At 62.7% G+C, this 68,083-nt stretch overlaps 8 non-coding genes across 8 annotated transcripts; all 8 read right to left on the bottom strand.

Moving 5' to 3' along the window:
* Window positions 1-7,418: 7,418 nt before the first annotated feature.
* On the bottom strand, window positions 7,419-7,537 carry LOC131872357 (5S ribosomal RNA). Its single transcript, XR_009370512.1, has one exon. It is a non-coding gene; the product is annotated as a 5S ribosomal RNA (ribosomal RNA).
* Window positions 7,538-15,341: 7,804 nt separating this feature from the next.
* LOC131872356 (5S ribosomal RNA) lies at window positions 15,342-15,460 on the bottom strand. The gene has a single exon (XR_009370511.1). It is a non-coding gene; the product is annotated as a 5S ribosomal RNA (ribosomal RNA).
* A 7,804-nt stretch (window positions 15,461-23,264) lies between these two features.
* Window positions 23,265-23,383, bottom strand: LOC131872355 (5S ribosomal RNA). Its single transcript, XR_009370510.1, has one exon. It is a non-coding gene; the product is annotated as a 5S ribosomal RNA (ribosomal RNA).
* Window positions 23,384-31,187: 7,804 nt separating this feature from the next.
* LOC131872363 (5S ribosomal RNA) lies at window positions 31,188-31,306 on the bottom strand. The gene has a single exon (XR_009370518.1). It is a non-coding gene; the product is annotated as a 5S ribosomal RNA (ribosomal RNA).
* Window positions 31,307-39,110: 7,804 nt separating this feature from the next.
* On the bottom strand, window positions 39,111-39,229 carry LOC131872362 (5S ribosomal RNA). Its single transcript, XR_009370517.1, has one exon. It is a non-coding gene; the product is annotated as a 5S ribosomal RNA (ribosomal RNA).
* A 7,804-nt stretch (window positions 39,230-47,033) lies between these two features.
* On the bottom strand, window positions 47,034-47,152 carry LOC131872361 (5S ribosomal RNA). Its single transcript, XR_009370516.1, has one exon. It is a non-coding gene; the product is annotated as a 5S ribosomal RNA (ribosomal RNA).
* A 7,804-nt stretch (window positions 47,153-54,956) lies between these two features.
* Window positions 54,957-55,075, bottom strand: LOC131872360 (5S ribosomal RNA). Its single transcript, XR_009370515.1, has one exon. It is a non-coding gene; the product is annotated as a 5S ribosomal RNA (ribosomal RNA).
* Window positions 55,076-62,879: 7,804 nt separating this feature from the next.
* LOC131872354 (5S ribosomal RNA) lies at window positions 62,880-62,998 on the bottom strand. The gene has a single exon (XR_009370509.1). It is a non-coding gene; the product is annotated as a 5S ribosomal RNA (ribosomal RNA).
* Between the last annotated feature and the right edge of the window lie 5,085 nt (window positions 62,999-68,083).

Raw genomic sequence — 68,083 nt, 5'->3', positions numbered from 1 at the left:
AGGTGGGCACCCAAAATAGGGATCAAGCACCAAAACACAAGTTTCGGGATGCAAAATGGGACCCAAGGACCACAAATGCGTTCCAAGACCCATGATGGGTCCACGAGAACAAAAATGTGTTCCGAGACTTAATAAACAAATATTGGGTTTTAGGAGAAGAAACATGCTCTGATGCCCAAAACGAGAATCGACCCCGAAAAGGCCACAGGCCAAAAGTGGGATGCGAGACAAAAAAAAATGGGACCCGAGGACCAAAATTGGGTTCCCAGGTCGAAGACAGGGCAACCGGACAAGAAACGACCTCTAAGGCTCGAAATGAGTCCCGACGACTAAAACTTGACAAGAAGCACCCATCAGGCACCCAACTCGACACCCATGGGATGCCGACCCACCCGGGCTTCCACCTAGCACACCTTGGCACCCACCCACCCTCGCACCCAACCTCGCACCCAACTTAGCACCTTTGAACCCACATTGGCACTCACCCTGACCCTGGCACCTTGGAACCCACATTGGCACTCACCTTGACCCTGGCACCCACCTTTGCACTCACCTTGGGACCCACCCTGGCTCCCACCTCGGCACCCACCCAGACACCCACCTTGGTTCCTTGGCACCCACCTTGGATCCTTGGCACCCACCCCGACACCCACCTTGGCACGCAACTTGGCTACTTGCCACCCACCTTGGCTCCTTGACGCCCACCCCGACAACCACCCCGTGACCTACCCTGGCTAGGGTTGGTGCACACCCACCCTGGTGCCCACCTTGGCACCCACCCTATGACCCACCTTGGCACGCACCTTAGTACCCACCCCGTTACCCACCCTAGGACCCACCCCGTGACCCACCTTGGCCAGGGTGGGTGCCTTGGTGCGCACAACTTGCCTGGGCTGCACACCAGGGCGGGCTCAAGATGGCACCCGCGTTCCGTTTTTTTCACTATCTTTCAAAACGGAAATTTTAAAATCTCATTTTTTTCTTTTTTTTGCCTTTTCTGGAAATTAGTGAAGGCAGCGCATCAAAGGTGCGCAATGCTGGTGCGAACCCGGGAGCGCTCCGATGTGTGCTCCAAGGTGCGGCGTGCACGAAGTCCGAGCCCGGTTTGCCCCGGGTGCGCACCTCGCGTGCACCTTCGCCGGGGTGAGCACCTTGGCTGGGTTGCGCGCCCTGGTGCGTACCAAGGAGCGCTCTGAAGTGTGCTCCAAGGTGCGGCGTGCACGAAGTCGGAGCCCGGTTTGCCCCGGGTGTGCACCTCGGGTGCGCACCTCGCGTGCACCTTCGCTGCGGTGGGCACCTTGGCTGGGTTGCGCGCCTTGGTGGGCACCATGCAGTGCACGAAGTCGGAGCCCGGTTTGCCCCGGGCGCGCACCTCCGCCAGGGTGGGCACCTTGGTGCGCACAACTTGCCTGGGCTGCGCATCAGGAAGGGCTCAAGATGGCACCCGCGTTCCGTTTTTTTCACTATCTTTCAGAACGGAAATTTTAAAATATCGTTTTTTTTTGCCTTTTCTGGAAATTAGTGAAGGCAGCGCATCAAAGGTGCGCAACGCTGGTGCGAACCTGGGAGCGCTCCGATGTGTGCTCCAAGGTGCGGCGTGCACGAAGTCGGAGCCCGGTTTGCCTCGGGTGCGCCCTGGTGGGCACCATGGTGCGCACCAAGGAGCGCTCCGAAGTGTGCTCCAAGGTGCGGCCTGCACGAAGTCGGAGCCCGGTTTGCCCCGGGTGTGCACCTCGGGTGGGCACCTTGGTGCGCATGCCTTGCCTGGGCTGCGCACCAGGGCGGGCTCAAGATGGCACCCGCGTTCCTTTTTTTTCACTATCTTTCAAAACGGAAATTTTAAAATCTCATTTTTTTTTGCCTTTTTCTGGAAATTAGTGAAGGCAGCGCATCAAAGGTGCGCACCTCGCTGCCCACCACGGTGCGCAACGCCGGTGGGCACCCGGGAGTGCTTCGAAGTGTGCTCCAAGGTGCTGCGTGCACGTTGTCGGAGCCCGGTTTGCCCCGGGTGCGCACCTCGCGTGCACCTTCGTCGGGGTGGGCACCTTGGCTTGGTTTGCCCCGGCTGCGCTCCGAAGCGGGGTTATTGGAGCGCCGCCTCTTTTTTTGTCGGAGCGTTTGGTGGGGTTTCTCGCATTGGCTCTTCCGAGGCCCGGTTGCCACCCTGGCGCGCACGAAGTCGGAAGTAGGGTTAATTGCCCGGGTGCGCACCTTTGCCAGGGTGGCACCTTACCTGGGCTGCGCACCAGGGCGGGCTCAAGATGGCACGCGCGTTCCGTTTTTTTCACTATCTTTCAAAACGGAAATTTTAAAATCTCCTTTTTTTTTTGCCTTTTCTGGAAATTAGTGAAGGCAGCGCATCAAAGGTGCGCACCTCGCTGCCCACCTTGGTGTGCTCTGAGGTGCGCACCCGGGAGCGCTACGAAGTGTGCTCCAAGGTGCGGCGTGCACGTTGTCGGAGCCCGGTTTGCCCCGGGTGCGCACCTCGCCTGCACCTTGGCCGGGGTGGGCACCTTGGCTGGGTTTGCCCAGGGTGCGCTCCGAAGCGGGGTTACTGGAGCGCCCCCTCTTTTTTTGTCAGAGAGTTTGGTGGGGTTTCTCGCATTGGCTCTTCCCAGGCCCGGTTGTTGGGTGCGCTCCCACCCTGGCGCGCGCGAAGTTGGAAGTTGGGTTAATTGCCCGGGCGCGCACCTTCGCCAGGGTGGGCACCTTGGTGCGCAAACCTTGGCTGGGCTGCGCACCAGGGCGGGCTCAAGATGGCACCAGCATTCCCTTTTTCTCACTATCTTTCAAAACGGAAATTTTAAAATCTCGTTTTTTTTTTGCCTTTTATGGAAATTAGTGAAGGCATCGCATCAAAGGTGCGCACCTCGCTGCCCACCTTGGTGTGCTCCGAGGTGCCCACCACGGTGCGCAACGCCGGTGCGAACCCGGGAGCGCCCCGATGTGTGCTCCAAGGTGCGGCGTGCACGAAGTCGGACCCCGGTTTGCCCCGGGTGCGCACCTCGCGTGCACCTTGGTGCGCACACCTTGGCTGGGTTGCGCGGCCTGGTGGGCACCATGGTGCGCACCAAGGAGCGCTCCGAAGTGTGCTCCAAGGTGCGGCGTGCACGAAGTCGGAGCCCGGTTTGCCCCGGGTGCGCACCTTCGCCGCGGTGGGCACCATGGCGTGCACGAAGTCGGAGCCCGGTTTGCCCCGGGTGCGCACCTCGCGTGCACCTTCGCCGGGGTGGGCACCTCGGCTGGGTTGCGCGCCCTGGTGCGCACCAAGGAGCGCTCTGAAGTGTGCTCCAAGGTGCGGCGTGCACGAAGTCGGAGCCCGGTTTGCCCCGGGTGTGCACCTCGCGTGCACCTTCGCTGCGGTGGGCACCTTGGCTGGGTTGCGCGCCTTGGTGGGCACCATGCAGTGCACGAAGTCGGAGCCCGGTTTGCCCCGGGCGCGCACCTCCGCCAGGGTGGGCACCTTGGTGCGCACAACTTGCCTGGGCTGCGCACCAGGAAGGGCTCAAGATGGCACCCGCGTTCCGTTTTTTTCACTATCTTTCAGAACGGAAATTTTAAAATATCATTTTTTTTTGCCTTTTCTGGAAATTAGTGAAGGCAGCGCATCAAAGGTGCGCAACGCTGGTGCGAACCTGGGAGCGCTCCGATGTGTGCTCCAAGGTGCGGCGTGCACGAAGTCGGACCCCGGTTTGCCCCGGGTGCGCACCTCGCGTGCACCTTGGTGCGCACACCTTGGCTGGGTTGCGCGCCCTGGTGGGCACCATGGTGCGCACCAAGGAGCGCTCCGAAGTGTGCTCCAAGGTGCGGCGTGCACGAAGTCGGAGCCCGGTTTGCCCCGGGTGCGCACCTCGCGTGCACCTTCGCCGCGGTGGGCACCATGGCGTGCACGAAGTCGGAGCCCGGTTTGCCCCGGGTGCGCACCTCGCGTGCACCTTCGCCGGGGTGGGCACCTTAGTGTGCAGACCTTGGCTGGGTTGCGCGCCCTGGTGGGCACCATGGTGCGCACCAAGGAGCGCTCCGAAGTGTGCTCCAAGGTGCGGCCTGCACGAAGTCGGAGCCCGGTTTGCCCCGGGTGTGCACCTCGGGTGGGCACCTTGGTGCGCATGCCTTGCCTGGGCTGCGCACCAGGGCGGGCTCAAGATGGCACCCGCGTTCCTTTTTTTTCACTATCTTTCAAAACGGAAATTTTAAAATCTCATTTTTTTTTGCCTTTTTCTGGAAATTAGTGAAGGCAGCGCATCAAAGGTGCGCACCTCGCTGCCCACCACGGTGCGCAACGCCGGTGGGCACCCGGGAGTGCTTCGAAGTGTGCTCCAAGGTGCTGCGTGCACGTTGTCGGAGCCCGGTTTGCCCCGGGTGCGCACCTCGCGTGCACCTTCGTCGGGGTGGGCACCTTGGCTGGGTTTGCCCCGGCTGCGCTCCGAAGCGGGGTTATTGGAGCGCCGCCTCTTTTTTTGTCGGAGCGTTTGGTGGGGTTTCTCGCATTGGCTCTTCCGAGGCCCGGTTGCCACCCTGGCGCGCACGAAGTCGGAAGTAGGGTTAATTGCCCGGGTGCGCACCTTTGCCAGGGTGGGCACCTTACCTGGGCTGCGCACCAGGGCGGGCTCAAGATGGCACGCGCGTTCCGTTTTTTTCACTATCTTTCAAAACGGAAATTTTAAAATCTCCTTTTTTTTTTGCCTTTTCTGGAAATTAGTGAAGGCAGCGCATCAAAGGTGCGCACCTCGCTGCCCACCTTGGTGTGCTCTGAGGTGCGCACCCGGGAGCGCTACGAAGTGTGCTCCAAGGTGCGGCGTGCACGTTGTCGGAGCCCGGTTTGCCCCGGGTGCGCACCTCGCCTGCACCTTGGCCGGGGTGGGCACCTTGGCTGGGTTTGCCCAGGGTGCGCTCCGAAGCGGGGTTACTGGAGCGCCCCCTCTTTTTTTGTCAGAGCGTTTGGTGGGGTTTCTCGCATTGGCTCTTCCCAGGCCCGGTTGTTGGGTGCGCTCCCACCCTGGCGCGCGCGAAGTTGGAAGTTGGGTTAATTGCCCGGGCGCGCACCTTCGCCAGGGTGGGCACCTTGGTGCGCACACCTTGGCTGGGCTGCGCACCAGGGCGGGCTCAAGATGGCACCAGCATTCCCTTTTTCTCACTATCTTTCAAAACGGAAATTTTAAAATCTCATTTTTTTTTTGCCTTTTATGGAAATTAGTGAAGGCATCGCATCAAAGGTGCGCACCTCGCTGCCCACCTTGGTGTGCTCCGAGGTGCCCACCACGGTGCGCAACGCCGGTGCGAACCCGGGAGCGCCCCGATGTGTGCTCCAAGGTGCGGCGTGCACGAAGTCGGACCCCGGTTTGCCCCGGGTGCGCACCTCGCGTGCACCTTGGTGCGCACACCTTGGCTGGGTTGCGCGGCCTGGTGGGCACCATGGTGCGCACCAAGGAGCGCTCCGAAGTGTGCTCCAAGGTGCGGCGTGCACGAAGTCGGAGCCCGGTTTGCCCCGGGTACGCACCTCGCGTGCACCTTCGCCGGGGTGGGCACCTCGGCTGGGTTGCGCGCCCTGGTGCGCACCAAGGAGCGCTCCGAAGTGTGCTCCAAGGTGCGGCGTGCACGAAGTCGGAGCCCGGTTTGCCCCGGGTGCGCACCTTCGCCGCGGTGCGCACCATGGCGTGCACGAAGTCGGAGCCCGGTTTGCCCCGGGTGCGCACCTCGCGTGCACCTTCGGCGGGGTTGCGCGCCCTGGTGGGCACCATGGTGCGCACCAAGGAGCGCTCCGAAGTGTGCTCCAAGGTGCGGCGTGCACGAAGTCGGAGCCCGGTTTGCCCCGGGTGCGCACCTCGCGTGCACCTTCGGCGGGGTTGCGCGCCCTGGTGGGCACCATGGTGCGCACCAAGGAGCGCTCCGAAGTGTGCTCCAAGGTGCGGCGTGCACGAAGTCGGAGCCCGGTTTGCCCCGGGTGCGCACCTCGCGTGCACCTTCGCCGCGGTGGGCACCATGGCGTGCACGAAGTCGGAGCCCGGTTTGCCCCGGGTGCGCACCTCGCGTGCACCTTCGCCGGGGTGGGCACCTCGGCTGGGTTGCGCGCCCTGGTGCGCACCAAGGAGCGCTCCGAAGTGTGCTCCAAGGTGCGGCGTGCACGAAGTCGGAGCCCGGTTTGCCCCGGGTGCGCACCTCGCGTGCACCTTCGCCAGGGTGGGCACCTCGGTGCGCACACCTTCTCAATGTTTTCTTGCCTTTTCTGGAAATTGGTGAAGGCAGCGCATCAAAGGTGCGCACCTCGGTGTGCTCCGAGGTGCGAACCCGAGAGCGCTCCGAGGTGCCCACGAAGTCGAAAGTCGGGTTAATTGCATTGTTTTCCCCGGGTGCGCTCCGAGGTGCGCAACATCGGCGCGCACCAAGGAGGGCTCCGAAGTGTGCTCCAAGGTGCGCACGATGGCGTGCACCTCTGGTGCGCACGATTCGGAGCTCGGTTTGACCGGGGTGCGCACACCTTGGCTGGGTTGCGCACCTTTTGTGCGCTCCAAGGTGCGCACGAAGTCGGAGCTCGGTTTGCCCCGGGTGCGCACCTTCGCCAGGGTGCGCACCTTGATGCGCACGCCTTGGCTGGGCTGCGCACCTTGGTGGGCGCCATGGTGCGCACCTTTCGTGCGCTCCAAGGTGCGCACGAAGTCGGAGCTCGGTTTGCCCCGGGTGCGCACCTTGGTGGGCGCCATGGTGCACTCCGAGGTGCCCAAGATTGGTGCGCACCAAGGAGCGCTCCGAAGTGCGCTCCAAGGTGCGCGCGAAGTCGAAAGTTGGGTTAATTGTCCGGTTTGCCTCGGGTGCGCACCTTGCGTGCACCTTCGCCAGGGTGGGCGCCTTGGTGCGCACACCTTGGCTGGGCTGCGCACACCTTGGCACCCGCGTTTCCTTCATTTTAAATTTTTTTTTTTTACAATCTCTCAAGTGGGAAATTCTATAATCTCAACTTTTTTTGCCTTTTCAGGAAACTTTTGAATGGAGCGCATCATTGGTGCGCTCCGAAGTGTGCTCCAAAGCTCTCTCCAGCTGCGTGCACCTGCCCCGGCCGCGCACCCGGCCCCGCCCAGCTTCGCTCACCTGTCCCGGGCGTCTGGTGCGGAACCTTAGAGTAAGAAACATCACCGTGCACCTTGGCCAACGTGCGCGACTCGACCGAGCGCGCACTGGCCGAGGTGCACACCGATTTCACCTGGGTGCGCGCGCAGCACCTCGGGCGCACCGGGGTGCGCGCACAACGCCCGGGTTGCACCGTGGCCTGTGTGCTCGGGGCGCCTCGGGTGCGCGCTCGGTGTCGCCCCCGCGCGCGCGGTAGTGCGGGCAGCGCACCCCGGCCCGGCCCGGCCCCGACGAGAACGCAAACGGGCAAAAGGTTTATTCAAATAGCATTGCGACGCCCGGCGAAAAACTAAAAAAGGGTGCAACACCGGGACTTCCCGGGAGGTCACCCATCCCAGTACTACTCCGGCCCAAGCGCGCTTAACTGCGGAGTTCTGATGGGATCCGGTGCACTAACGCTGGTATGATCGCACCCGTTATGAGCTTGTCGCAGTGTGTACTTAGCAAACCGCGACCCACGTGCGAATCCACCCCGGCCACCCACCCCCGTCGAGGTGCACACCCTCCCTCGCGAAGTGCGCCCCGTTCGCCAAGTGTGAGCCCTGCCCGGGTGCGCGCACCTTGCTAGGGCGTCGGGTGTGCACCCGGCCCGGCCTACGTGCGTGCACCTGGAGGGGGCGTCGTGTGCGTGCAGTGTCCCGTCTGCAACGCGGTGCCCACACACCACCTCGGGCGCAACGACCTGCGCTCACATGTGGGCCGAGTGCACCTTGGTGCATGTTCGGGGCGCCTCGGGTGCACGCTCGATCTTGCCCCGGTGCACCAAGGCGCTCGGTTTGCCCCGGGTGCGCACTTGGTGCAAGGTGGGCACCCAAAATAGGGATCAAGCACCAAAACACAAGTTTCGGGATGCAAAATGGGACCCAAGGACCACAAATGCGTTCCAAGACCCATGATGGGTCCACGAGAACAAAAATGTGTTCCGAGACTTAATAAACAAATATTGGGTTTTAGGAGAAGAAACATGCTCTGATGCCCAAAACGAGAATCGACCCCGAAAAGGCCACAGGCCAAAAGTGGGATGCGAGACAAAAAAAAATGGGACCCGAGGACCAAAATTGGGTTCCTAGGTCGAAGACAGGGCAACCGGACAAGAAACGACCTCTAAGGCTCGAAATGAGTCCCGACGACTAAAACTTGACAAGAAGCACCCATCAGGCACCCAACTCGACACCCATGGGATGCCGACCCACCCGGGCTTCCACCTAGCACACCTTGGCACCCACCCACCCTCGCACCCAACCTCGCACCCAACTTAGCACCTTTGAACCCACATTGGCACTCACCCTGACCCTGGCACCTTGGAACCCACATTGGCACTCACCTTGACCCTGGCACCCACCTTTGCACTCACCTTGGGACCCACCCTGGCTCCCACCTCGGCACCCACCCAGACACCCACCTTGGTTCCTTGGCACCCACCTTGGATCCTTGGCACCCACCCCGACACCCACCTTGGCACGCAACTTGGCTACTTGCCACCCACCTTGGCTCCTTGACGCCCACCCCGACAACCACCCCGTGACCTACCCTGGCTAGGGTTGGTGCACACCCACCCTGGTGCCCACCTTGGCACCCACCCTATGACCCACCTTGGCACGCACCTTAGTACCCACCCCGTTACCCACCCTAGGACCCACCCCGTGACCCACCTTGGCCAGGGTGGGTGCCTTGGTGCGCACAACTTGCCTGGGCTGCACACCAGGGCGGGCTCAAGATGGCACCCGCGTTCCGTTTTTTTCACTATCTTTCAAAACGGAAATTTTAAAATCTCATTTTTTTCTTTTTTTTGCCTTTTTTGGAAATTAGTGAAGGCAGCGCATCAAAGGTGCGCAATGCTGGTGCGAACCCGGGAGCGCTCCGATGTGTGCTCCAAGGTGCGGCGTGCACGAAGTCCGAGCCCGGTTTGCCCCGGGTGCGCACCTCGCGTGCACCTTCGCCGGGGTGAGCACCTTGGCTGGGTTGCGCGCCCTGGTGCGTACCAAGGAGCGCTCTGAAGTGTGCTCCAAGGTGCGGCGTGCACGAAGTCGGAGCCCGGTTTGCCCCGGGTGTGCACCTCGGGTGCGCACCTCGCGTGCACCTTCGCTGCGGTGGGCACCTTGGCTGGGTTGCGCGCCTTGGTGGGCACCATGCAGTGCACGAAGTCGGAGCCCGGTTTGCCCCGGGCGCGCACCTCCGCCAGGGTGGGCACCTTGGTGCGCACAACTTGCCTGGGCTGCGCATCAGGAAGGGCTCAAGATGGCACCCGCGTTCCGTTTTTTTCACTATCTTTCAGAACGGAAATTTTAAAATATCGTTTTTTTTTGCCTTTTCTGGAAATTAGTGAAGGCAGCGCATCAAAGGTGCGCAACGCTGGTGCGAACCTGGGAGCGCTCCGATGTGTGCTCCAAGGTGCGGCGTGCACGAAGTCGGAGCCCGGTTTGCCTCGGGTGCGCCCTGGTGGGCACCATGGTGCGCACCAAGGAGCGCTCCGAAGTGTGCTCCAAGGTGCGGCCTGCACGAAGTCGGAGCCCGGTTTGCCCCGGGTGTGCACCTCGGGTGGGCACCTTGGTGCGCATGCCTTGCCTGGGCTGCGCACCAGGGCGGGCTCAAGATGGCACCCGCGTTCCTTTTTTTTCACTATCTTTCAAAACGGAAATTTTAAAATCTCATTTTTTTTTGCCTTTTTCTGGAAATTAGTGAAGGCAGCGCATCAAAGGTGCGCACCTCGCTGCCCACCACGGTGCGCAACGCCGGTGGGCACCCGGGAGTGCTTCGAAGTGTGCTCCAAGGTGCTGCGTGCACGTTGTCGGAGCCCGGTTTGCCCCGGGTGCGCACCTCGCGTGCACCTTCGTCGGGGTGGGCACCTTGGCTTGGTTTGCCCCGGCTGCGCTCCGAAGCGGGGTTATTGGAGCGCCGCCTCTTTTTTTGTCGGAGCGTTTGGTGGGGTTTCTCGCATTGGCTCTTCCGAGGCCCGGTTGCCACCCTGGCGCGCACGAAGTCGGAAGTAGGGTTAATTGCCCGGGTGCGCACCTTTGCCAGGGTGGCACCTTACCTGGGCTGCGCACCAGGGCGGGCTCAAGATGGCACGCGCGTTCCGTTTTTTTCACTATCTTTCAAAACGGAAATTTTAAAATCTCCTTTTTTTTTTGCCTTTTCTGGAAATTAGTGAAGGCAGCGCATCAAAGGTGCGCACCTCGCTGCCCACCTTGGTGTGCTCTGAGGTGCGCACCCGGGAGCGCTACGAAGTGTGCTCCAAGGTGCGGCGTGCACGTTGTCGGAGCCCGGTTTGCCCCGGGTGCGCACCTCGCCTGCACCTTGGCCGGGGTGGGCACCTTGGCTGGGTTTGCCCAGGGTGCGCTCCGAAGCGGGGTTACTGGAGCGCCCCCTCTTTTTTTGTCAGAGAGTTTGGTGGGGTTTCTCGCATTGGCTCTTCCCAGGCCCGGTTGTTGGGTGCGCTCCCACCCTGGCGCGCGCGAAGTTGGAAGTTGGGTTAATTGCCCGGGCGCGCACCTTCGCCAGGGTGGGCACCTTGGTGCGCAAACCTTGGCTGGGCTGCGCACCAGGGCGGGCTCAAGATGGCACCAGCATTCCCTTTTTCTCACTATCTTTCAAAACGGAAATTTTAAAATCTCGTTTTTTTTTTGCCTTTTATGGAAATTAGTGAAGGCATCGCATCAAAGGTGCGCACCTCGCTGCCCACCTTGGTGTGCTCCGAGGTGCCCACCACGGTGCGCAACGCCGGTGCGAACCCGGGAGCGCCCCGATGTGTGCTCCAAGGTGCGGCGTGCACGAAGTCGGACCCCGGTTTGCCCCGGGTGCGCACCTCGCGTGCACCTTGGTGCGCACACCTTGGCTGGGTTGCGCGGCCTGGTGGGCACCATGGTGCGCACCAAGGAGCGCTCCGAAGTGTGCTCCAAGGTGCGGCGTGCACGAAGTCGGAGCCCGGTTTGCCCCGGGTGCGCACCTTCGCCGCGGTGGGCACCATGGCGTGCACGAAGTCGGAGCCCGGTTTGCCCCGGGTGCGCACCTCGCGTGCACCTTCGCCGGGGTGGGCACCTCGGCTGGGTTGCGCGCCCTGGTGCGCACCAAGGAGCGCTCTGAAGTGTGCTCCAAGGTGCGGCGTGCACGAAGTCGGAGCCCGGTTTGCCCCGGGTGTGCACCTCGCGTGCACCTTCGCTGCGGTGGGCACCTTGGCTGGGTTGCGCGCCTTGGTGGGCACCATGCAGTGCACGAAGTCGGAGCCCGGTTTGCCCCGGGCGCGCACCTCCGCCAGGGTGGGCACCTTGGTGCGCACAACTTGCCTGGGCTGCGCACCAGGAAGGGCTCAAGATGGCACCCGCGTTCCGTTTTTTTCACTATCTTTCAGAACGGAAATTTTAAAATATCGTTTTTTTTTGCCTTTTCTGGAAATTAGTGAAGGCAGCGCATCAAAGGTGCGCAACGCTGGTGCGAACCTGGGAGCGCTCCGATGTGTGCTCCAAGGTGCGGCGTGCACGAAGTCGGACCCCGGTTTGCCCCGGGTGCGCACCTCGCGTGCACCTTGGTGCGCACACCTTGGCTGGGTTGCGCGCCCTGGTGGGCACCATGGTGCGCACCAAGGAGCGCTCCGAAGTGTGCTCCAAGGTGCGGCGTGCACGAAGTCGGAGCCCGGTTTGCCCCGGGTGCGCACCTCGCGTGCACCTTCGCCGCGGTGGGCACCATGGCGTGCACGAAGTCGGAGCCCGGTTTGCCCCGGGTGCGCACCTCGCGTGCACCTTCGCCGGGGTGGGCACCTTAGTGTGCAGACCTTGGCTGGGTTGCGCGCCCTGGTGGGCACCATGGTGCGCACCAAGGAGCGCTCCGAAGTGTGCTCCAAGGTGCGGCCTGCACGAAGTCGGAGCCCGGTTTGCCCCGGGTGTGCACCTCGGGTGGGCACCTTGGTGCGCATGCCTTGCCTGGGCTGCGCACCAGGGCGGGCTCAAGATGGCACCCGCGTTCCTTTTTTTTCACTATCTTTCAAAACGGAAATTTTAAAATCTCATTTTTTTTTGCCTTTTTCTGGAAATTAGTGAAGGCAGCGCATCAAAGGTGCGCACCTCGCTGCCCACCACGGTGCGCAACGCCGGTGGGCACCCGGGAGTGCTTCGAAGTGTGCTCCAAGGTGCTGCGTGCACGTTGTCGGAGCCCGGTTTGCCCCGGGTGCGCACCTCGCGTGCACCTTCGTCGGGGTGGGCACCTTGGCTGGGTTTGCCCCGGCTGCGCTCCGAAGCGGGGTTATTGGAGCGCCGCCTCTTTTTTTGTCGGAGCGTTTGGTGGGGTTTCTCGCATTGGCTCTTCCGAGGCCCGGTTGCCACCCTGGCGCGCACGAAGTCGGAAGTAGGGTTAATTGCCCGGGTGCGCACCTTTGCCAGGGTGGGCACCTTACCTGGGCTGCGCACCAGGGCGGGCTCAAGATGGCACGCGCGTTCCGTTTTTTTCACTATCTTTCAAAACGGAAATTTTAAAATCTCCTTTTTTTTTTGCCTTTTCTGGAAATTAGTGAAGGCAGCGCATCAAAGGTGCGCACCTCGCTGCCCACCTTGGTGTGCTCTGAGGTGCGCACCCGGGAGCGCTACGAAGTGTGCTCCAAGGTGCGGCGTGCACGTTGTCGGAGCCCGGTTTGCCCCGGGTGCGCACCTCGCCTGCACCTTGGCCGGGGTGGGCACCTTGGCTGGGTTTGCCCAGGGTGCGCTCCGAAGCGGGGTTACTGGAGCGCCCCCTCTTTTTTTGTCAGAGCGTTTGGTGGGGTTTCTCGCATTGGCTCTTCCCAGGCCCGGTTGTTGGGTGCGCTCCCACCCTGGCGCGCGCGAAGTTGGAAGTTGGGTTAATTGCCCGGGCGCGCACCTTCGCCAGGGTGGGCACCTTGGTGCGCACACCTTGGCTGGGCTGCGCACCAGGGCGGGCTCAAGATGGCACCAGCATTCCCTTTTTCTCACTATCTTTCAAAACGGAAATTTTAAAATCTCGTTTTTTTTTTGCCTTTTATGGAAATTAGTGAAGGCATCGCATCAAAGGTGCGCACCTCGCTGCCCACCTTGGTGTGCTCCGAGGTGCCCACCACGGTGCGCAACGCCGGTGCGAACCCGGGAGCGCCCCGATGTGTGCTCCAAGGTGCGGCGTGCACGAAGTCGGACCCCGGTTTGCCCCGGGTGCGCACCTCGCGTGCACCTTGGTGCGCACACCTTGGCTGGGTTGCGCGGCCTGGTGGGCACCATGGTGCGCACCAAGGAGCGCTCCGAAGTGTGCTCCAAGGTGCGGCGTGCACGAAGTCGGAGCCCGGTTTGCCCCGGGTACGCACCTCGCGTGCACCTTCGCCGGGGTGGGCACCTCGGCTGGGTTGCGCGCCCTGGTGCGCACCAAGGAGCGCTCCGAAGTGTGCTCCAAGGTGCGGCGTGCACGAAGTCGGAGCCCGGTTTGCCCCGGGTGCGCACCTTCGCCGCGGTGCGCACCATGGCGTGCACGAAGTCGGAGCCCGGTTTGCCCCGGGTGCGCACCTCGCGTGCACCTTCGGCGGGGTTGCGCGCCCTGGTGGGCACCATGGTGCGCACCAAGGAGCGCTCCGAAGTGTGCTCCAAGGTGCGGCGTGCACGAAGTCGGAGCCCGGTTTGCCCCGGGTGCGCACCTCGCGTGCACCTTCGGCGGGGTTGCGCGCCCTGGTGGGCACCATGGTGCGCACCAAGGAGCGCTCCGAAGTGTGCTCCAAGGTGCGGCGTGCACGAAGTCGGAGCCCGGTTTGCCCCGGGTGCGCACCTCGCGTGCACCTTCGCCGCGGTGGGCACCATGGCGTGCACGAAGTCGGAGCCCGGTTTGCCCCGGGTGCGCACCTCGCGTGCACCTTCGCCGGGGTGGGCACCTCGGCTGGGTTGCGCGCCCTGGTGCGCACCAAGGAGCGCTCCGAAGTGTGCTCCAAGGTGCGGCGTGCACGAAGTCGGAGCCCGGTTTGCCCCGGGTGCGCACCTCGCGTGCACCTTCGCCAGGGTGGGCACCTCGGTGCGCACACCTTCTCAATGTTTTCTTGCCTTTTCTGGAAATTGGTGAAGGCAGCGCATCAAAGGTGCGCACCTCGGTGTGCTCCGAGGTGCGAACCCGAGAGCGCTCCGAGGTGCCCACGAAGTCGAAAGTCGGGTTAATTGCATTGTTTTCCCCGGGTGCGCTCCGAGGTGCGCAACATCGGCGCGCACCAAGGAGGGCTCCGAAGTGTGCTCCAAGGTGCGCACGATGGCGTGCACCTCTGGTGCGCACGATTCGGAGCTCGGTTTGACCGGGGTGCGCACACCTTGGCTGGGTTGCGCACCTTTTGTGCGCTCCAAGGTGCGCACGAAGTCGGAGCTCGGTTTGCCCCGGGTGCGCACCTTCGCCAGGGTGCGCACCTTGATGCGCACGCCTTGGCTGGGCTGCGCACCTTGGTGGGCGCCATGGTGCGCACCTTTCGTGCGCTCCAAGGTGCGCACGAAGTCGGAGCTCGGTTTGCCCCGGGTGCGCACCTTGGTGGGCGCCATGGTGCACTCCGAGGTGCCCAAGATTGGTGCGCACCAAGGAGCGCTCCGAAGTGCGCTCCAAGGTGCGCGCGAAGTCGAAAGTTGGGTTAATTGTCCGGTTTGCCTCGGGTGCGCACCTTGCGTGCACCTTCGCCAGGGTGGGCGCCTTGGTGCGCACACCTTGGCTGGGCTGCGCACACCTTGGCACCCGCGTTTCCTTCATTTTAAATTTTTTTTTTTTACAATCTCTCAAGTGGGAAATTCTATAATCTCAACTTTTTTTGCCTTTTCAGGAAACTTTTGAATGGAGCGCATCATTGGTGCGCTCCGAAGTGTGCTCCAAAGCTCTCTCCAGCTGCGTGCACCTGCCCCGGCCGCGCACCCGGCCCCGCCCAGCTTCGCTCACCTGTCCCGGGCGTCTGGTGCGGAACCTTAGAGTAAGAAACATCACCGTGCACCTTGGCCAACGTGCGCGACTCGACCGAGCGCGCACTGGCCGAGGTGCACACCGATTTCACCTGGGTGCGCGCGCAGCACCTCGGGCGCACCGGGGTGCGCGCACAACGCCCGGGTTGCACCGTGGCCTGTGTGCTCGGGGCGCCTCGGGTGCGCGCTCGGTGTCGCCCCCGCGCGCGCGGTAGTGCGGGCAGCGCACCCCGGCCCGGCCCGGCCCCGACGAGAACGCAAACGGGCAAAAGGTTTATTCAAATAGCATTGCGACGCCCGGCGAAAAACTAAAAAAGGGTGCAACACCGGGACTTCCCGGGAGGTCACCCATCCCAGTACTACTCCGGCCCAAGCGCGCTTAACTGCGGAGTTCTGATGGGATCCGGTGCACTAACGCTGGTATGATCGCACCCGTTATGAGCTTGTCGCAGTGTGTACTTAGCAAACCGCGACCCACGTGCGAATCCACCCCGGCCACCCACCCCCGTCGAGGTGCACACCCTCCCTCGCGAAGTGCGCCCCGTTCGCCAAGTGTGAGCCCTGCCCGGGTGCGCGCACCTTGCTAGGGCGTCGGGTGTGCACCCGGCCCGGCCTACGTGCGTGCACCTGGAGGGGGCGTCGTGTGCGTGCAGTGTCCCGTCTGCAACGCGGTGCCCACACACCACCTCGGGCGCAACGACCTGCGCTCACATGTGGGCCGAGTGCACCTTGGTGCATGTTCGGGGCGCCTCGGGTGCACGCTCGATCTTGCCCCGGTGCACCAAGGCGCTCGGTTTGCCCCGGGTGCGCACTTGGTGCAAGGTGGGCACCCAAAATAGGGATCAAGCACCAAAACACAAGTTTCGGGATGCAAAATGGGACCCAAGGACCACAAATGCGTTCCAAGACCCATGATGGGTCCACGAGAACAAAAATGTGTTCCGAGACTTAATAAACAAATATTGGGTTTTAGGAGAAGAAACATGCTCTGATGCCCAAAACGAGAATCGACCCCGAAAAGGCCACAGGCCAAAAGTGGGATGCGAGACAAAAAAAAATGGGACCCGAGGACCAAAATTGGGTTCCCAGGTCGAAGACAGGGCAACCGGACAAGAAACGACCTCTAAGGCTCGAAATGAGTCCCGACGACTAAAACTTGACAAGAAGCACCCATCAGGCACCCAACTCGACACCCATGGGATGCCGACCCACCCGGGCTTCCACCTAGCACACCTTGGCACCCACCCACCCTCGCACCCAACCTCGCACCCAACTTAGCACCTTTGAACCCACATTGGCACTCACCCTGACCCTGGCACCTTGGAACCCACATTGGCACTCACCTTGACCCTGGCACCCACCTTTGCACTCACCTTGGGACCCACCCTGGCTCCCACCTCGGCACCCACCCAGACACCCACCTTGGTTCCTTGGCACCCACCTTGGATCCTTGGCACCCACCCCGACACCCACCTTGGCACGCAACTTGGCTACTTGCCACCCACCTTGGCTCCTTGACGCCCACCCCGACAACCACCCCGTGACCTACCCTGGCTAGGGTTGGTGCACACCCACCCTGGTGCCCACCTTGGCACCCACCCTATGACCCACCTTGGCACGCACCTTAGTACCCACCCCGTTACCCACCCTAGGACCCACCCCGTGACCCACCTTGGCCAGGGTGGGTGCCTTGGTGCGCACAACTTGCCTGGGCTGCACACCAGGGCGGGCTCAAGATGGCACCCGCGTTCCGTTTTTTTCACTATCTTTCAAAACGGAAATTTTAAAATCTCATTTTTTTCTTTTTTTTGCCTTTTCTGGAAATTAGTGAAGGCAGCGCATCAAAGGTGCGCAATGCTGGTGCGAACCCGGGAGCGCTCCGATGTGTGCTCCAAGGTGCGGCGTGCACGAAGTCCGAGCCCGGTTTGCCCCGGGTGCGCACCTCGCGTGCACCTTCGCCGGGGTGAGCACCTTGGCTGGGTTGCGCGCCCTGGTGCGTACCAAGGAGCGCTCTGAAGTGTGCTCCAAGGTGCGGCGTGCACGAAGTCGGAGCCCGGTTTGCCCCGGGTGTGCACCTCGGGTGCGCACCTCGCGTGCACCTTCGCTGCGGTGGGCACCTTGGCTGGGTTGCGCGCCTTGGTGGGCACCATGCAGTGCACGAAGTCGGAGCCCGGTTTGCCCCGGGCGCGCACCTCCGCCAGGGTGGGCACCTTGGTGCGCACAACTTGCCTGGGCTGCGCATCAGGAAGGGCTCAAGATGGCACCCGCGTTCCGTTTTTTTCACTATCTTTCAGAACGGAAATTTTAAAATATCGTTTTTTTTTGCCTTTTCTGGAAATTAGTGAAGGCAGCGCATCAAAGGTGCGCAACGCTGGTGCGAACCTGGGAGCGCTCCGATGTGTGCTCCAAGGTGCGGCGTGCACGAAGTCGGAGCCCGGTTTGCCTCGGGTGCGCCCTGGTGGGCACCATGGTGCGCACCAAGGAGCGCTCCGAAGTGTGCTCCAAGGTGCGGCCTGCACGAAGTCGGAGCCCGGTTTGCCCCGGGTGTGCACCTCGGGTGGGCACCTTGGTGCGCATGCCTTGCCTGGGCTGCGCACCAGGGCGGGCTCAAGATGGCACCCGCGTTCCTTTTTTTTCACTATCTTTCAAAACGGAAATTTTAAAATCTCATTTTTTTTTGCCTTTTTCTGGAAATTAGTGAAGGCAGCGCATCAAAGGTGCGCACCTCGCTGCCCACCACGGTGCGCAACGCCGGTGGGCACCCGGGAGTGCTTCGAAGTGTGCTCCAAGGTGCTGCGTGCACGTTGTCGGAGCCCGGTTTGCCCCGGGTGCGCACCTCGCGTGCACCTTCGTCGGGGTGGGCACCTTGGCTTGGTTTGCCCCGGCTGCGCTCCGAAGCGGGGTTATTGGAGCGCCGCCTCTTTTTTTGTCGGAGCGTTTGGTGGGGTTTCTCGCATTGGCTCTTCCGAGGCCCGGTTGCCACCCTGGCGCGCACGAAGTCGGAAGTAGGGTTAATTGCCCGGGTGCGCACCTTTGCCAGGGTGGCACCTTACCTGGGCTGCGCACCAGGGCGGGCTCAAGATGGCACGCGCGTTCCGTTTTTTTCACTATCTTTCAAAACGGAAATTTTAAAATCTCCTTTTTTTTTTGCCTTTTCTGGAAATTAGTGAAGGCAGCGCATCAAAGGTGCGCACCTCGCTGCCCACCTTGGTGTGCTCTGAGGTGCGCACCCGGGAGCGCTACGAAGTGTGCTCCAAGGTGCGGCGTGCACGTTGTCGGAGCCCGGTTTGCCCCGGGTGCGCACCTCGCCTGCACCTTGGCCGGGGTGGGCACCTTGGCTGGGTTTGCCCAGGGTGCGCTCCGAAGCGGGGTTACTGGAGCGCCCCCTCTTTTTTTGTCAGAGAGTTTGGTGGGGTTTCTCGCATTGGCTCTTCCCAGGCCCGGTTGTTGGGTGCGCTCCCACCCTGGCGCGCGCGAAGTTGGAAGTTGGGTTAATTGCCCGGGCGCGCACCTTCGCCAGGGTGGGCACCTTGGTGCGCAAACCTTGGCTGGGCTGCGCACCAGGGCGGGCTCAAGATGGCACCAGCATTCCCTTTTTCTCACTATCTTTCAAAACGGAAATTTTAAAATCTCGTTTTTTTTTTGCCTTTTATGGAAATTAGTGAAGGCATCGCATCAAAGGTGCGCACCTCGCTGCCCACCTTGGTGTGCTCCGAGGTGCCCACCACGGTGCGCAACGCCGGTGCGAACCCGGGAGCGCCCCGATGTGTGCTCCAAGGTGCGGCGTGCACGAAGTCGGACCCCGGTTTGCCCCGGGTGCGCACCTCGCGTGCACCTTGGTGCGCACACCTTGGCTGGGTTGCGCGGCCTGGTGGGCACCATGGTGCGCACCAAGGAGCGCTCCGAAGTGTGCTCCAAGGTGCGGCGTGCACGAAGTCGGAGCCCGGTTTGCCCCGGGTGCGCACCTTCGCCGCGGTGGGCACCATGGCGTGCACGAAGTCGGAGCCCGGTTTGCCCCGGGTGCGCACCTCGCGTGCACCTTCGCCGGGGTGGGCACCTCGGCTGGGTTGCGCGCCCTGGTGCGCACCAAGGAGCGCTCTGAAGTGTGCTCCAAGGTGCGGCGTGCACGAAGTCGGAGCCCGGTTTGCCCCGGGTGTGCACCTCGCGTGCACCTTCGCTGCGGTGGGCACCTTGGCTGGGTTGCGCGCCTTGGTGGGCACCATGCAGTGCACGAAGTCGGAGCCCGGTTTGCCCCGGGCGCGCACCTCCGCCAGGGTGGGCACCTTGGTGCGCACAACTTGCCTGGGCTGCGCACCAGGAAGGGCTCAAGATGGCACCCGCGTTCCGTTTTTTTCACTATCTTTCAGAACGGAAATTTTAAAATATCGTTTTTTTTTGCCTTTTCTGGAAATTAGTGAAGGCAGCGCATCAAAGGTGCGCAACGCTGGTGCGAACCTGGGAGCGCTCCGATGTGTGCTCCAAGGTGCGGCGTGCACGAAGTCGGACCCCGGTTTGCCCCGGGTGCGCACCTCGCGTGCACCTTGGTGCGCACACCTTGGCTGGGTTGCGCGCCCTGGTGGGCACCATGGTGCGCACCAAGGAGCGCTCCGAAGTGTGCTCCAAGGTGCGGCGTGCACGAAGTCGGAGCCCGGTTTGCCCCGGGTGCGCACCTCGCGTGCACCTTCGCCGCGGTGGGCACCATGGCGTGCACGAAGTCGGAGCCCGGTTTGCCCCGGGTGCGCACCTCGCGTGCACCTTCGCCGGGGTGGGCACCTTAGTGTGCAGACCTTGGCTGGGTTGCGCGCCCTGGTGGGCACCATGGTGCGCACCAAGGAGCGCTCCGAAGTGTGCTCCAAGGTGCGGCCTGCACGAAGTCGGAGCCCGGTTTGCCCCGGGTGTGCACCTCGGGTGGGCACCTTGGTGCGCATGCCTTGCCTGGGCTGCGCACCAGGGCGGGCTCAAGATGGCACCCGCGTTCCTTTTTTTTCACTATCTTTCAAAACGGAAATTTTAAAATCTCATTTTTTTTTGCCTTTTTCTGGAAATTAGTGAAGGCAGCGCATCAAAGGTGCGCACCTCGCTGCCCACCACGGTGCGCAACGCCGGTGGGCACCCGGGAGTGCTTCGAAGTGTGCTCCAAGGTGCTGCGTGCACGTTGTCGGAGCCCGGTTTGCCCCGGGTGCGCACCTCGCGTGCACCTTCGTCGGGGTGGGCACCTTGGCTGGGTTTGCCCCGGCTGCGCTCCGAAGCGGGGTTATTGGAGCGCCGCCTCTTTTTTTGTCGGAGCGTTTGGTGGGGTTTCTCGCATTGGCTCTTCCGAGGCCCGGTTGCCACCCTGGCGCGCACGAAGTCGGAAGTAGGGTTAATTGCCCGGGTGCGCACCTTTGCCAGGGTGGGCACCTTACCTGGGCTGCGCACCAGGGCGGGCTCAAGATGGCACGCGCGTTCCGTTTTTTTCACTATCTTTCAAAACGGAAATTTTAAAATCTCCTTTTTTTTTTGCCTTTTCTGGAAATTAGTGAAGGCAGCGCATCAAAGGTGCGCACCTCGCTGCCCACCTTGGTGTGCTCTGAGGTGCGCACCCGGGAGCGCTACGAAGTGTGCTCCAAGGTGCGGCGTGCACGTTGTCGGAGCCCGGTTTGCCCCGGGTGCGCACCTCGCCTGCACCTTGGCCGGGGTGGGCACCTTGGCTGGGTTTGCCCAGGGTGCGCTCCGAAGCGGGGTTACTGGAGCGCCCCCTCTTTTTTTGTCAGAGCGTTTGGTGGGGTTTCTCGCATTGGCTCTTCCCAGGCCCGGTTGTTGGGTGCGCTCCCACCCTGGCGCGCGCGAAGTTGGAAGTTGGGTTAATTGCCCGGGCGCGCACCTTCGCCAGGGTGGGCACCTTGGTGCGCACACCTTGGCTGGGCTGCGCACCAGGGCGGGCTCAAGATGGCACCAGCATTCCCTTTTTCTCACTATCTTTCAAAACGGAAATTTTAAAATCTCGTTTTTTTTTTGCCTTTTATGGAAATTAGTGAAGGCATCGCATCAAAGGTGCGCACCTCGCTGCCCACCTTGGTGTGCTCCGAGGTGCCCACCACGGTGCGCAACGCCGGTGCGAACCCGGGAGCGCCCCGATGTGTGCTCCAAGGTGCGGCGTGCACGAAGTCGGACCCCGGTTTGCCCCGGGTGCGCACCTCGCGTGCACCTTGGTGCGCACACCTTGGCTGGGTTGCGCGGCCTGGTGGGCACCATGGTGCGCACCAAGGAGCGCTCCGAAGTGTGCTCCAAGGTGCGGCGTGCACGAAGTCGGAGCCCGGTTTGCCCCGGGTACGCACCTCGCGTGCACCTTCGCCGGGGTGGGCACCTCGGCTGGGTTGCGCGCCCTGGTGCGCACCAAGGAGCGCTCCGAAGTGTGCTCCAAGGTGCGGCGTGCACGAAGTCGGAGCCCGGTTTGCCCCGGGTGCGCACCTTCGCCGCGGTGCGCACCATGGCGTGCACGAAGTCGGAGCCCGGTTTGCCCCGGGTGCGCACCTCGCGTGCACCTTCGGCGGGGTTGCGCGCCCTGGTGGGCACCATGGTGCGCACCAAGGAGCGCTCCGAAGTGTGCTCCAAGGTGCGGCGTGCACGAAGTCGGAGCCCGGTTTGCCCCGGGTGCGCACCTCGCGTGCACCTTCGGCGGGGTTGCGCGCCCTGGTGGGCACCATGGTGCGCACCAAGGAGCGCTCCGAAGTGTGCTCCAAGGTGCGGCGTGCACGAAGTCGGAGCCCGGTTTGCCCCGGGTGCGCACCTCGCGTGCACCTTCGCCGCGGTGGGCACCATGGCGTGCACGAAGTCGGAGCCCGGTTTGCCCCGGGTGCGCACCTCGCGTGCACCTTCGCCGGGGTGGGCACCTCGGCTGGGTTGCGCGCCCTGGTGCGCACCAAGGAGCGCTCCGAAGTGTGCTCCAAGGTGCGGCGTGCACGAAGTCGGAGCCCGGTTTGCCCCGGGTGCGCACCTCGCGTGCACCTTCGCCAGGGTGGGCACCTCGGTGCGCACACCTTCTCAATGTTTTCTTGCCTTTTCTGGAAATTGGTGAAGGCAGCGCATCAAAGGTGCGCACCTCGGTGTGCTCCGAGGTGCGAACCCGAGAGCGCTCCGAGGTGCCCACGAAGTCGAAAGTCGGGTTAATTGCATTGTTTTCCCCGGGTGCGCTCCGAGGTGCGCAACATCGGCGCGCACCAAGGAGGGCTCCGAAGTGTGCTCCAAGGTGCGCACGATGGCGTGCACCTCTGGTGCGCACGATTCGGAGCTCGGTTTGACCGGGGTGCGCACACCTTGGCTGGGTTGCGCACCTTTTGTGCGCTCCAAGGTGCGCACGAAGTCGGAGCTCGGTTTGCCCCGGGTGCGCACCTTCGCCAGGGTGCGCACCTTGATGCGCACGCCTTGGCTGGGCTGCGCACCTTGGTGGGCGCCATGGTGCGCACCTTTCGTGCGCTCCAAGGTGCGCACGAAGTCGGAGCTCGGTTTGCCCCGGGTGCGCACCTTGGTGGGCGCCATGGTGCACTCCGAGGTGCCCAAGATTGGTGCGCACCAAGGAGCGCTCCGAAGTGCGCTCCAAGGTGCGCGCGAAGTCGAAAGTTGGGTTAATTGTCCGGTTTGCCTCGGGTGCGCACCTTGCGTGCACCTTCGCCAGGGTGGGCGCCTTGGTGCGCACACCTTGGCTGGGCTGCGCACACCTTGGCACCCGCGTTTCCTTCATTTTAAATTTTTTTTTTTTACAATCTCTCAAGTGGGAAATTCTATAATCTCAACTTTTTTTGCCTTTTCAGGAAACTTTTGAATGGAGCGCATCATTGGTGCGCTCCGAAGTGTGCTCCAAAGCTCTCTCCAGCTGCGTGCACCTGCCCCGGCCGCGCACCCGGCCCCGCCCAGCTTCGCTCACCTGTCCCGGGCGTCTGGTGCGGAACCTTAGAGTAAGAAACATCACCGTGCACCTTGGCCAACGTGCGCGACTCGACCGAGCGCGCACTGGCCGAGGTGCACACCGATTTCACCTGGGTGCGCGCGCAGCACCTCGGGCGCACCGGGGTGCGCGCACAACGCCCGGGTTGCACCGTGGCCTGTGTGCTCGGGGCGCCTCGGGTGCGCGCTCGGTGTCGCCCCCGCGCGCGCGGTAGTGCGGGCAGCGCACCCCGGCCCGGCCCGGCCCCGACGAGAACGCAAACGGGCAAAAGGTTTATTCAAATAGCATTGCGACGCCCGGCGAAAAACTAAAAAAGGGTGCAACACCGGGACTTCCCGGGAGGTCACCCATCCCAGTACTACTCCGGCCCAAGCGCGCTTAACTGCGGAGTTCTGATGGGATCCGGTGCACTAACGCTGGTATGATCGCACCCGTTATGAGCTTGTCGCAGTGTGTACTTAGCAAACCGCGACCCACGTGCGAATCCACCCCGGCCACCCACCCCCGTCGAGGTGCACACCCTCCCTCGCGAAGTGCGCCCCGTTCGCCAAGTGTGAGCCCTGCCCGGGTGCGCGCACCTTGCTAGGGCGTCGGGTGTGCACCCGGCCCGGCCTACGTGCGTGCACCTGGAGGGGGCGTCGTGTGCGTGCAGTGTCCCGTCTGCAACGCGGTGCCCACACACCACCTCGGGCGCAACGACCTGCGCTCACATGTGGGCCGAGTGCACCTTGGTGCATGTTCGGGGCGCCTCGGGTGCACGCTCGATCTTGCCCCGGTGCACCAAGGCGCTCGGTTTGCCCCGGGTGCGCACTTGGTGCAAGGTGGGCACCCAAAATAGGGATCAAGCACCAAAACACAAGTTTCGGGATGCAAAATGGGACCCAAGGACCACAAATGCGTTCCAAGACCCATGATGGGTCCACGAGAACAAAAATGTGTTCCGAGACTTAATAAACAAATATTGGGTTTTAGGAGAAGAAACATGCTCTGATGCCCAAAACGAGAATCGACCCCGAAAAGGCCACAGGCCAAAAGTGGGATGCGAGACAAAAAAAAATGGGACCCGAGGACCAAAATTGGGTTCCCAGGTCGAAGACAGGGCAACCGGACAAGAAACGACCTCTAAGGCTCGAAATGAGTCCCGACGACTAAAACTTGACAAGAAGCACCCATCAGGCACCCAACTCGACACCCATGGGATGCCGACCCACCCGGGCTTCCACCTAGCACACCTTGGCACCCACCCACCCTCGCACCCAACCTCGCACCCAACTTAGCACCTTTGAACCCACATTGGCACTCACCCTGACCCTGGCACCTTGGAACCCACATTGGCACTCACCTTGACCCTGGCACCCACCTTTGCACTCACCTTGGGACCCACCCTGGCTCCCACCTCGGCACCCACCCAGACACCCACCTTGGTTCCTTGGCACCCACCTTGGATCCTTGGCACCCACCCCGACACCCACCTTGGCACGCAACTTGGCTACTTGCCACCCACCTTGGCTCCTTGACGCCCACCCCGACAACCACCCCGTGACCTACCCTGGCTAGGGTTGGTGCACACCCACCCTGGTGCCCACCTTGGCACCCACCCTATGACCCACCTTGGCACGCACCTTAGTACCCACCCCGTTACCCACCCTAGGACCCACCCCGTGACCCACCTTGGCCAGGGTGGGTGCCTTGGTGCGCACAACTTGCCTGGGCTGCACACCAGGGCGGGCTCAAGATGGCACCCGCGTTCCGTTTTTTTCACTATCTTTCAAAACGGAAATTTTAAAATCTCATTTTTTTCTTTTTTTTGCCTTTTCTGGAAATTAGTGAAGGCAGCGCATCAAAGGTGCGCAATGCTGGTGCGAACCCGGGAGCGCTCCGATGTGTGCTCCAAGGTGCGGCGTGCACGAAGTCCGAGCCCGGTTTGCCCCGGGTGCGCACCTCGCGTGCACCTTCGCCGGGTGTGAGCACCTTGGCTGGGTTGCGCGCCCTGGTGCGTACCAAGGAGCGCTCTGAAGTGTGCTCCAAGGTGCGGCGTGCACGAAGTCGGAGCCCGGTTTGCCCCGGGTGTGCACCTCGGGTGCGCACCTCGCGTGCACCTTCGCTGCGGTGGGCACCTTGGCTGGGTTGCGCGCCTTGGTGGGCACCATGCAGTGCACGAAGTCGGAGCCCGGTTTGCCCCGGGCGCGCACCTCCGCCAGGGTGGGCACCTTGGTGCGCACAACTTGCCTGGGCTGCGCATCAGGAAGGGCTCAAGATGGCACCCGCGTTCCGTTTTTTTCACTATCTTTCAGAACGGAAATTTTAAAATATCGTTTTTTTTTGCCTTTTCTGGAAATTAGTGAAGGCAGCGCATCAAAGGTGCGCAACGCTGGTGCGAACCTGGGAGCGCTCCGATGTGTGCTCCAAGGTGCGGCGTGCACGAAGTCGGAGCCCGGTTTGCCTCGGGTGCGCCCTGGTGGGCACCATGGTGCGCACCAAGGAGCGCTCCGAAGTGTGCTCCAAGGTGCGGCCTGCACGAAGTCGGAGCCCGGTTTGCCCCGGGTGTGCACCTCGGGTGGGCACCTTGGTGCGCATGCCTTGCCTGGGCTGCGCACCAGGGCGGGCTCAAGATGGCACCCGCGTTCCTTTTTTTTCACTATCTTTCAAAACGGAAATTTTAAAATCTCATTTTTTTTTGCCTTTTTCTGGAAATTAGTGAAGGCAGCGCATCAAAGGTGCGCACCTCGCTGCCCACCACGGTGCGCAACGCCGGTGGGCACCCGGGAGTGCTTCGAAGTGTGCTCCAAGGTGCTGCGTGCACGTTGTCGGAGCCCGGTTTGCCCCGGGTGCGCACCTCGCGTGCACCTTCGTCGGGGTGGGCACCTTGGCTTGGTTTGCCCCGGCTGCGCTCCGAAGCGGGGTTATTGGAGCGCCGCCTCTTTTTTTGTCGGAGCGTTTGGTGGGGTTTCTCGCATTGGCTCTTCCGAGGCCCGGTTGCCACCCTGGCGCGCACGAAGTCGGAAGTAGGGTTAATTGCCCGGGTGCGCACCTTTGCCAGGGTGGCACCTTACCTGGGCTGCGCACCAGGGCGGGCTCAAGATGGCACGCGCGTTCCGTTTTTTTCACTATCTTTCAAAACGGAAATTTTAAAATCTCCTTTTTTTTTTGCCTTTTCTGGAAATTAGTGAAGGCAGCGCATCAAAGGTGCGCACCTCGCTGCCCACCTTGGTGTGCTCTGAGGTGCGCACCCGGGAGCGCTACGAAGTGTGCTCCAAGGTGCGGCGTGCACGTTGTCGGAGCCCGGTTTGCCCCGGGTGCGCACCTCGCCTGCACCTTGGCCGGGGTGGGCACCTTGGCTGGGTTTGCCCAGGGTGCGCTCCGAAGCGGGGTTACTGGAGCGCCCCCTCTTTTTTTGTCAGAGAGTTTGGTGGGGTTTCTCGCATTGGCTCTTCCCAGGCCCGGTTGTTGGGTGCGCTCCCACCCTGGCGCGCGCGAAGTTGGAAGTTGGGTTAATTGCCCGGGCGCGCACCTTCGCCAGGGTGGGCACCTTGGTGCGCAAACCTTGGCTGGGCTGCGCACCAGGGCGGGCTCAAGATGGCACCAGCATTCCCTTTTTCTCACTATCTTTCAAAACGGAAATTTTAAAATCTCGTTTTTTTTTTGCCTTTTATGGAAATTAGTGAAGGCATCGCATCAAAGGTGCGCACCTCGCTGCCCACCTTGGTGTGCTCCGAGGTGCCCACCACGGTGCGCAACGCCGGTGCGAACCCGGGAGCGCCCCGATGTGTGCTCCAAGGTGCGGCGTGCACGAAGTCGGACCCCGGTTTGCCCCGGGTGCGCACCTCGCGTGCACCTTGGTGCGCACACCTTGGCTGGGTTGCGCGGCCTGGTGGGCACCATGGTGCGCACCAAGGAGCGCTCCGAAGTGTGCTCCAAGGTGCGGCGTGCACGAAGTCGGAGCCCGGTTTGCCCCGGGTGCGCACCTTCGCCGCGGTGGGCACCATGGCGTGCACGAAGTCGGAGCCCGGTTTGCCCCGGGTGCGCACCTCGCGTGCACCTTCGCCGGGGTGGGCACCTCGGCTGGGTTGCGCGCCCTGGTGCGCACCAAGGAGCGCTCTGAAGTGTGCTCCAAGGTGCGGCGTGCACGAAGTCGGAGCCCGGTTTGCCCCGGGTGTGCACCTCGCGTGCACCTTCGCTGCGGTGGGCACCTTGGCTGGGTTGCGCGCCTTGGTGGGCACCATGCAGTGCACGAAGTCGGAGCCCGGTTTGCCCCGGGCGCGCACCTCCGCCAGGGTGGGCACCTTGGTGCGCACAACTTGCCTGGGCTGCGCACCAGGAAGGGCTCAAGATGGCACCCGCGTTCCGTTTTTTTCACTATCTTTCAGAACGGAAATTTTAAAATATCGTTTTTTTTTGCCTTTTCTGGAAATTAGTGAAGGCAGCGCATCAAAGGTGCGCAACGCTGGTGCGAACCTGGGAGCGCTCCGATGTGTGCTCCAAGGTGCGGCGTGCACGAAGTCGGACCCCGGTTTGCCCCGGGTGCGCACCTCGCGTGCACCTTGGTGCGCACACCTTGGCTGGGTTGCGCGCCCTGGTGGGCACCATGGTGCGCACCAAGGAGCGCTCCGAAGTGTGCTCCAAGGTGCGGCGTGCACGAAGTCGGAGCCCGGTTTGCCCCGGGTGCGCACCTCGCGTGCACCTTCGCCGCGGTGGGCACCATGGCGTGCACGAAGTCGGAGCCCGGTTTGCCCCGGGTGCGCACCTCGCGTGCACCTTCGCCGGGGTGGGCACCTTAGTGTGCAGACCTTGGCTGGGTTGCGCGCCCTGGTGGGCACCATGGTGCGCACCAAGGAGCGCTCCGAAGTGTGCTCCAAGGTGCGGCCTGCACGAAGTCGGAGCCCGGTTTGCCCCGGGTGTGCACCTCGGGTGGGCACCTTGGTGCGCATGCCTTGCCTGGGCTGCGCACCAGGGCGGGCTCAAGATGGCACCCGCGTTCCTTTTTTTTCACTATCTTTCAAAACGGAAATTTTAAAATCTCATTTTTTTTTGCCTTTTTCTGGAAATTAGTGAAGGCAGCGCATCAAAGGTGCGCACCTCGCTGCCCACCACGGTGCGCAACGCCGGTGGGCACCCGGGAGTGCTTCGAAGTGTGCTCCAAGGTGCTGCGTGCACGTTGTCGGAGCCCGGTTTGCCCCGGGTGCGCACCTCGCGTGCACCTTCGTCGGGGTGGGCACCTTGGCTGGGTTTGCCCCGGCTGCGCTCCGAAGCGGGGTTATTGGAGCGCCGCCTCTTTTTTTGTCGGAGCGTTTGGTGGGGTTTCTCGCATTGGCTCTTCCGAGGCCCGGTTGCCACCCTGGCGCGCACGAAGTCGGAAGTAGGGTTAATTGCCCGGGTGCGCACCTTTGCCAGGGTGGGCACCTTACCTGGGCTGCGCACCAGGGCGGGCTCAAGATGGCACGCGCGTTCCGTTTTTTTCACTATCTTTCAAAACGGAAATTTTAAAATCTCCTTTTTTTTTTGCCTTTTCTGGAAATTAGTGAAGGCAGCGCATCAAAGGTGCGCACCTCGCTGCCCACCTTGGTGTGCTCTGAGGTGCGCACCCGGGAGCGCTACGAAGTGTGCTCCAAGGTGCGGCGTGCACGTTGTCGGAGCCCGGTTTGCCCCGGGTGCGCACCTCGCCTGCACCTTGGCCGGGGTGGGCACCTTGGCTGGGTTTGCCCAGGGTGCGCTCCGAAGCGGGGTTACTGGAGCGCCCCCTCTTTTTTTGTCAGAGCGTTTGGTGGGGTTTCTCGCATTGGCTCTTCCCAGGCCCGGTTGTTGGGTGCGCTCCCACCCTGGCGCGCGCGAAGTTGGAAGTTGGGTTAATTGCCCGGGCGCGCACCTTCGCCAGGGTGGGCACCTTGGTGCGCACACCTTGGCTGGGCTGCGCACCAGGGCGGGCTCAAGATGGCACCAGCATTCCCTTTTTCTCACTATCTTTCAAAACGGAAATTTTAAAATCTCGTTTTTTTTTTGCCTTTTATGGAAATTAGTGAAGGCATCGCATCAAAGGTGCGCACCTCGCTGCCCACCTTGGTGTGCTCCGAGGTGCCCACCACGGTGCGCAACGCCGGTGCGAACCCGGGAGCGCCCCGATGTGTGCTCCAAGGTGCGGCGTGCACGAAGTCGGACCCCGGTTTGCCCCGGGTGCGCACCTCGCGTGCACCTTGGTGCGCACACCTTGGCTGGGTTGCGCGGCCTGGTGGGCACCATGGTGCGCACCAAGGAGCGCTCCGAAGTGTGCTCCAAGGTGCGGCGTGCACGAAGTCGGAGCCCGGTTTGCCCCGGGTACGCACCTCGCGTGCACCTTCGCCGGGGTGGGCACCTCGGCTGGGTTGCGCGCCCTGGTGCGCACCAAGGAGCGCTCCGAAGTGTGCTCCAAGGTGCGGCGTGCACGAAGTCGGAGCCCGGTTTGCCCCGGGTGCGCACCTTCGCCGCGGTGCGCACCATGGCGTGCACGAAGTCGGAGCCCGGTTTGCCCCGGGTGCGCACCTCGCGTGCACCTTCGGCGGGGTTGCGCGCCCTGGTGGGCACCATGGTGCGCACCAAGGAGCGCTCCGAAGTGTGCTCCAAGGTGCGGCGTGCACGAAGTCGGAGCCCGGTTTGCCCCGGGTGCGCACCTCGCGTGCACCTTCGGCGGGGTTGCGCGCCCTGGTGGGCACCATGGTGCGCACCAAGGAGCGCTCCGAAGTGTGCTCCAAGGTGCGGCGTGCACGAAGTCGGAGCCCGGTTTGCCCCGGGTGCGCACCTCGCGTGCACCTTCGCCGCGGTGGGCACCATGGCGTGCACGAAGTCGGAGCCCGGTTTGCCCCGGGTGCGCACCTCGCGTGCACCTTCGCCGGGGTGGGCACCTCGGCTGGGTTGCGCGCCCTGGTGCGCACCAAGGAGCGCTCCGAAGTGTGCTCCAAGGTGCGGCGTGCACGAAGTCGGAGCCCGGTTTGCCCCGGGTGCGCACCTCGCGTGCACCTTCGCCAGGGTGGGCACCTCGGTGCGCACACCTTCTCAATGTTTTCTTGCCTTTTCTGGAAATTGGTGAAGGCAGCGCATCAAAGGTGCGCACCTCGGTGTGCTCCGAGGTGCGAACCCGAGAGCGCTCCGAGGTGCCCACGAAGTCGAAAGTCGGGTTAATTGCATTGTTTTCCCCGGGTGCGCTCCGAGGTGCGCAACATCGGCGCGCACCAAGGAGGGCTCCGAAGTGTGCTCCAAGGTGCGCACGATGGCGTGCACCTCTGGTGCGCACGATTCGGAGCTCGGTTTGACCGGGGTGCGCACACCTTGGCTGGGTTGCGCACCTTTTGTGCGCTCCAAGGTGCGCACGAAGTCGGAGCTCGGTTTGCCCCGGGTGCGCACCTTCGCCAGGGTGCGCACCTTGATGCGCACGCCTTGGCTGGGCTGCGCACCTTGGTGGGCGCCATGGTGCGCACCTTTCGTGCGCTCCAAGGTGCGCACGAAGTCGGAGCTCGGTTTGCCCCGGGTGCGCACCTTGGTGGGCGCCATGGTGCACTCCGAGGTGCCCAAGATTGGTGCGCACCAAGGAGCGCTCCGAAGTGCGCTCCAAGGTGCGCGCGAAGTCGAAAGTTGGGTTAATTGTCCGGTTTGCCTCGGGTGCGCACCTTGCGTGCACCTTCGCCAGGGTGGGCGCCTTGGTGCGCACACCTTGGCTGGGCTGCGCACACCTTGGCACCCGCGTTTCCTTCATTTTAAATTTTTTTTTTTTACAATCTCTCAAGTGGGAAATTCTATAATCTCAACTTTTTTTGCCTTTTCAGGAAACTTTTGAATGGAGCGCATCATTGGTGCGCTCCGAAGTGTGCTCCAAAGCTCTCTCCAGCTGCGTGCACCTGCCCCGGCCGCGCACCCGGCCCCGCCCAGCTTCGCTCACCTGTCCCGGGCGTCTGGTGCGGAACCTTAGAGTAAGAAACATCACCGTGCACCTTGGCCAACGTGGCGACTCGACCGAGCGCGCACTGGCCGAGGTGCACACCGATTTCACCTGGGTGCGCGCGCAGCACCTCGGGCGCACCGGGGTGCGCGCACAACGCCCGGGTTGCACCGTGGCCTGTGTGCTCGGGGCGCCTCGGGTGCGCGCTCGGTGTCGCCCCCGCGCGCGCGGTAGTGCGGGCAGCGCACCCCGGCCCGGCCCGGCCCCGACGAGAACGCAAACGGGCAAAAGGTTTATTCAAATAGCATTGCGACGCCCGGCGAAAAACTAAAAAAGGGTGCAACACCGGGACTTCCCGGGAGGTCACCCATCCCAGTACTACTCCGGCCCAAGCGCGCTTAACTGCGGAGTTCTGATGGGATCCGGTGCACTAACGCTGGTATGATCGCACCCGTTATGAGCTTGTCGCAGTGTGTACTTAGCAAACCGCGACCCACGTGCGAATCCACCCCGGCCACCCACCCCCGTCGAGGTGCACACCCTCCCTCGCGAAGTGCGCCCCGTTCGCCAAGTGTGAGCCCTGCCCGGGTGCGCGCACCTTGCTAGGGCGTCGGGTGTGCACCCGGCCCGGCCTACGTGCGTGCACCTGGAGGGGGCGTCGTGTGCGTGCAGTGTCCCGTCTGCAACGCGGTGCCCACACACCACCTCGGGCGCAACGACCTGCGCTCACATGTGGGCCGAGTGCACCTTGGTGCATGTTCGGGGCGCCTCGGGTGCACGCTCGATCTTGCCCCGGTGCACCAAGGCGCTCGGTTTGCCCCGGGTGCGCACTTGGTGCAAGGTGGGCACCCAAAATAGGGATCAAGCACCAAAACACAAGTTTCGGGATGCAAAATGGGACCCAAGGACCACAAATGCGTTCCAAGACCCATGATGGGTCCACGAGAACAAAAATGTGTTCCGAGACTTAATAAACAAATATTGGGTTTTAGGAGAAGAAACATGCTCTGATGCCCAAAACGAGAATCGACCCCGAAAAGGCCACAGGCCAAAAGTGGGATGCGAGACAAAAAAAAATGGGACCCGAGGACCAAAATTGGGTTCCCAGGTCGAAGACAGGGCAACCGGACAAGAAACGACCTCTAAGGCTCGAAATGAGTCCCGACGACTAAAACTTGACAAGAAGCACCCATCAGGCACCCAACTCGACACCCATGGGATGCCGACCCACCCGGGCTTCCACCTAGCACACCTTGGCACCCACCCACCCTCGCACCCAACCTCGCACCCAACTTAGCACCTTTGAACCCACATTGGCACTCACCCTGACCCTGGCACCTTGGAACCCACATTGGCACTCACCTTGACCCTGGCACCCACCTTTGCACTCACCTTGGGACCCACCCTGGCTCCCACCTCGGCACCCACCCAGACACCCACCTTGGTTCCTTGGCACCCACCTTGGATCCTTGGCACCCACCCCGACACCCACCTTGGCACGCAACTTGGCTACTTGCCACCCACCTTGGCTCCTTGACGCCCACCCCGACAACCACCCCGTGACCTACCCTGGCTAGGGTTGGTGCACACCCACCCTGGTGCCCACCTTGGCACCCACCCTATGACCCACCTTGGCACGCACCTTAGTACCCACCCCGTTACCCACCCTAGGACCCACCCCGTGACCCACCTTGGCCAGGGTGGGTGCCTTGGTGCGCACAACTTGCCTGGGCTGCACACCAGGGCGGGCTCAAGATGGCACCCGCGTTCCGTTTTTTTCACTATCTTTCAAAACGGAAATTTTAAAATCTCATTTTTTTCTTTTTTTTGCCTTTTCTGGAAATTAGTGAAGGCAGCGCATCAAAGGTGCGCAATGCTGGTGCGAACCCGGGAGCGCTCCGATGTGTGCTCCAAGGTGCGGCGTGCACGAAGTCCGAGCCCGGTTTGCCCCGGGTGCGCACCTCGCGTGCACCTTCGCCGGGGTGAGCACCTTGGCTGGGTTGCGCGCCCTGGTGCGTACCAAGGAGCGCTCTGAAGTGTGCTCCAAGGTGCGGCGTGCACGAAGTCGGAGCCCGGTTTGCCCCGGGTGTGCACCTCGGGTGCGCACCTCGCGTGCACCTTCGCTGCGGTGGGCACCTTGGCTGGGTTGCGCGCCTTGGTGGGCACCATGCAGTGCACGAAGTCGGAGCCCGGTTTGCCCCGGGCGCGCACCTCCGCCAGGGTGGGCACCTTGGTGCGCACAACTTGCCTGGGCTGCGCATCAGGAAGGGCTCAAGATGGCACCCGCGTTCCGTTTTTTTCACTATCTTTCAGAACGGAAATTTTAAAATATCGTTTTTTTTTGCCTTTTCTGGAAATTAGTGAAGGCAGCGCATCAAAGGTGCGCAACGCTGGTGCGAACCTGGGAGCGCTCCGATGTGTGCTCCAAGGTGCGGCGTGCACGAAGTCGGAGCCCGGTTTGCCTCGGGTGCGCCCTGGTGGGCACCATGGTGCGCACCAAGGAGCGCTCCGAAGTGTGCTCCAAGGTGCGGCCTGCACGAAGTCGGAGCCCGGTTTGCCCCGGGTGTGCACCTCGGGTGGGCACCTTGGTGCGCATGCCTTGCCTGGGCTGCGCACCAGGGCGGGCTCAAGATGGCACCCGCGTTCCTTTTTTTTCACTATCTTTCAAAACGGAAATTTTAAAATCTCATTTTTTTTTGCCTTTTTCTGGAAATTAGTGAAGGCAGCGCATCAAAGGTGCGCACCTCGCTGCCCACCACGGTGCGCAACGCCGGTGGGCACCCGGGAGTGCTTCGAAGTGTGCTCCAAGGTGCTGCGTGCACGTTGTCGGAGCCCGGTTTGCCCCGGGTGCGCACCTCGCGTGCACCTTCGTCGGGGTGGGCACCTTGGCTTGGTTTGCCCCGGCTGCGCTCCGAAGCGGGGTTATTGGAGCGCCGCCTCTTTTTTTGTCGGAGCGTTTGGTGGGGTTTCTCGCATTGGCTCTTCCGAGGCCCGGTTGCCACCCTGGCGCGCACGAAGTCGGAAGTAGGGTTAATTGCCCGGGTGCGCACCTTTGCCAGGGTGGCACCTTACCTGGGCTGCGCACCAGGGCGGGCTCAAGATGGCACGCGCGTTCCGTTTTTTTCACTATCTTTCAAAACGGAAATTTTAAAATCTCCTTTTTTTTTTGCCTTTTCTGGAAATTAGTGAAGGCAGCGCATCAAAGGTGCGCACCTCGCTGCCCACCTTGGTGTGCTCTGAGGTGCGCACCCGGGAGCGCTACGAAGTGTGCTCCAAGGTGCGGCGTGCACGTTGTCGGAGCCCGGTTTGCCCCGGGTGCGCACCTCGCCTGCACCTTGGCCGGGGTGGGCACCTTGGCTGGGTTTGCCCAGGGTGCGCTCCGAAGCGGGGTTACTGGAGCGCCCCCTCTTTTTTTGTCAGAGAGTTTGGTGGGGTTTCTCGCATTGGCTCTTCCCAGGCCCGGTTGTTGGGTGCGCTCCCACCCTGGCGCGCGCGAAGTTGGAAGTTGGGTTAATTGCCCGGGCGCGCACCTTCGCCAGGGTGGGCACCTTGGTGCGCAAACCTTGGCTGGGCTGCGCACCAGGGCGGGCTCAAGATGGCACCAGCATTCCCTTTTTCTCACTATCTTTCAAAACGGAAATTTTAAAATCTCGTTTTTTTTTTGCCTTTTATGGAAATTAGTGAAGGCATCGCATCAAAGGTGCGCACCTCGCTGCCCACCTTGGTGTGCTCCGAGGTGCCCACCACGGTGCGCAACGCCGGTGCGAACCCGGGAGCGCCCCGATGTGTGCTCCAAGGTGCGGCGTGCACGAAGTCGGACCCCGGTTTGCCCCGGGTGCGCACCTCGCGTGCACCTTGGTGCGCACACCTTGGCTGGGTTGCGCGGCCTGGTGGGCACCATGGTGCGCACCAAGGAGCGCTCCGAAGTGTGCTCCAAGGTGCGGCGTGCACGAAGTCGGAGCCCGGTTTGCCCCGGGTGCGCACCTTCGCCGCGGTGGGCACCATGGCGTGCACGAAGTCGGAGCCCGGTTTGCCCCGGGTGCGCACCTCGCGTGCACCTTCGCCGGGGTGGGCACCTCGGCTGGGTTGCGCGCCCTGGTGCGCACCAAGGAGCGCTCTGAAGTGTGCTCCAAGGTGCGGCGTGCACGAAGTCGGAGCCCGGTTTGCCCCGGGTGTGCACCTCGCGTGCACCTTCGCTGCGGTGGGCACCTTGGCTGGGTTGCGCGCCTTGGTGGGCACCATGCAGTGCACGAAGTCGGAGCCCGGTTTGCCCCGGGCGCGCACCTCCGCCAGGGTGGGCACCTTGGTGCGCACAACTTGCCTGGGCTGCGCACCAGGAAGGGCTCAAGATGGCACCCGCGTTCCGTTTTTTTCACTATCTTTCAGAACGGAAATTTTAAAATATCGTTTTTTTTTGCCTTTTCTGGAAATTAGTGAAGGCAGCGCATCAAAGGTGCGCAACGCTGGTGCGAACCTGGGAGCGCTCCGATGTGTGCTCCAAGGTGCGGCGTGCACGAAGTCGGACCCCGGTTTGCCCCGGGTGCGCACCTCGCGTGCACCTTGGTGCGCACACCTTGGCTGGGTTGCGCGCCCTGGTGGGCACCATGGTGCGCACCAAGGAGCGCTCCGAAGTGTGCTCCAAGGTGCGGCGTGCACGAAGTCGGAGCCCGGTTTGCCCCGGGTGCGCACCTCGCGTGCACCTTCGCCGCGGTGGGCACCATGGCGTGCACGAAGTCGGAGCCCGGTTTGCCCCGGGTGCGCACCTCGCGTGCACCTTCGCCGGGGTGGGCACCTTAGTGTGCAGACCTTGGCTGGGTTGCGCGCCCTGGTGGGCACCATGGTGCGCACCAAGGAGCGCTCCGAAGTGTGCTCCAAGGTGCGGCCTGCACGAAGTCGGAGCCCGGTTTGCCCCGGGTGTGCACCTCGGGTGGGCACCTTGGTGCGCATGCCTTGCCTGGGCTGCGCACCAGGGCGGGCTCAAGATGGCACCCGCGTTCCTTTTTTTTCACTATCTTTCAAAACGGAAATTTTAAAATCTCATTTTTTTTTGCCTTTTTCTGGAAATTAGTGAAGGCAGCGCATCAAAGGTGCGCACCTCGCTGCCCACCACGGTGCGCAACGCCGGTGGGCACCCGGGAGTGCTTCGAAGTGTGCTCCAAGGTGCTGCGTGCACGTTGTCGGAGCCCGGTTTGCCCCGGGTGCGCACCTCGCGTGCACCTTCGTCGGGGTGGGCACCTTGGCTGGGTTTGCCCCGGCTGCGCTCCGAAGCGGGGTTATTGGAGCGCCGCCTCTTTTTTTGTCGGAGCGTTTGGTGGGGTTTCTCGCATTGGCTCTTCCGAGGCCCGGTTGCCACCCTGGCGCGCACGAAGTCGGAAGTAGGGTTAATTGCCCGGGTGCGCACCTTTGCCAGGGTGGGCACCTTACCTGGGCTGCGCACCAGGGCGGGCTCAAGATGGCACGCGCGTTCCGTTTTTTTCACTATCTTTCAAAACGGAAATTTTAAAATCTCCTTTTTTTTTTGCCTTTTCTGGAAATTAGTGAAGGCAGCGCATCAAAGGTGCGCACCTCGCTGCCCACCTTGGTGTGCTCTGAGGTGCGCACCCGGGAGCGCTACGAAGTGTGCTCCAAGGTGCGGCGTGCACGTTGTCGGAGCCCGGTTTGCCCCGGGTGCGCACCTCGCCTGCACCTTGGCCGGGGTGGGCACCTTGGCTGGGTTTGCCCAGGGTGCGCTCCGAAGCGGGGTTACTGGAGCGCCCCCTCTTTTTTTGTCAGAGCGTTTGGTGGGGTTTCTCGCATTGGCTCTTCCCAGGCCCGGTTGTTGGGTGCGCTCCCACCCTGGCGCGCGCGAAGTTGGAAGTTGGGTTAATTGCCCGGGCGCGCACCTTCGCCAGGGTGGGCACCTTGGTGCGCACACCTTGGCTGGGCTGCGCACCAGGGCGGGCTCAAGATGGCACCAGCATTCCCTTTTTCTCACTATCTTTCAAAACGGAAATTTTAAAATCTCGTTTTTTTTTTGCCTTTTATGGAAATTAGTGAAGGCATCGCATCAAAGGTGCGCACCTCGCTGCCCACCTTGGTGTGCTCCGAGGTGCCCACCACGGTGCGCAACGCCGGTGCGAACCCGGGAGCGCCCCGATGTGTGCTCCAAGGTGCGGCGTGCACGAAGTCGGACCCCGGTTTGCCCCGGGTGCGCACCTCGCGTGCACCTTGGTGCGCACACCTTGGCTGGGTTGCGCGGCCTGGTGGGCACCATGGTGCGCACCAAGGAGCGCTCCGAAGTGTGCTCCAAGGTGCGGCGTGCACGAAGTCGGAGCCCGGTTTGCCCCGGGTACGCACCTCGCGTGCACCTTCGCCGGGGTGGGCACCTCGGCTGGGTTGCGCGCCCTGGTGCGCACCAAGGAGCGCTCCGAAGTGTGCTCCAAGGTGCGGCGTGCACGAAGTCGGAGCCCGGTTTGCCCCGGGTGCGCACCTTCGCCGCGGTGCGCACCATGGCGTGCACGAAGTCGGAGCCCGGTTTGCCCCGGGTGCGCACCTCGCGTGCACCTTCGGCGGGGTTGCGCGCCCTGGTGGGCACCATGGTGCGCACCAAGGAGCGCTCCGAAGTGTGCTCCAAGGTGCGGCGTGCACGAAGTCGGAGCCCGGTTTGCCCCGGGTGCGCACCTCGCGTGCACCTTCGGCGGGGTTGCGCGCCCTGGTGGGCACCATGGTGCGCACCAAGGAGCGCTCCGAAGTGTGCTCCAAGGTGCGGCGTGCACGAAGTCGGAGCCCGGTTTGCCCCGGGTGCGCACCTCGCGTGCACCTTCGCCGCGGTGGGCACCATGGCGTGCACGAAGTCGGAGCCCGGTTTGCCCCGGGTGCGCACCTCGCGTGCACCTTCGCCGGGGTGGGCACCTCGGCTGGGTTGCGCGCCCTGGTGCGCACCAAGGAGCGCTCCGAAGTGTGCTCCAAGGTGCGGCGTGCACGAAGTCGGAGCCCGGTTTGCCCCGGGTGCGCACCTCGCGTGCACCTTCGCCAGGGTGGGCACCTCGGTGCGCACACCTTCTCAATGTTTTCTTGCCTTTTCTGGAAATTGGTGAAGGCAGCGCATCAAAGGTGCGCACCTCGGTGTGCTCCGAGGTGCGAACCCGAGAGCGCTCCGAGGTGCCCACGAAGTCGAAAGTCGGGTTAATTGCATTGTTTTCCCCGGGTGCGCTCCGAGGTGCGCAACATCGGCGCGCACCAAGGAGGGCTCCGAAGTGTGCTCCAAGGTGCGCACGATGGCGTGCACCTCTGGTGCGCACGATTCGGAGCTCGGTTTGACCGGGGTGCGCACACCTTGGCTGGGTTGCGCACCTTTTGTGCGCTCCAAGGTGCGCACGAAGTCGGAGCTCGGTTTGCCCCGGGTGCGCACCTTCGCCAGGGTGCGCACCTTGATGCGCACGCCTTGGCTGGGCTGCGCACCTTGGTGGGCGCCATGGTGCGCACCTTTCGTGCGCTCCAAGGTGCGCACGAAGTCGGAGCTCGGTTTGCCCCGGGTGCGCACCTTGGTGGGCGCCATGGTGCACTCCGAGGTGCCCAAGATTGGTGCGCACCAAGGAGCGCTCCGAAGTGCGCTCCAAGGTGCGCGCGAAGTCGAAAATTGGGTTAATTGTCCGGTTTGCCTCGGGTGCGCACCTTGCGTGCACCTTCGCCAGGGTGGGCGCCTTGGTGCGCACACCTTGGCTGGGCTGCGCACACCTTGGCACCCGCGTTTCCTTCATTTTAAATTTTTTTTTTTTACAATCTCTCAAGTGGGAAATTCTATAATCTCAACTTTTTTTGCCTTTTCAGGAAACTTTTGAATGGAGCGCATCATTGGTGCGCTCCGAAGTGTGCTCCAAAGCTCTCTCCAGCTGCGTGCACCTGCCCCGGCCGCGCACCCGGCCCCGCCCAGCTTCGCTCACCTGTCCCGGGCGTCTGGTGCGGAACCTTAGAGTAAGAAACATCACCGTGCACCTTGGCCAACGTGCGCGACTCGACCGAGCGCGCACTGGCCGAGGTGCACACCGATTTCACCTGGGTGCGCGCGCAGCACCTCGGGCGCACCGGGGTGCGCGCACAACGCCCGGGTTGCACCGTGGCCTGTGTGCTCGGGGCGCCTCGGGTGCGCGCTCGGTGTCGCCCCCGCGCGCGCGGTAGTGCGGGCAGCGCACCCCGGCCCGGCCCGGCCCCGACGAGAACGCAAACGGGCAAAAGGTTTATTCAAATAGCATTGCGACGCCCGGCGAAAAACTAAAAAAGGGTGCAACACCGGGACTTCCCGGGAGGTCACCCATCCCAGTACTACTCCGGCCCAAGCGCGCTTAACTGCGGAGTTCTGATGGGATCCGGTGCACTAACGCTGGTATGATCGCACCCGTTATGAGCTTGTCGCAGTGTGTACTTAGCAAACCGCGACCCACGTGCGAATCCACCCCGGCCACCCACCCCCGTCGAGGTGCACACCCTCCCTCGCGAAGTGCGCCCCGTTCGCCAAGTGTGAGCCCTGCCCGGGTGCGCGCACCTTGCTAGGGCGTCGGGTGTGCACCCGGCCCGGCCTACGTGCGTGCACCTGGAGGGGGCGTCGTGTGCGTGCAGTGTCCCGTCTGCAACGCGGTGCCCACACACCACCTCGGGCGCAACGACCTGCGCTCACATGTGGGCCGAGTGCACCTTGGTGCATGTTCGGGGCGCCTCGGGTGCACGCTCGATCTTGCCCCGGTGCACCAAGGCGCTCGGTTTGCCCCGGGTGCGCACTTGGTGCAAGGTGGGCACCCAAAATAGGGATCAAGCACCAAAACACAAGTTTCGGGATGCAAAATGGGACCCAAGGACCACAAATGCGTTCCAAGACCCATGATGGGTCCACGAGAACAAAAATGTGTTCCGAGACTTAATAAACAAATATTGGGTTTTAGGAGAAGAAACATGCTCTGATGCCCAAAACGAGAATCGACCCCGAAAAGGCCACAGGCCAAAAGTGGGATGCGAGACAAAAAAAAATGGGACCCGAGGACCAAAATTGGGTTCCCAGGTCGAAGACAGGGCAACCGGACAAGAAACGACCTCTAAGGCTCGAAATGAGTCCCGACGACTAAAACTTGACAAGAAGCACCCATCAGGCACCCAACTCGACACCCATGGGATGCCGACCCACCCGGGCTTCCACCTAGCACACCTTGGCACCCACCCACCCTCGCACCCAACCTCGCACCCAACTTAGCACCTTTGAACCCACATTGGCACTCACCCTGACCCTGGCACCTTGGAACCCACATTGGCACTCACCTTGACCCTGGCACCCACCTTTGCACTCACCTTGGGACCCACCCTGGCTCCCACCTCGGCACCCACCCAGACACCCACCTTGGTTCCTTGGCACCCACCTTGGATCCTTGGCACCCACCCCGACACCCACCTTGGCACGCAACTTGGCTACTTGCCACCCACCTTGGCTCCTTGACGCCCACCCCGACAACCACCCCGTGACCTACCCTGGCTAGGGTTGGTGCACACCCACCCTGGTGCCCACCTTGGCACCCACCCTATGACCCACCTTGGCACGCACCTTAGTACCCACCCCGTTACCCACCCTAGGACCCACCCCGTGACCCACCTTGGCCAGGGTGGGTGCCTTGGTGCGCACAACTTGCCTGGGCTGCACACCAGGGCGGGCTCAAGATGGCACCCGCGTTCCGTTTTTTTCACTATCTTTCAAAACGGAAATTTTAAAATCTCATTTTTTTCTTTTTTTTGCCTTTTCTGGAAATTAGTGAAGGCAGCGCATCAAAGGTGCGCAATGCTGGTGCGAACCCGGGAGCGCTCCGATGTGTGCTCCAAGGTGCGGCGTGCACGAAGTCCGAGCCCGGTTTGCCCCGGGTGCGCACCTCGCGTGCACCTTCGCCGGGGTGAGCACCTTGGCTGGGTTGCGCGCCCTGGTGCGTACCAAGGAGCGCTCTGAAGTGTGCTCCAAGGTGCGGCGTGCACGAAGTCGGAGCCCGGTTTGCCCCGGGTGTGCACCTCGGGTGCGCACCTCGCGTGCACCTTCGCTGCGGTGGGCACCTTGGCTGGGTTGCGCGCCTTGGTGGGCACCATGCAGTGCACGAAGTCGGAGCCCGGTTTGCCCCGGGCGCGCACCTCCGCCAGGGTGGGCACCTTGGTGCGCACAACTTGCCTGGGCTGCGCATCAGGAAGGGCTCAAGATGGCACCCGCGTTCCGTTTTTTTCACTATCTTTCAGAACGGAAATTTTAAAATATCGTTTTTTTTTGCCTTTTCTGGAAATTAGTGAAGGCAGCGCATCAAAGGTGCGCAACGCTGGTGCGAACCTGGGAGCGCTCCGATGTGTGCTCCAAGGTGCGGCGTGCACGAAGTCGGAGCCCGGTTTGCCTCGGGTGCGCCCTGGTGGGCACCATGGTGCGCACCAAGGAGCGCTCCGAAGTGTGCTCCAAGGTGCGGCCTGCACGAAGTCGGAGCCCGGTTTGCCCCGGGTGTGCACCTCGGGTGGGCACCTTGGTGCGCATGCCTTGCCTGGGCTGCGCACCAGGGCGGGCTCAAGATGGCACCCGCGTTCCTTTTTTTTCACTATCTTTCAAAACGGAAATTTTAAAATCTCATTTTTTTTTGCCTTTTTCTGGAAATTAGTGAAGGCAGCGCATCAAAGGTGCGCACCTCGCTGCCCACCACGGTGCGCAACGCCGGTGGGCACCCGGGAGTGCTTCGAAGTGTGCTCCAAGGTGCTGCGTGCACGTTGTCGGAGCCCGGTTTGCCCCGGGTGCGCACCTCGCGTGCACCTTCGTCGGGGTGGGCACCTTGGCTTGGTTTGCCCCGGCTGCGCTCCGAAGCGGGGTTATTGGAGCGCCGCCTCTTTTTTTGTCGGAGCGTTTGGTGGGGTTTCTCGCATTGGCTCTTCCGAGGCCCGGTTGCCACCCTGGCGCGCACGAAGTCGGAAGTAGGGTTAATTGCCCGGGTGCGCACCTTTGCCAGGGTGGCACCTTACCTGGGCTGCGCACCAGGGCGGGCTCAAGATGGCACGCGCGTTCCGTTTTTTTCACTATCTTTCAAAACGGAAATTTTAAAATCTCCTTTTTTTTTTGCCTTTTCTGGAAATTAGTGAAGGCAGCGCATCAAAGGTGCGCACCTCGCTGCCCACCTTGGTGTGCTCTGAGGTGCGCACCCGGGAGCGCTACGAAGTGTGCTCCAAGGTGCGGCGTGCACGTTGTCGGAGCCCGGTTTGCCCCGGGTGCGCACCTCGCCTGCACCTTGGCCGGGGTGGGCACCTTGGCTGGGTTTGCCCAGGGTGCGCTCCGAAGCGGGGTTACTGGAGCGCCCCCTCTTTTTTTGTCAGAGAGTTTGGTGGGGTTTCTCGCATTGGCTCTTCCCAGGCCCGGTTGTTGGGTGCGCTCCCACCCTGGCGCGCGCGAAGTTGGAAGTTGGGTTAATTGCCCGGGCGCGCACCTTCGCCAGGGTGGGCACCTTGGTGCGCAAACCTTGGCTGGGCTGCGCACCAGGGCGGGCTCAAGATGGCACCAGCATTCCCTTTTTCTCACTATCTTTCAAAACGGAAATTTTAAAATCTCGTTTTTTTTTTGCCTTTTATGGAAATTAGTGAAGGCATCGCATCAAAGGTGCGCACCTCGCTGCCCACCTTGGTGTGCTCCGAGGTGCCCACCACGGTGCGCAACGCCGGTGCGAACCCGGGAGCGCCCCGATGTGTGCTCCAAGGTGCGGCGTGCACGAAGTCGGACCCCGGTTTGCCCCGGGTGCGCACCTCGCGTGCACCTTGGTGCGCACACCTTGGCTGGGTTGCGCGGCCTGGTGGGCACCATGGTGCGCACCAAGGAGCGCTCCGAAGTGTGCTCCAAGGTGCGGCGTGCACGAAGTCGGAGCCCGGTTTGCCCCGGGTGCGCACCTTCGCCGCGGTGGGCACCATGGCGTGCACGAAGTCGGAGCCCGGTTTGCCCCGGGTGCGCACCTCGCGTGCACCTTCGCCGGGGTGGGCACCTCGGCTGGGTTGCGCGCCCTGGTGCGCACCAAGGAGCGCTCTGAAGTGTGCTCCAAGGTGCGGCGTGCACGAAGTCGGAGCCCGGTTTGCCCCGGGTGTGCACCTCGCGTGCACCTTCGCTGCGGTGGGCACCTTGGCTGGGTTGCGCGCCTTGGTGGGCACCATGCAGTGCACGAAGTCGGAGCCCGGTTTGCCCCGGGCGCGCACCTCCGCCAGGGTGGGCACCTTGGTGCGCACAACTTGCCTGGGCTGCGCACCAGGAAGGGCTCAAGATGGCACCCGCGTTCCGTTTTTTTCACTATCTTTCAGAACGGAAATTTTAAAATATCGTTTTTTTTTGCCTTTTCTGGAAATTAGTGAAGGCAGCGCATCAAAGGTGCGCAACGCTGGTGCGAACCTGGGAGCGCTCCGATGTGTGCTCCAAGGTGCGGCGTGCACGAAGTCGGACCCCGGTTTGCCCCGGGTGCGCACCTCGCGTGCACCTTGGTGCGCACACCTTGGCTGGGTTGCGCGCCCTGGTGGGCACCATGGTGCGCACCAAGGAGCGCTCCGAAGTGTGCTCCAAGGTGCGGCGTGCACGAAGTCGGAGCCCGGTTTGCCCCGGGTGCGCACCTCGCGTGCACCTTCGCCGCGGTGGGCACCATGGCGTGCACGAAGTCGGAGCCCGGTTTGCCCCGGGTGCGCACCTCGCGTGCACCTTCGCCGGGGTGGGCACCTTAGTGTGCAGACCTTGGCTGGGTTGCGCGCCCTGGTGGGCACCATGGTGCGCACCAAGGAGCGCTCCGAAGTGTGCTCCAAGGTGCGGCCTGCACGAAGTCGGAGCCCGGTTTGCCCCGGGTGTGCACCTCGGGTGGGCACCTTGGTGCGCATGCCTTGCCTGGGCTGCGCACCAGGGCGGGCTCAAGATGGCACCCGCGTTCCTTTTTTTTCACTATCTTTCAAAACGGAAATTTTAAAATCTCATTTTTTTTTGCCTTTTTCTGGAAATTAGTGAAGGCAGCGCATCAAAGGTGCGCACCTCGCTGCCCACCACGGTGCGCAACGCCGGTGGGCACCCGGGAGTGCTTCGAAGTGTGCTCCAAGGTGCTGCGTGCACGTTGTCGGAGCCCGGTTTGCCCCGGGTGCGCACCTCGCGTGCACCTTCGTCGGGGTGGGCACCTTGGCTGGGTTTGCCCCGGCTGCGCTCCGAAGCGGGGTTATTGGAGCGCCGCCTCTTTTTTTGTCGGAGCGTTTGGTGGGGTTTCTCGCATTGGCTCTTCCGAGGCCCGGTTGCCACCCTGGCGCGCACGAAGTCGGAAGTAGGGTTAATTGCCCGGGTGCGCACCTTTGCCAGGGTGGGCACCTTACCTGGGCTGCGCACCAGGGCGGGCTCAAGATGGCACGCGCGTTCCGTTTTTTTCACTATCTTTCAAAACGGAAATTTTAAAATCTCCTTTTTTTTTTGCCTTTTCTGGAAATTAGTGAAGGCAGCGCATCAAAGGTGCGCACCTCGCTGCCCACCTTGGTGTGCTCTGAGGTGCGCACCCGGGAGCGCTACGAAGTGTGCTCCAAGGTGCGGCGTGCACGTTGTCGGAGCCCGGTTTGCCCCGGGTGCGCACCTCGCCTGCACCTTGGCCGGGGTGGGCACCTTGGCTGGGTTTGCCCAGGGTGCGCTCCGAAGCGGGGTTACTGGAGCGCCCCCTCTTTTTTTGTCAGAGCGTTTGGTGGGGTTTCTCGCATTGGCTCTTCCCAGGCCCGGTTGTTGGGTGCGCTCCCACCCTGGCGCGCGCGAAGTTGGAAGTTGGGTTAATTGCCCGGGCGCGCACCTTCGCCAGGGTGGGCACCTTGGTGCGCACACCTTGGCTGGGCTGCGCACCAGGGCGGGCTCAAGATGGCACCAGCATTCCCTTTTTCTCACTATCTTTCAAAACGGAAATTTTAAAATCTCGTTTTTTTTTTGCCTTTTATGGAAATTAGTGAAGGCATCGCATCAAAGGTGCGCACCTCGCTGCCCACCTTGGTGTGCTCCGAGGTGCCCACCACGGTGCGCAACGCCGGTGCGAACCCGGGAGCGCCCCGATGTGTGCTCCAAGGTGCGGCGTGCACGAAGTCGGACCCCGGTTTGCCCCGGGTGCGCACCTCGCGTGCACCTTGGTGCGCACACCTTGGCTGGGTTGCGCGGCCTGGTGGGCACCATGGTGCGCACCAAGGAGCGCTCCGAAGTGTGCTCCAAGGTGCGGCGTGCACGAAGTCGGAGCCCGGTTTGCCCCGGGTACGCACCTCGCGTGCACCTTCGCCGGGGTGGGCACCTCGGCTGGGTTGCGCGCCCTGGTGCGCACCAAGGAGCGCTCCGAAGTGTGCTCCAAGGTGCGGCGTGCACGAAGTCGGAGCCCGGTTTGCCCCGGGTGCGCACCTTCGCCGCGGTGCGCACCATGGCGTGCACGAAGTCGGAGCCCGGTTTGCCCCGGGTGCGCACCTCGCGTGCACCTTCGGCGGGGTTGCGCGCCCTGGTGGGCACCATGGTGCGCACCAAGGAGCGCTCCGAAGTGTGCTCCAAGGTGCGGCGTGCACGAAGTCGGAGCCCGGTTTGCCCCGGGTGCGCACCTCGCGTGCACCTTCGGCGGGGTTGCGCGCCCTGGTGGGCACCATGGTGCGCACCAAGGAGCGCTCCGAAGTGTGCTCCAAGGTGCGGCGTGCACGAAGTCGGAGCCCGGTTTGCCCCGGGTGCGCACCTCGCGTGCACCTTCGCCGCGGTGGGCACCATGGCGTGCACGAAGTCGGAGCCCGGTTTGCCCCGGGTGCGCACCTCGCGTGCACCTTCGCCGGGGTGGGCACCTCGGCTGGGTTGCGCGCCCTGGTGCGCACCAAGGAGCGCTCCGAAGTGTGCTCCAAGGTGCGGCGTGCACGAAGTCGGAGCCCGGTTTGCCCCGGGTGCGCACCTCGCGTGCACCTTCGCCAGGGTGGGCACCTCGGTGCGCACACCTTCTCAATGTTTTCTTGCCTTTTCTGGAAATTGGTGAAGGCAGCGCATCAAAGGTGCGCACCTCGGTGTGCTCCGAGGTGCGAACCCGAGAGCGCTCCGAGGTGCCCACGAAGTCGAAAGTCGGGTTAATTGCATTGTTTTCCCCGGGTGCGCTCCGAGGTGCGCAACATCGGCGCGCACCAAGGAGGGCTCCGAAGTGTGCTCCAAGGTGCGCACGATGGCGTGCACCTCTGGTGCGCACGATTCGGAGCTCGGTTTGACCGGGGTGCGCACACCTTGGCTGGGTTGCGCACCTTTTGTGCGCTCCAAGGTGCGCACGAAGTCGGAGCTCGGTTTGCCCCGGGTGCGCACCTTCGCCAGGGTGCGCACCTTGATGCGCACGCCTTGGCTGGGCTGCGCACCTTGGTGGGCGCCATGGTGCGCACCTTTCGTGCGCTCCAAGGTGCGCACGAAGTCGGAGCTCGGTTTGCCCCGGGTGCGCACCTTGGTGGGCGCCATGGTGCACTCCGAGGTGCCCAAGATTGGTGCGCACCAAGGAGCGCTCCGAAGTGCGCTCCAAGGTGCGCGCGAAGTCGAAAGTTGGGTTAATTGTCCGGTTTGCCTCGGGTGCGCACCTTGCGTGCACCTTCGCCAGGGTGGGCGCCTTGGTGCGCACACCTTGGCTGGGCTGCGCACACCTTGGCACCCGCGTTTCCTTCATTTTAAATTTTTTTTTTTTACAATCTCTCAAGTGGGAAATTCTATAATCTCAACTTTTTTTGCCTTTTCAGGAAACTTTTGAATGGAGCGCATCATTGGTGCGCTCCGAAGTGTGCTCCAAAGCTCTCTCCAGCTGCGTGCACCTGCCCCGGCCGCGCACCCGGCCCCGCCCAGCTTCGCTCACCTGTCCCGGGCGTCTGGTGCGGAACCTTAGAGTAAGAAACATCACCGTGCACCTTGGCCAACGTGCGCGACTCGACCGAGCGCGCACTGGCCGAGGTGCACACCGATTTCACCTGGGTGCGCGCGCAGCACCTCGGGCGCACCGGGGTGCGCGCACAACGCCCGGGTTGCACCGTGGCCTGTGTGCTCGGGGCGCCTCGGGTGCGCGCTCGGTGTCGCCCCCGCGCGCGCGGTAGTGCGGGCAGCGCACCCCGGCCCGGCCCGGCCCCGACGAGAACGCAAACGGGCAAAAGGTTTATTCAAATAGCATTGCGACGCCCGGCGAAAAACTAAAAAAGGGTGCAACACCGGGACTTCCCGGGAGGTCACCCATCCCAGTACTACTCCGGCCCAAGCGCGCTTAACTGCGGAGTTCTGATGGGATCCGGTGCACTAACGCTGGTATGATCGCACCCGTTATGAGCTTGTCGCAGTGTGTACTTAGCAAACCGCGACCCACGTGCGAATCCACCCCGGCCACCCACCCCCGTCGAGGTGCACACCCTCCCTCGCGAAGTGCGCCCCGTTCGCCAAGTGTGAGCCCTGCCCGGGTGCGCGCACCTTGCTAGGGCGTCGGGTGTGCACCCGGCCCGGCCTACGTGCGTGCACCTGGAGGGGGCGTCGTGTGCGTGCAGTGTCCCGTCTGCAACGCGGTGCCCACACACCACCTCGGGCGCAACGACCTGCGCTCACATGTGGGCCGAGTGCACCTTGGTGCATGTTCGGGGCGCCTCGGGTGCACGCTCGATCTTGCCCCGGTGCACCAAGGCGCTCGGTTTGCCCCGGGTGCGCACTTGGTGCAAGGTGGGCACCCAAAATAGGGATCAAGCACCAAAACACAAGTTTCGGGATGCAAAATGGGACCCAAGGACCACAAATGCGTTCCAAGACCCATGATGGGTCCACGAGAACAAAAATGTGTTCCGAGACTTAATAAACAAATATTGGGTTTTAGGAGAAGAAACATGCTCTGATGCCCAAAACGAGAATCGACCCCGAAAAGGCCACAGGCCAAAAGTGGGATGCGAGACAAAAAAAAATGGGACCCGAGGACCAAAATTGGGTTCCCAGGTCGAAGACAGGGCAACCGGACAAGAAACGACCTCTAAGGCTCGAAATGAGTCCCGACGACTAAAACTTGACAAGAAGCACCCATCAGGCACCCAACTCGACACCCATGGGATGCCGACCCACCCGGGCTTCCACCTAGCACACCTTGGCACCCACCCACCCTCGCACCCAACCTCGCACCCAACTTAGCACCTTTGAACCCACATTGGCACTCACCCTGACCCTGGCACCTTGGAACCCACATTGGCACTCACCTTGACCCTGGCACCCACCTTTGCACTCACCTTGGGACCCACCCTGGCTCCCACCTCGGCACCCACCCAGACACCCACCTTGGTTCCTTGGCACCCACCTTGGATCCTTGGCACCCACCCCGACACCCACCTTGGCACGCAACTTGGCTACTTGCCACCCACCTTGGCTCCTTGACGCCCACCCCGACAACCACCCCGTGACCTACCCTGGCTAGGGTTGGTGCACACCCACCCTGGTGCCCACCTTGGCACCCACCCTATGACCCACCTTGGCACGCACCTTAGTACCCACCCCGTTACCCACCCTAGGACCCACCCCGTGACCCACCTTGGCCAGGGTGGGTGCCTTGGTGCGCACAACTTGCCTGGGCTGCACACCAGGGCGGGCTCAAGATGGCACCCGCGTTCCGTTTTTTTCACTATCTTTCAAAACGGAAATTTTAAAATCTCATTTTTTTCTTTTTTTTGCCTTTTCTGGAAATTAGTGAAGGCAGCGCATCAAAGGTGCGCAATGCTGGTGCGAACCCGGGAGCGCTCCGATGTGTGCTCCAAGGTGCGGCGTGCACGAAGTCCGAGCCCGGTTTGCCCCGGGTGCGCACCTCGCGTGCACCTTCGCCGGGGTGAGCACCTTGGCTGGGTTGCGCGCCCTGGTGCGTACCAAGGAGCGCTCTGAAGTGTGCTCCAAGGTGCGGCGTGCACGAAGTCGGAGCCCGGTTTGCCCCGGGTGTGCACCTCGGGTGCGCACCTCGCGTGCACCTTCGCTGCGGTGGGCACCTTGGCTGGGTTGCGCGCCTTGGTGGGCACCATGCAGTGCACGAAGTCGGAGCCCGGTTTGCCCCGGGCGCGCACCTCCGCCAGGGTGGGCACCTTGGTGCGCACAACTTGCCTGGGCTGCGCATCAGGAAGGGCTCAAGATGGCACCCGCGTTCCGTTTTTTTCACTATCTTTCAGAACGGAAATTTTAAAATATCGTTTTTTTTTGCCTTTTCTGGAAATTAGTGAAGGCAGCGCATCAAAGGTGCGCAACGCTGGTGCGAACCTGGGAGCGCTCCGATGTGTGCTCCAAGGTGCGGCGTGCACGAAGTCGGAGCCCGGTTTGCCTCGGGTGCGCCCTGGTGGGCACCATGGTGCGCACCAAGGAGCGCTCCGAAGTGTGCTCCAAGGTGCGGCCTGCACGAAGTCGGAGCCCGGTTTGCCCCGGGTGTGCACCTCGGGTGGGCACCTTGGTGCGCATGCCTTGCCTGGGCTGCGCACCAGGGCGGGCTCAAGATGGCACCCGCGTTCCTTTTTTTTCACTATCTTTCAAAACGGAAATTTTAAAATCTCATTTTTTTTTGCCTTTTTCTGGAAATTAGTGAAGGCAGCGCATCAAAGGTGCGCACCTCGCTGCCCACCACGGTGCGCAACGCCGGTGGGCACCCGGGAGTGCTTCGAAGTGTGCTCCAAGGTGCTGCGTGCACGTTGTCGGAGCCCGGTTTGCCCCGGGTGCGCACCTCGCGTGCACCTTCGTCGGGGTGGGCACCTTGGCTTGGTTTGCCCCGGCTGCGCTCCGAAGCGGGGTTATTGGAGCGCCGCCTCTTTTTTTGTCGGAGCGTTTGGTGGGGTTTCTCGCATTGGCTCTTCCGAGGCCCGGTTGCCACCCTGGCGCGCACGAAGTCGGAAGTAGGGTTAATTGCCCGGGTGCGCACCTTTGCCAGGGTGGCACCTTACCTGGGCTGCGCACCAGGGCGGGCTCAAGATGGCACGCGCGTTCCGTTTTTTTCACTATCTTTCAAAACGGAAATTTTAAAATCTCCTTTTTTTTTTGCCTTTTCTGGAAATTAGTGAAGGCAGCGCATCAAAGGTGCGCACCTCGCTGCCCACCTTGGTGTGCTCTGAGGTGCGCACCCGGGAGCGCTACGAAGTGTGCTCCAAGGTGCGGCGTGCACGTTGTCGGAGCCCGGTTTGCCCCGGGTGCGCACCTCGCCTGCACCTTGGCCGGGGTGGGCACCTTGGCTGGGTTTGCCCAGGGTGCGCTCCGAAGCGGGGTTACTGGAGCGCCCCCTCTTTTTTTGTCAGAGAGTTTGGTGGGGTTTCTCGCATTGGCTCTTCCCAGGCCCGGTTGTTGGGTGCGCTCCCACCCTGGCGCGCGCGAAGTTGGAAGTTGGGTTAATTGCCCGGGCGCGCACCTTCGCCAGGGTGGGCACCTTGGTGCGCAAACCTTGGCTGGGCTGCGCACCAGGGCGGGCTCAAGATGGCACCAGCATTCCCTTTTTCTCACTATCTTTCAAAACGGAAATTTTAAAATCTCGTTTTTTTTTTGCCTTTTATGGAAATTAGTGAAGGCATCGCATCAAAGGTGCGCACCTCGCTGCCCACCTTGGTGTGCTCCGAGGTGCCCACCACGGTGCGCAACGCCGGTGCGAACCCGGGAGCGCCCCGATGTGTGCTCCAAGGTGCGGCGTGCACGAAGTCGGACCCCGGTTTGCCCCGGGTGCGCACCTCGCGTGCACCTTGGTGCGCACACCTTGGCTGGGTTGCGCGGCCTGGTGGGCACCATGGTGCGCACCAAGGAGCGCTCCGAAGTGTGCTCCAAGGTGCGGCGTGCACGAAGTCGGAGCCCGGTTTGCCCCGGGTGCGCACCTTCGCCGCGGTGGGCACCATGGCGTGCACGAAGTCGGAGCCCGGTTTGCCCCGGGTGCGCACCTCGCGTGCACCTTCGCCGGGGTGGGCACCTCGGCTGGGTTGCGCGCCCTGGTGCGCACCAAGGAGCGCTCTGAAGTGTGCTCCAAGGTGCGGCGTGCACGAAGTCGGAGCCCGGTTTGCCCCGGGTGTGCACCTCGCGTGCACCTTCGCTGCGGTGGGCACCTTGGCTGGGTTGCGCGCCTTGGTGGGCACCATGCAGTGCACGAAGTCGGAGCCCGGTTTGCCCCGGGCGCGCACCTCCGCCAGGGTGGGCACCTTGGTGCGCACAACTTGCCTGGGCTGCGCACCAGGAAGGGCTCAAGATGGCACCCGCGTTCCGTTTTTTTCACTATCTTTCAGAACGGAAATTTTAAAATATCGTTTTTTTTTGCCTTTTCTGGAAATTAGTGAAGGCAGCGCATCAAAGGTGCGCAACGCTGGTGCGAACCTGGGAGCGCTCCGATGTGTGCTCCAAGGTGCGGCGTGCACGAAGTCGGACCCCGGTTTGCCCCGGGTGCGCACCTCGCGTGCACCTTGGTGCGCACACCTTGGCTGGGTTGCGCGCCCTGGTGGGCACCATGGTGCGCACCAAGGAGCGCTCCGAAGTGTGCTCCAAGGTGCGGCGTGCACGAAGTCGGAGCCCGGTTTGCCCCGGGTGCGCACCTCGCGTGCACCTTCGCCGCGGTGGGCACCATGGCGTGCACGAAGTCGGAGCCCGGTTTGCCCCGGGTGCGCACCTCGCGTGCACCTTCGCCGGGGTGGGCACCTTAGTGTGCAGACCTTGGCTGGGTTGCGCGCCCTGGTGGGCACCATGGTGCGCACCAAGGAGCGCTCCGAAGTGTGCTCCAAGGTGCGGCCTGCACGAAGTCGGAGCCCGGTTTGCCCCGGGTGTGCACCTCGGGTGGGCACCTTGGTGCGCATGCCTTGCCTGGGCTGCGCACCAGGGCGGGCTCAAGATGGCACCCGCGTTCCTTTTTTTTCACTATCTTTCAAAACGGAAATTTTAAAATCTCATTTTTTTTTGCCTTTTTCTGGAAATTAGTGAAGGCAGCGCATCAAAGGTGCGCACCTCGCTGCCCACCACGGTGCGCAACGCCGGTGGGCACCCGGGAGTGCTTCGAAGTGTGCTCCAAGGTGCTGCGTGCACGTTGTCGGAGCCCGGTTTGCCCCGGGTGCGCACCTCGCGTGCACCTTCGTCGGGGTGGGCACCTTGGCTGGGTTTGCCCCGGCTGCGCTCCGAAGCGGGGTTATTGGAGCGCCGCCTCTTTTTTTGTCGGAGCGTTTGGTGGGGTTTCTCGCATTGGCTCTTCCGAGGCCCGGTTGCCACCCTGGCGCGCACGAAGTCGGAAGTAGGGTTAATTGCCCGGGTGCGCACCTTTGCCAGGGTGGGCACCTTACCTGGGCTGCGCACCAGGGCGGGCTCAAGATGGCACGCGCGTTCCGTTTTTTTCACTATCTTTCAAAACGGAAATTTTAAAATCTCCTTTTTTTTTTGCCTTTTCTGGAAATTAGTGAAGGCAGCGCATCAAAGGTGCGCACCTCGCTGCCCACCTTGGTGTGCTCTGAGGTGCGCACCCGGGAGCGCTACGAAGTGTGCTCCAAGGTGCGGCGTGCACGTTGTCGGAGCCCGGTTTGCCCCGGGTGCGCACCTCGCCTGCACCTTGGCCGGGGTGGGCACCTTGGCTGGGTTTGCCCAGGGTGCGCTCCGAAGCGGGGTTACTGGAGCGCCCCCTCTTTTTTTGTCAGAGCGTTTGGTGGGGTTTCTCGCATTGGCTCTTCCCAGGCCCGGTTGTTGGGTGCGCTCCCACCCTGGCGCGCGCGAAGTTGGAAGTTGGGTTAATTGCCCGGGCGCGCACCTTCGCCAGGGTGGGCACCTTGGTGCGCACACCTTGGCTGGGCTGCGCACCAGGGCGGGCTCAAGATGGCACCAGCATTCCCTTTTTCTCACTATCTTTCAAAACGGAAATTTTAAAATCTCGTTTTTTTTTTGCCTTTTATGGAAATTAGTGAAGGCATCGCATCAAAGGTGCGCACCTCGCTGCCCACCTTGGTGTGCTCCGAGGTGCCCACCACGGTGCGCAACGCCGGTGCGAACCCGGGAGCGCCCCGATGTGTGCTCCAAGGTGCGGCGTGCACGAAGTCGGACCCCGGTTTGCCCCGGGTGCGCACCTCGCGTGCACCTTGGTGCGCACACCTTGGCTGGGTTGCGCGGCCTGGTGGGCACCATGGTGCGCACCAAGGAGCGCTCCGAAGTGTGCTCCAAGGTGCGGCGTGCACGAAGTCGGAGCCCGGTTTGCCCCGGGTACGCACCTCGCGTGCACCTTCGCCGCGGTGGGCACCTCGGCTGGGTTGCGCGCCCTGGTGCGCACCAAGGAGCGCTCCGAAGTGTGCTCCAAGGTGCGGCGTGCACGAAGTCGGAGCCCGGTTTGCCCCGGGTGCGCACCTTCGCCGCGGTGCGCACCATGGCGTGCACGAAGTCGGAGCCCGGTTTGCCCCGGGTGCGCACCTCGCGTGCACCTTCGGCGGGGTTGCGCGCCCTGGTGGGCACCATGGTGCGCACCAAGGAGCGCTCCGAAGTGTGCTCCAAGGTGCGGCGTGCACGAAGTCGGAGCCCGGTTTGCCCCGGGTGCGCACCTCGCGTGCACCTTCGGCGGGGTTGCGCGCCCTGGTGGGCACCATGGTGCGCACCAAGGAGCGCTCCGAAGTGTGCTCCAAGGTGCGGCGTGCACGAAGTCGGAGCCCGGTTTGCCCCGGGTGCGCACCTCGCGTGCACCTTCGCCGCGGTGGGCACCATGGCGTGCACGAAGTCGGAGCCCGGTTTGCCCCGGGTGCGCACCTCGCGTGCACCTTCGCCGGGGTGGGCACCTCGGCTGGGTTGCGCGCCCTGGTGCGCACCAAGGAGCGCTCCGAAGTGTGCTCCAAGGTGCGGCGTGCACGAAGTCGGAGCCCGGTTTGCCCCGGGTGCGCACCTCGCGTGCACCTTCGCCAGGGTGGGCACCTCGGTGCGCACACCTTCTCAATGTTTTCTTGCCTTTTCTGGAAATTGGTGAAGGCAGCGCATCAAAGGTGCGCACCTCGGTGTGCTCCGAGGTGCGAACCCGAGAGCGCTCCGAGGTGCCCACGAAGTCGAAAGTCGGGTTAATTGCATTGTTTTCCCCGGGTGCGCTCCGAGGTGCGCAACATCGGCGCGCACCAAGGAGGGCTCCGAAGTGTGCTCCAAGGTGCGCACGATGGCGTGCACCTCTGGTGCGCACGATTCGGAGCTCGGTTTGACCGGGGTGCGCACACCTTGGCTGGGTTGCGCACCTTTTGTGCGCTCCAAGGTGCGCACGAAGTCGGAGCTCGGTTTGCCCCGGGTGCGCACCTTCGCCAGGGTGCGCACCTTGATGCGCACGCCTTGGCTGGGCTGCGCACCTTGGTGGGCGCCATGGTGCGCACCTTTCGTGCGCTCCAAGGTGCGCACGAAGTCGGAGCTCGGTTTGCCCCGGGTGCGCACCTTGGTGGGCGCCATGGTGCACTCCGAGGTGCCCAAGATTGGTGCGCACCAAGGAGCGCTCCGAAGTGCGCTCCAAGGTGCGCGCGAAGTCGAAAGTTGGGTTAATTGTCCGGTTTGCCTCGGGTGCGCACCTTGCGTGCACCTTCGCCAGGGTGGGCGCCTTGGTGCGCACACCTTGGCTGGGCTGCGCACACCTTGGCACCCGCGTTTCCTTCATTTTAAATTTTTTTTTTTTACAATCTCTCAAGTGGGAAATTCTATAATCTCAACTTTTTTTGCCTTTTCAGGAAACTTTTGAATGGAGCGCATCATTGGTGCGCTCCGAAGTGTGCTCCAAAGCTCTCTCCAGCTGCGTGCACCTGCCCCGGCCGCGCACCCGGCCCCGCCCAGCTTCGCTCACCTGTCCCGGGCGTCTGGTGCGGAACCTTAGAGTAAGAAACATCACCGTGCACCTTGGCCAACGTGCGCGACTCGACCGAGCGCGCACTGGCCGAGGTGCACACCGATTTCACCTGGGTGCGCGCGCAGCACCTCGGGCGCACCGGGGTGCGCGCACAACGCCCGGGTTGCACCGTGGCCTGTGTGCTCGGGGCGCCTCGGGTGCGCGCTCGGTGTCGCCCCCGCGCGCGCGGTAGTGCGGGCAGCGCACCCCGGCCCGGCCCGGCCCCGACGAGAACGCAAACGGGCAAAAGGTTTATTCAAATAGCATTGCGACGCCCGGCGAAAAACTAAAAAAGGGTGCAACACCGGGACTTCCCGGGAGGTCACCCATCCCAGTACTACTCCGGCCCAAGCGCGCTTAACTGCGGAGTTCTGATGGGATCCGGTGCACTAACGCTGGTATGATCGCACCCGTTATGAGCTTGTCGCAGTGTGTACTTAGCAAACCGCGACCCACGTGCGAATCCACCCCGGCCACCCACCCCCGTCGAGGTGCACACCCTCCCTCGCGAAGTGCGCCCCGTTCGCCAAGTGTGAGCCCTGCCCGGGTGCGCGCACCTTGCTAGGGCGTCGGGTGTGCACCCGGCCCGGCCTACGTGCGTGCACCTGGAGGGGGCGTCGTGTGCGTGCAGTGTCCCGTCTGCAACGCGGTGCCCACACACCACCTCGGGCGCAACGACCTGCGCTCACATGTGGGCCGAGTGCACCTTGGTGCATGTTCGGGGCGCCTCGGGTGCACGCTCGATCTTGCCCCGGTGCACCAAGGCGCTCGGTTTGCCCCGGGTGCGCACTTGGTGCAAGGTGGGCACCCAAAATAGGGATCAAGCACCAAAACACAAGTTTCGGGATGCAAAATGGGACCCAAGGACCACAAATGCGTTCCAAGACCCATGATGGGTCCACGAGAACAAAAATGTGTTCCGAGACTTAATAAACAAATATTGGGTTTTAGGAGAAGAAACATGCTCTGATGCCCAAAACGAGAATCGACCCCGAAAAGGCCACAGGCCAAAAGTGGGATGCGAGACAAAAAAAAATGGGACCCGAGGACCAAAATTGGGTTCCCAGGTCGAAGACAGGGCAACCGGACAAGAAACGACCTCTAAGGCTCGAAATGAGTCCCGACGACTAAAACTTGACAAGAAGCACCCATCAGGCACCCAACTCGACACCCATGGGATGCCGACCCACCCGGGCTTCCACCTAGCACACCTTGGCACCCACCCACCCTCGCACCCAACCTCGCACCCAACTTAGCACCTTTGAACCCACATTGGCACTCACCCTGACCCTGGCACCTTGGAACCCACATTGGCACTCACCTTGACCCTGGCACCCACCTTTGCACTCACCTTGGGACCCACCCTGGCTCCCACCTCGGCACCCACCCAGACACCCACCTTGGTTCCTTGGCACCCACCTTGGATCCTTGGCACCCACCCCGACACCCACCTTGGCACGCAACTTGGCTACTTGCCACCCACCTTGGCTCCTTGACGCCCACCCCGACAACCACCCCGTGACCTACCCTGGCTAGGGTTGGTGCACACCCACCCTGGTGCCCACCTTGGCACCCACCCTATGACCCACCTTGGCACGCACCTTAGTACCCACCCCGTTACCCACCCTAGGACCCACCCCGTGACCCACCTTGGCCAGGGTGGGTGCCTTGGTGCGCACAACTTGCCTGGGCTGCACACCAGGGCGGGCTCAAGATGGCACCCGCGTTCCGTTTTTTTCACTATCTTTCAAAACGGAAATTTTAAAATCTCATTTTTTTCTTTTTTTTGCCTTTTCTGGAAATTAGTGAAGGCAGCGCATCAAAGGTGCGCAATGCTGGTGCGAACCCGGGAGCGCTCCGATGTGTGCTCCAAGGTGCGGCGTGCACGAAGTCCGAGCCCGGTTTGCCCCGGGTGCGCACCTCGCGTGCACCTTCGCCGGGGTGAGCACCTTGGCTGGGTTGCGCGCCCTGGTGCGTACCAAGGAGCGCTCTGAAGTGTGCTCCAAGGTGCGGCGTGCACGAAGTCGGAGCCCGGTTTGCCCCGGGTGTGCACCTCGGGTGCGCACCTCGCGTGCACCTTCGCTGCGGTGGGCACCTTGGCTGGGTTGCGCGCCTTGGTGGGCACCATGCAGTGCACGAAGTCGGAGCCCGGTTTGCCCCGGGCGCGCACCTCCGCCAGGGTGGGCACCTTGGTGCGCACAACTTGCCTGGGCTGCGCATCAGGAAGGGCTCAAGATGGCACCCGCGTTCCGTTTTTTTCACTATCTTTCAGAACGGAAATTTTAAAATATCGTTTTTTTTTGCCTTTTCTGGAAATTAGTGAAGGCAGCGCATCAAAGGTGCGCAACGCTGGTGCGAACCTGGGAGCGCTCCGATGTGTGCTCCAAGGTGCGGCGTGCACGAAGTCGGAGCCCGGTTTGCCTCGGGTGCGCCCTGGTGGGCACCATGGTGCGCACCAAGGAGCGCTCCGAAGTGTGCTCCAAGGTGCGGCCTGCACGAAGTCGGAGCCCGGTTTGCCCCGGGTGTGCACCTCGGGTGGGCACCTTGGTGCGCATGCCTTGCCTGGGCTGCGCACCAGGGCGGGCTCAAGATGGCACCCGCGTTCCTTTTTTTTCACTATCTTTCAAAACGGAAATTTTAAAATCTCATTTTTTTTTGCCTTTTTCTGGAAATTAGTGAAGGCAGCGCATCAAAGGTGCGCACCTCGCTGCCCACCACGGTGCGCAACGCCGGTGGGCACCCGGGAGTGCTTCGAAGTGTGCTCCAAGGTGCTGCGTGCACGTTGTCGGAGCCCGGTTTGCCCCGGGTGCGCACCTCGCGTGCACCTTCGTCGGGGTGGGCACCTTGGCTTGGTTTGCCCCGGCTGCGCTCCGAAGCGGGGTTATTGGAGCGCCGCCTCTTTTTTTGTCGGAGCGTTTGGTGGGGTTTCTCGCATTGGCTCTTCCGAGGCCCGGTTGCCACCCTGGCGCGCACGAAGTCGGAAGTAGGGTTAATTGCCCGGGTGCGCACCTTTGCCAGGGTGGCACCTTACCTGGGCTGCGCACCAGGGCGGGCTCAAGATGGCACGCGCGTTCCGTTTTTTTCACTATCTTTCAAAACGGAAATTTTAAAATCTCCTTTTTTTTTTGCCTTTTCTGGAAATTAGTGAAGGCAGCGCATCAAAGGTGCGCACCTCGCTGCCCACCTTGGTGTGCTCTGAGGTGCGCACCCGGGAGCGCTACGAAGTGTGCTCCAAGGTGCGGCGTGCACGTTGTCGGAGCCCGGTTTGCCCCGGGTGCGCACCTCGCCTGCACCTTGGCCGGGGTGGGCACCTTGGCTGGGTTTGCCCAGGGTGCGCTCCGAAGCGGGGTTACTGGAGCGCCCCCTCTTTTTTTGTCAGAGAGTTTGGTGGGGTTTCTCGCATTGGCTCTTCCCAGGCCCGGTTGTTGGGTGCGCTCCCACCCTGGCGCGCGCGAAGTTGGAAGTTGGGTTAATTGCCCGGGCGCGCACCTTCGCCAGGGTGGGCACCTTGGTGCGCAAACCTTGGCTGGGCTGCGCACCAGGGCGGGCTCAAGATGGCACCAGCATTCCCTTTTTCTCACTATCTTTCAAAACGGAAATTTTAAAATCTCGTTTTTTTTTTGCCTTTTATGGAAATTAGTGAAGGCATCGCATCAAAGGTGCGCACCTCGCTGCCCACCTTGGTGTGCTCCGAGGTGCCCACCACGGTGCGCAACGCCGGTGCGAACCCGGGAGCGCCCCGATGTGTGCTCCAAGGTGCGGCGTGCACGAAGTCGGACCCCGGTTTGCCCCGGGTGCGCACCTCGCGTGCACCTTGGTGCGCACACCTTGGCTGGGTTGCGCGGCCTGGTGGGCACCATGGTGCGCACCAAGGAGCGCTCCGAAGTGTGCTCCAAGGTGCGGCGTGCACGAAGTCGGAGCCCGGTTTGCCCCGGGTGCGCACCTTCGCCGCGGTGGGCACCATGGCGTGCACGAAGTCGGAGCCCGGTTTGCCCCGGGTGCGCACCTCGCGTGCACCTTCGCCGGGGTGGGCACCTCGGCTGGGTTGCGCGCCCTGGTGCGCACCAAGGAGCGCTCTGAAGTGTGCTCCAAGGTGCGGCGTGCACGAAGTCGGAGCCCGGTTTGCCCCGGGTGTGCACCTCGCGTGCACCTTCGCTGCGGTGGGCACCTTGGCTGGGTTGCGCGCCTTGGTGGGCACCATGCAGTGCACGAAGTCGGAGCCCGGTTTGCCCCGGGCGCGCACCTCCGCCAGGGTGGGCACCTTGGTGCGCACAACTTGCCTGGGCTGCGCACCAGGAAGGGCTCAAGATGGCACCCGCGTTCCGTTTTTTTCACTATCTTTCAGAACGGAAATTTTAAAATATCGTTTTTTTTTGCCTTTTCTGGAAATTAGTGAAGGCAGCGCATCAAAGGTGCGCAACGCTGGTGCGAACCTGGGAGCGCTCCGATGTGTGCTCCAAGGTGCGGCGTGCACGAAGTCGGACCCCGGTTTGCCCCGGGTGCGCACCTCGCGTGCACCTTGGTGCGCACACCTTGGCTGGGTTGCGCGCCCTGGTGGGCACCATGGTGCGCACCAAGGAGCGCTCCGAAGTGTGCTCCAAGGTGCGGCGTGCACGAAGTCGGAGCCCGGTTTGCCCCGGGTGCGCACCTCGCGTGCACCTTCGCCGCGGTGGGCACCATGGCGTGCACGAAGTCGGAGCCCGGTTTGCCCCGGGTGCGCACCTCGCGTGCACCTTCGCCGGGGTGGGCACCTTAGTGTGCAGACCTTGGCTGGGTTGCGCGCCCTGGTGGGCACCATGGTGCGCACCAAGGAGCGCTCCGAAGTGTGCTCCAAGGTGCGGCCTGCACGAAGTCGGAGCCCGGTTTGCCCCGGGTGTGCACCTCGGGTGGGCACCTTGGTGCGCATGCCTTGCCTGGGCTGCGCACCAGGGCGGGCTCAAGATGGCACCCGCGTTCCTTTTTTTTCACTATCTTTCAAAACGGAAATTTTAAAATCTCATTTTTTTTTGCCTTTTTCTGGAAATTAGTGAAGGCAGCGCATCAAAGGTGCGCACCTCGCTGCCCACCACGGTGCGCAACGCCGGTGGGCACCCGGGAGTGCTTCGAAGTGTGCTCCAAGGTGCTGCGTGCACGTTGTCGGAGCCCGGTTTGCCCCGGGTGCGCACCTCGCGTGCACCTTCGTCGGGGTGGGCACCTTGGCTGGGTTTGCCCCGGCTGCGCTCCGAAGCGGGGTTATTGGAGCGCCGCCTCTTTTTTTGTCGGAGCGTTTGGTGGGGTTTCTCGCATTGGCTCTTCCGAGGCCCGGTTGCCACCCTGGCGCGCACGAAGTCGGAAGTAGGGTTAATTGCCCGGGTGCGCACCTTTGCCAGGGTGGGCACCTTACCTGGGCTGCGCACCAGGGCGGGCTCAAGATGGCACGCGCGTTCCGTTTTTTTCACTATCTTTCAAAACGGAAATTTTAAAATCTCCTTTTTTTTTTGCCTTTTCTGGAAATTAGTGAAGGCAGCGCATCAAAGGTGCGCACCTCGCTGCCCACCTTGGTGTGCTCTGAGGTGCGCACCCGGGAGCGCTACGAAGTGTGCTCCAAGGTGCGGCGTGCACGTTGTCGGAGCCCGGTTTGCCCCGGGTGCGCACCTCGCCTGCACCTTGGCCGGGGTGGGCACCTTGGCTGGGTTTGCCCAGGGTGCGCTCCGAAGCGGGGTTACTGGAGCGCCCCCTCTTTTTTTGTCAGAGCGTTTGGTGGGGTTTCTCGCATTGGCTCTTCCCAGGCCCGGTTGTTGGGTGCGCTCCCACCCTGGCGCGCGCGAAGTTGGAAGTTGGGTTAATTGCCCGGGCGCGCACCTTCGCCAGGGTGGGCACCTTGGTGCGCACACCTTGGCTGGGCTGCGCACCAGGGCGGGCTCAAGATGGCACCAGCATTCCCTTTTTCTCACTATCTTTCAAAACGGAAATTTTAAAATCTCGTTTTTTTTTTGCCTTTTATGGAAATTAGTGAAGGCATCGCATCAAAGGTGCGCACCTCGCTGCCCACCTTGGTGTGCTCCGAGGTGCCCACCACGGTGCGCAACGCCGGTGCGAACCCGGGAGCGCCCCGATGTGTGCTCCAAGGTGCGGCGTGCACGAAGTCGGACCCCGGTTTGCCCCGGGTGCGCACCTCGCGTGCACCTTGGTGCGCACACCTTGGCTGGGTTGCGCGGCCTGGTGGGCACCATGGTGCGCACCAAGGAGCGCTCCGAAGTGTGCTCCAAGGTGCGGCGTGCACGAAGTCGGAGCCCGGTTTGCCCCGGGTACGCACCTCGCGTGCACCTTCGCCGGGGTGGGCACCTCGGCTGGGTTGCGCGCCCTGGTGCGCACCAAGGAGCGCTCCGAAGTGTGCTCCAAGGTGCGGCGTGCACGAAGTCGGAGCCCGGTTTGCCCCGGGTGCGCACCTTCGCCGCGGTGCGCACCATGGCGTGCACGAAGTCGGAGCCCGGTTTGCCCCGGGTGCGCACCTCGCGTGCACCTTCGGCGGGGTTGCGCGCCCTGGTGGGCACCATGGTGCGCACCAAGGAGCACTCCGAAGTGTGCTCCAAGGTGCGGCGTGCACGAAGTCGGAGCCCGGTTTGCCCCGGGTGCGCACCTCGCGTGCACCTTCGGCGGGGTTGCGCGCCCTGGTGGGCACCATGGTGCGCACCAAGGAGCGCTCCGAAGTGTGCTCCAAGGTGCGGCGTGCACGAAGTCGGAGCCCGGTTTGCCCCGGGTGCGCACCTCGCGTGCACCTTCGCCGCGGTGGGCACCATGGCGTGCACGAAGTCGGAGCCCGGTTTGCCCCGGGTGCGCACCTCGCGTGCACCTTCGCCGGGGTGGGCACCTCGGCTGGGTTGCGCGCCCTGGTGCGCACCAAGGAGCGCTCCGAAGTGTGCTCCAAGGTGCGGCGTGCACGAAGTCGGAGCCCGGTTTGCCCCGGGTGCGCACCTCGCGTGCACCTTCGCCAGGGTGGGCACCTCGGTGCGCACACCTTCTCAATGTTTTCTTGCCTTTTCTGGAAATTGGTGAAGGCAGCGCATCAAAGGTGCGCACCTCGGTGTGCTCCGAGGTGCGAACCCGAGAGCGCTCCGAGGTGCCCACGAAGTCGAAAGTCGGGTTAATTGCATTGTTTTCCCCGGGTGCGCTCCGAGGTGCGCAACATCGGCGCGCACCAAGGAGGGCTCCGAAGTGTGCTCCAAGGTGCGCACGATGGCGTGCACCTCTGGTGCGCACGATTCGGAGCTCGGTTTGACCGGGGTGCGCACACCTTGGCTGGGTTGCGCACCTTTTGTGCGCTCCAAGGTGCGCACGAAGTCGGAGCTCGGTTTGCCCCGGGTGCGCACCTTCGCCAGGGTGCGCACCTTGATGCGCACGCCTTGGCTGGGCTGCGCACCTTGGTGGGCGCCATGGTGCGCACCTTTCGTGCGCTCCAAGGTGCGCACGAAGTCGGAGCTCGGTTTGCCCCGGGTGCGCACCTTGGTGGGCGCCATGGTGCACTCCGAGGTGCCCAAGATTGGTGCGCACCAAGGAGCGCTCCGAAGTGCGCTCCAAGGTGCGCGCGAAGTCGAAAGTTGGGTTAATTGTCCGGTTTGCCTCGGGTGCGCACCTTGCGTGCACCTTCGCCAGGGTGGGCGCCTTGGTGCGCACACCTTGGCTGGGCTGCGCACACCTTGGCACCCGCGTTTCCTTCATTTTAAATTTTTTTTTTTTACAATCTCTCAAGTGGGAAATTCTATAATCTCAACTTTTTTTGCCTTTTCAGGAAACTTTTGAATGGAGCGCATCATTGGTGCGCTCCGAAGTGTGCTCCAAAGCTCTCTCCAGCTGCGTGCACCTGCCCCGGCCGCGCACCCGGCCCCGCCCAGCTTCGCTCACCTGTCCCGGGCGTCTGGTGCGGAACCTTAGAGTAAGAAACATCACCGTGCACCTTGGCCAACGTGCGCGACTCGACCGAGCGCGCACTGGCCGAGGTGCACACCGATTTCACCTGGGTGCGCGCGCAGCACCTCGGGCGCACCGGGGTGCGCGCACAACGCCCGGGTTGCACCGTGGCCTGTGTGCTCGGGGCGCCTCGGGTGCGCGCTCGGTGTCGCCCCCGCGCGCGCGGTAGTGCGGGCAGCGCACCCCGGCCCGGCCCGGCCCCGACGAGAACGCAAACGGGCAAAAGGTTTATTCAAATAGCATTGCGACGCCCGGCGAAAAACTAAAAAAGGGTGCAACACCGGGACTTCCCGGGAGGTCACCCATCCCAGTACTACTCCGGCCCAAGCGCGCTTAACTGCGGAGTTCTGATGGGATCCGGTGCACTAACGCTGGTATGATCGCACCCGTTATGAGCTTGTCGCAGTGTGTACTTAGCAAACCGCGACCCACGTGCGAATCCACCCCGGCCACCCACCCCCGTCGAGGTGCACACCCTCCCTCGCGAAGTGCGCCCCGTTCGCCAAGTGTGAGCCCTGCCCGGGTGCGCGCACCTTGCTAGGGCGTCGGGTGTGCACCCGGCCCGGCCTACGTGCGTGCACCTGGAGGGGGCGTCGTGTGCGTGCAGTGTCCCGTCTGCAACGCGGTGCCCACACACCACCTCGGGCGCAACGACCTGCGCTCACATGTGGGCCGAGTGCACCTTGGTGCATGTTCGGGGCGCCTCGGGTGCACGCTCGATCTTGCCCCGGTGCACCAAGGCGCTCGGTTTGCCCCGGGTGCGCACTTGGTGCAAGGTGGGCACCCAAAATAGGGATCAAGCACCAAAACACAAGTTTCGGGATGCAAAATGGGACCCAAGGACCACAAATGCGTTCCAAGACCCATGATGGGTCCACGAGAACAAAAATGTGTTCCGAGACTTAATAAACAAATATTGGGTTTTAGGAGAAGAAACATGCTCTGATGCCCAAAACGAGAATCGACCCCGAAAAGGCCACAGGCCAAAAGTGGGATGCGAGACAAAAAAAAATGGGACCCGAGGACCAAAATTGGGTTCCCAGGTCGAAGACAGGGCAACCGGACAAGAAACGACCTCTAAGGCTCGAAATGAGTCCCGACGACTAAAACTTGACAAGAAGCACCCATCAGGCACCCAACTCGACACCCATGGGATGCCGACCCACCCGGGCTTCCACCTAGCACACCTTGGCACCCACCCACCCTCGCACCCAACCTCGCACCCAACTTAGCACCTTTGAACCCACATTGGCACTCACCCTGACCCTGGCACCTTGGAACCCACATTGGCACTCACCTTGACCCTGGCACCCACCTTTGCACTCACCTTGGGACCCACCCTGGCTCCCACCTCGGCACCCACCCAGACACCCACCTTGGTTCCTTGGCACCCACCTTGGATCCTTGGCACCCACCCCGACACCCACCTTGGCACGCAACTTGGCTACTTGCCACCCACCTTGGCTCCTTGACGCCCACCCCGACAACCACCCCGTGACCTACCCTGGCTAGGGTTGGTGCACACCCACCCTGGTGCCCACCTTGGCACCCACCCTATGACCCACCTTGGCACGCACCTTAGTACCCACCCCGTTACCCACCCTAGGACCCACCCCGTGACCCACCTTGGCCAGGGTGGGTGCCTTGGTGCGCACAACTTGCCTGGGCTGCACACCAGGGCGGGCTCAAGATGGCACCCGCGTTCCGTTTTTTTCACTATCTTTCAAAACGGAAATTTTAAAATCTCATTTTTTTCTTTTTTTTGCCTTTTCTGGAAATTAGTGAAGGCAGCGCATCAAAGGTGCGCAATGCTGGTGCGAACCCGGGAGCGCTCCGATGTGTGCTCCAAGGTGCGGCGTGCACGAAGTCCGAGCCCGGTTTGCCCCGGGTGCGCACCTCGCGTGCACCTTCGCCGGGGTGAGCACCTTGGCTGGGTTGCGCGCCCTGGTGCGTACCAAGGAGCGCTCTGAAGTGTGCTCCAAGGTGCGGCGTGCACGAAGTCGGAGCCCGGTTTGCCCCGGGTGTGCACCTCGGGTGCGCACCTCGCGTGCACCTTCGCTGCGGTGGGCACCTTGGCTGGGTTGCGCGCCTTGGTGGGCACCATGCAGTGCACGAAGTCGGAGCCCGGTTTGCCCCGGGCGCGCACCTCCGCCAGGGTGGGCACCTTGGTGCGCACAACTTGCCTGGGCTGCGCATCAGGAAGGGCTCAAGATGGCACCCGCGTTCCGTTTTTTTCACTATCTTTCAGAACGGAAATTTTAAAATATCGTTTTTTTTTGCCTTTTCTGGAAATTAGTGAAGGCAGCGCATCAAAGGTGCGCAACGCTGGTGCGAACCTGGGAGCGCTCCGATGTGTGCTCCAAGGTGCGGCGTGCACGAAGTCGGAGCCCGGTTTGCCTCGGGTGCGCCCTGGTGGGCACCATGGTGCGCACCAAGGAGCGCTCCGAAGTGTGCTCCAAGGTGCGGCCTGCACGAAGTCGGAGCCCGGTTTGCCCCGGGTGTGCACCTCGGGTGGGCACCTTGGTGCGCATGCCTTGCCTGGGCTGCGCACCAGGGCGGGCTCAAGATGGCACCCGCGTTCCTTTTTTTTCACTATCTTTCAAAACGGAAATTTTAAAATCTCATTTTTTTTTGCCTTTTTCTGGAAATTAGTGAAGGCAGCGCATCAAAGGTGCGCACCTCGCTGCCCACCACGGTGCGCAACGCCGGTGGGCACCCGGGAGTGCTTCGAAGTGTGCTCCAAGGTGCTGCGTGCACGTTGTCGGAGCCCGGTTTGCCCCGGGTGCGCACCTCGCGTGCACCTTCGTCGGGGTGGGCACCTTGGCTTGGTTTGCCCCGGCTGCGCTCCGAAGCGGGGTTATTGGAGCGCCGCCTCTTTTTTTGTCGGAGCGTTTGGTGGGGTTTCTCGCATTGGCTCTTCCGAGGCCCGGTTGCCACCCTGGCGCGCACGAAGTCGGAAGTAGGGTTAATTGCCCGGGTGCGCACCTTTGCCAGGGTGGCACCTTACCTGGGCTGCGCACCAGGGCGGGCTCAAGATGGCACGCGCGTTCCGTTTTTTTCACTATCTTTCAAAACGGAAATTTTAAAATCTCCTTTTTTTTTTGCCTTTTCTGGAAATTAGTGAAGGCAGCGCATCAAAGGTGCGCACCTCGCTGCCCACCTTGGTGTGCTCTGAGGTGCGCACCCGGGAGCGCTACGAAGTGTGCTCCAAGGTGCGGCGTGCACGTTGTCGGAGCCCGGTTTGCCCCGGGTGCGCACCTCGCCTGCACCTTGGCCGGGGTGGGCACCTTGGCTGGGTTTGCCCAGGGTGCGCTCCGAAGCGGGGTTACTGGAGCGCCCCCTCTTTTTTTGTCAGAGAGTTTGGTGGGGTTTCTCGCATTGGCTCTTCCCAGGCCCGGTTGTTGGGTGCGCTCCCACCCTGGCGCGCGCGAAGTTGGAAGTTGGGTTAATTGCCCGGGCGCGCACCTTCGCCAGGGTGGGCACCTTGGTGCGCAAACCTTGGCTGGGCTGCGCACCAGGGCGGGCTCAAGATGGCACCAGCATTCCCTTTTTCTCACTATCTTTCAAAACGGAAATTTTAAAATCTCGTTTTTTTTTTGCCTTTTATGGAAATTAGTGAAGGCATCGCATCAAAGGTGCGCACCTCGCTGCCCACCTTGGTGTGCTCCGAGGTGCCCACCACGGTGCGCAACGCCGGTGCGAACCCGGGAGCGCCCCGATGTGTGCTCCAAGGTGCGGCGTGCACGAAGTCGGACCCCGGTTTGCCCCGGGTGCGCACCTCGCGTGCACCTTGGTGCGCACACCTTGGCTGGGTTGCGCGGCCTGGTGGGCACCATGGTGCGCACCAAGGAGCGCTCCGAAGTGTGCTCCAAGGTGCGGCGTGCACGAAGTCGGAGCCCGGTTTGCCCCGGGTGCGCACCTTCGCCGCGGTGGGCACCATGGCGTGCACGAAGTCGGAGCCCGGTTTGCCCCGGGTGCGCACCTCGCGTGCACCTTCGCCGGGGTGGGCACCTCGGCTGGGTTGCGCGCCCTGGTGCGCACCAAGGAGCGCTCTGAAGTGTGCTCCAAGGTGCGGCGTGCACGAAGTCGGAGCCCGGTTTGCCCCGGGTGTGCACCTCGCGTGCACCTTCGCTGCGGTGGGCACCTTGGCTGGGTTGCGCGCCTTGGTGGGCACCATGCAGTGCACGAAGTCGGAGCCCGGTTTGCCCCGGGCGCGCACCTCCGCCAGGGTGGGCACCTTGGTGCGCACAACTTGCCTGGGCTGCGCACCAGGAAGGGCTCAAGATGGCACCCGCGTTCCGTTTTTTTCACTATCTTTCAGAACGGAAATTTTAAAATATCGTTTTTTTTTGCCTTTTCTGGAAATTAGTGAAGGCAGCGCATCAAAGGTGCGCAACGCTGGTGCGAACCTGGGAGCGCTCCGATGTGTGCTCCAAGGTGCGGCGTGCACGAAGTCGGACCCCGGTTTGCCCCGGGTGCGCACCTCGCGTGCACCTTGGTGCGCACACCTTGGCTGGGTTGCGCGCCCTGGTGGGCACCATGGTGCGCACCAAGGAGCGCTCCGAAGTGTGCTCCAAGGTGCGGCGTGCACGAAGTCGGAGCCCGGTTTGCCCCGGGTGCGCACCTCGCGTGCACCTTCGCCGCGGTGGGCACCATGGCGTGCACGAAGTCGGAGCCCGGTTTGCCCCGGGTGCGCACCTCGCGTGCACCTTCGCCGGGGTGGGCACCTTAGTGTGCAGACCTTGGCTGGGTTGCGCGCCCTGGTGGGCACCATGGTGCGCACCAAGGAGCGCTCCGAAGTGTGCTCCAAGGTGCGGCCTGCACGAAGTCGGAGCCCGGTTTGCCCCGGGTGTGCACCTCGGGTGGGCACCTTGGTGCGCATGCCTTGCCTGGGCTGCGCACCAGGGCGGGCTCAAGATGGCACCCGCGTTCCTTTTTTTTCACTATCTTTCAAAACGGAAATTTTAAAATCTCATTTTTTTTTGCCTTTTTCTGGAAATTAGTGAAGGCAGCGCATCAAAGGTGCGCACCTCGCTGCCCACCACGGTGCGCAACGCCGGTGGGCACCCGGGAGTGCTTCGAAGTGTGCTCCAAGGTGCTGCGTGCACGTTGTCGGAGCCCGGTTTGCCCCGGGTGCGCACCTCGCGTGCACCTTCGTCGGGGTGGGCACCTTGGCTGGGTTTGCCCCGGCTGCGCTCCGAAGCGGGGTTATTGGAGCGCCGCCTCTTTTTTTGTCGGAGCGTTTGGTGGGGTTTCTCGCATTGGCTCTTCCGAGGCCCGGTTGCCACCCTGGCGCGCACGAAGTCGGAAGTAGGGTTAATTGCCCGGGTGCGCACCTTTGCCAGGGTGGGCACCTTACCTGGGCTGCGCACCAGGGCGGGCTCAAGATGGCACGCGCGTTCCGTTTTTTTCACTATCTTTCAAAACGGAAATTTTAAAATCTCCTTTTTTTTTTGCCTTTTCTGGAAATTAG

This window comes from Cryptomeria japonica, unplaced genomic scaffold, assembly GCF_030272615.1.
Source record: "Cryptomeria japonica unplaced genomic scaffold, Sugi_1.0 HiC_scaffold_573, whole genome shotgun sequence".
Taxonomy (NCBI): Eukaryota; Viridiplantae; Streptophyta; class Pinopsida; order Cupressales; family Cupressaceae; genus Cryptomeria; species Cryptomeria japonica.
The sequence above is the reverse complement of the archived record's forward strand: the minus strand, read 5'-3'. Positions and strand labels throughout refer to the sequence as shown.